Source organism: Salvia miltiorrhiza, chromosome 8 (assembly GCF_028751815.1).
Source record: "Salvia miltiorrhiza cultivar Shanhuang (shh) chromosome 8, IMPLAD_Smil_shh, whole genome shotgun sequence".
Classification (NCBI taxonomy): Eukaryota; Viridiplantae; Streptophyta; class Magnoliopsida; order Lamiales; family Lamiaceae; genus Salvia; species Salvia miltiorrhiza.
This window is the reverse complement of record NC_080394.1, coordinates 17624458-17696546: the sequence shown is the minus strand read 5'-3', so window position 1 is coordinate 17696546 and position 72089 is coordinate 17624458. Positions and strand designations below refer to the sequence as shown.

The following is a 72089-nucleotide window of genomic DNA, read 5'->3' as shown; positions in this document are numbered from 1 at the left end:
TTCACAATCTCATATATTTCTTTAATTACATTAATTCAGGGCTATCAATTTTGGACACGGACCGATAAAAATGGGGTGTTCAGCATCAGAGGAGTTCGTGCAGGCATCTACAATTTATACGGTTGGGTTCCGGGTGTCATCGGCGACTTCAGACGTGACGGCGATGTTGTGATCAAGCCAGGTAGGTATTTATGATGTGTATAGATACAACAACACACAATTTATTAGTTTAATTAGCTTCGTGATGTTGTTGCAGGAAGTGAAGTTGAACTCGGTGACGTTGTGTACCAACCTCTGAGAAATGGGCCGACGCTGTGGGAAATCGGGATCCCTGATCGCACTGCCGCCGAGTTCTTCATACCCGATCCGTCGCCGCGCTATTTGAACAAGCTATTTCTCAACGGGAAAGAAAAGTAAGTTAATTTCTTATACACTTGAACTTGTCACTTGCACCTCTCTCTCTCTCTATAAGCTAGCTCGATCAAAGGTACTACTAATTGATATTTATATTTTGGTTGATCTGGATGAATCCAGGTACAGACAATACGGTTTATGGGATAGGTACACTGAAATATATCCTGGAAATGATCTTTCGTACATAGTTGGACAGAGCGACTACAGACGAGATTGGTTTTTCGCGCATGTTAGCAGGTACTCTTATCTACTTTTAGTTCCGATATATTATTATATTGTTTGTGAAAATTTGTGTTGAGCGGATCTAAATATGTCGTAATTTTTTTATATATATTGTTTGAATTGAATGTCAAAATTGGTCGATGGGACTAAATATGTTGGTATCACAATGTTTGAGGGGTGAAGACTCGTGTTGTATCCTTAAGCGATGATCATATATAGCAACCTATTTGGCATTTGGGCAAAATTCCTATTCCTCCATCCCCTCTATCATTACATACTTTACATTTGACATCAAACTTTTCTCATAATACTTTACAGGAAATCAGAAAAAAATACTTATGTAGCAACAACGTGGAAACTATCATTCAATCTTAAAAATCGCGTGGCCAGAACAGGAAACTACACACTGAGGATTGCCCTTGCATCTGCTACCATCGCCGAATTGCAAGTATGCATGAATCTATTCTATTAACTTAAGTAGTGGTTTCATCACTTCAATTCAAACAAGTATTTTTTGTTTTTTGGGTGGATTGGTAGGTAAGAATCAACAATCCAGACAGTAAGTCCCATTTTACGACAGGGGTGATAGGTAGGGACAATGCAATAGCAAGACATGGGATTCATGGAAGATACTGGCTCTACAGTGTAAATTTATGGGAAAAACTGATTATCGATGGAACCAACACAATCTATCTCCGCCAATCAAAAGCCGACAATCCTTTCACCGGACTTATGTATGATTATATTCGCCTCGAGGGGCCATCTCCTGGATGATGGATGTCTCAATTCTATATACCTAACATTACAAATTTACACTAAAGTATCTTTTCATTTTTTATTTTTTCTTAAGCTGGTACTTTTCATTTATTAATTTAACATTTTTTGTATTTATAGTTATTCCTGCGTTTTTAATTGATGAAGTCCATAGCCAAAATTATAATTAAACAGCCACTTTACTTGGTGGAAGTAAAATGCTAGTACTAATTTAATACTCCTACGTTTCAGATATCACCAACAATGGTACCAGTTATCGCTCAAGAATATGACAAAGAAATTCAAGTAATATTTCATTAGAATCCGAACGATGAATAAAATCGGATTAAACGAATAGTGTATCCACGATAATTAACAAAAAAAATATGACAAAGAAATTCAAGTAATATTTCATTAGAATCCGAACGACGAATAAAATCGGATTAAACGAATAGTGTATCCACGATAATTAACAAAAAAAATTAATATAAATTATATTGTAAAGTGATATCTAGTCAAATTTCGACGGGTAACACACTAGTAAATATATAATCAATATCTGCCTAACTCTTCAGTTAAGTCTGACTTTGAAAAATTGATGTCGTTTTTGCCATGATTTTTGCAATAAGGAGTATTACTTTCGCTAATTTGTGAATTTAATCAAATTATTTATGTTGAGTTTCATCTAACAACGTTCGACTTAATTTTGCTAAACGTCATCTTCATCTTATTAAAATGAACCGGAATTAAAATTGGCGAAAATTTTATGGCACATAGGAGTATATAATTACCAAAATTATGCTAAAATAACAATACTAGAAAGTCTAGAATCGACGAAATAGACCACTCAAACAAAAGTTTTGACTTTTTCGGCTATTGGATTTGGGTATGTATACTACTTCTTTCGCTCCTAAAAAATATGTGTAAATTATCGTTTTGGAACGTATTTTAAAAATATTATTCTGTATTTTTGGACACAATTCTACTTACTAAGATGAGACTCATTTTTCCACCCATGCTAACATTTATTAAAATCACGCCACCAAAAATACCACATGTTTTTCGGAGACAAAAGGCGTATAATATTCTAAAAGAAATACACAAAATATTACATAAAAGATATATATGCCTCCCAAATTCTAAAAGAAATACACAAAATATTACATAAAAGATATATACGCCTCCCAAAATCATTTTTTGAATAATTATTCCCTATATTACAAGTATATGGGAGAAAAAGAAAACAGAAAGCTTGCTAGTACAAATAGAAAAGAAAAATCTTCGGAGAGCAGTGTCAGTCATATTAATGAGGAAAATATAACCTAGATCAAGTTTTCAATAATTGAATTATAATAAATAAATAAATAAAATTAAGAAGGCACGTACAAAATGGAGGAAATTAAAGCTCTAAAAGAAAAATCGAAGGTTAATAAATCGATCGAAGGTTAAAAATATTTGTACTTATTATTGTAGGCAATTAAATTTGTCGTCGAATTAAATCGTGCCACGTGTAAATTCATGAATTAAATATTCAATTATATTTTCTATTTTATTAAATGGGATTTTATTCCTAATTAAATAGATATATATGATTAATATTTAATAAAATGAATTAATGGGCTTATTGGCCACTTAAGGCCCTAAGGCCCATGCATGAAGGCCCAAAGCCCATAAAGCCCACGAAGCCCATCTCTAAAATCTATAAATAGAGGTGTTGGGAGCTCATAAATGACAACGTGAAGGAGTGGAAGATCGAAGAGCACAAAGAATTCTCTCTAGTATCACAAGTAGAAGAGGCGGAGAATTGGAGAGTTCAAGTATTCTTCCAAGCATTCAAGTATCTTGAAGAATTCTATCTAACGTTCAAGTCTCCTTCAAATCTTCAATCGTTTGAGTATTCAAAGCTTCAAGTATCCTTCGAATCTTCAAGTATTTGAGCGTTCAAATCTTCAAGTGTCTTCAAGAATTCTATCAAGTCTTCAAGTATTCTCCAAGTATCTTCAAGTGATCAAACCTTCAAATCTTCAAGTGATCAAGGCGTTCTTACAAATTCCAAGAACGATCTTCTTCAAATCAAATCAACCAAGTCCCAAAGCTTCAAGGCGTTCTTACAAATTCTAAGGACGTTCTTCAAATCAAATCAAATCAAGTTCGAAAGCTTCAAGGCGTTCTTACAAAATTCTAAGGACGTTCTTCAAATCAAATCAAATCAAGTTCGAAAGCTTCAAGGCGTTCTTACAAAATTCTAAGGACGTTCTTCTCAAATCAAATCAAGTTCAACGTTCAATCCAAAATCATGACTTAAGTCCTTTGGATTGGCGTCATCAAAACAAGTATTTCAAGAACCTTCGAGTTTGTTCAAGAATCAAATGGAAGAGAAGAATCAGAGGATTAACTAGAGATTGCAACCCGCATAAATCTATCTATCAAATTCTATCAAATTACCTTTGTAACGCATTTTGTATTTTATCAAATTAAAATACAAAAATTTGTGTTTACAAATTTTGGTTGAAATACAAAAAATTTGTGTTTACAAATTTTGGCACGCCCGGTGGGACATCTCTACCTCTCATCTCTACTCTTCACCAAAAAATCTTGAACTATGTCTACTCAATCAAATGCAGCTGCTCCAGCTTCATCCAAAGCTTCTTCGGCAAACGTTGGTATGATCACGCGAAGCAAATCGAAATCATTGCAAGGAGTGTCCAAGCCGATCTTTCATCTTCCATCTATCCATGAAGAAGATGACAACTTTGAGAGAAGCTTCACATTCCCCACTGAAAATTATCAACTCCATGCAAGTGTCATGATGACAAACACTTCCACCATGGAGGAACAACTCTTGAACTTGACAAAGATGGTTGAATCTCTAACCAAGCACATCCAAGAGCAAGATGCCCAGATTGCAAAGCTCAAAGGAGAAAAAGGAGATTCAAGCCACGCCAACAACGATAGGGAAGGCGAAGAAAGCGAAGAAGATGGAGAGAATAACAATGAAGAAATCTCCAAAGACAAATCAAAGAGTGATGGAAAAAGGCCTTCAGGAAAAGACATTCTCTTCTCGTCTGGTGGCCTCATTCCCATTGACCAACTCAAAGAGTTCATCGAAGCAACCATGAAGAGTAACAATACTGGAAACTCAAAATCATCATTGATCTACTCCAAGCCATATACACGGCAGATCGACAACTTGAGGATGCCTCTTGGTTATCAGCCCCCCAAATTCCAACAATTTGATGGCCAAGGAAATCCGAGACAACACGTGGCTCATTTCATTGAAACATGCAACAACGCTGGTACTTATGGAGATCATTTGGTCAAACAGTTTGTTCGCTCATTGAAAGGTAATGCCTTTGATTGGTACACCGACTTAGAATCAAACTCAATTGATAGTTGGGAACAACTGGAGCATGAGTTCCTCAACCGCTTCTATAGCACTAGAAGAACTGTCAGCATGGTGGAGCTCACAAGTTCGCGTCAATTCAAAGAAGAGCCAGTCATTGACTACATCAACCGATGGAGAAACCTTTGTCTCAACTGCAAGGACCGATTGTCTGAATCATCTGCCATCGAAATGTGTATTCAAGGGATGCATTGGGGCTTGCAATACATCTTGCGAGGAATCCAGCCTAGAACATTCGAAGAACTTGCTACAAGAGCTCATGATATGGAGTTGAGCATGATGACAAGTGGGATCGAAGAACCACCCATCCGAGAACCTCGCAAATTCAAGCCAGAATTCAAGAAAGGAAGCAAACCGTCCGATGAAACACCAAAGAAAGAATCCATGGCGATTAAGGCAACTTCGGTGAAATTCTTAAAGAGAGAAGCTGGACAAGAAGGCAACCAGAACTCTTCCCGAGACTTGGGGCAAAGAAGACCTACCTTGAAAGAAATGCAACAAAAACGATACCCTTTCTTAGACTCTGATGTTTCAGGAATTTTTGATGACCTGCTCAAAGAAAAGCTTATCGAGTTGCCAGAAATAAAGCGACCAAATGAAGCAGGGAGGACAGACGATCCAAATTACTGCAAATACCATCGTCTGGTTGGGCACCCCATACATGATTGCTTCATCTTCAAAGACAGGGTCATGAGGTTAGCTCGAGAAGGGAAAATATCTCTTGAAGAAGATGATACTGCTGTAAATATGGTCTCCACCGACTTGAATGACATAATAGAAGGTATTGGAGCTCTGTATGATACATCCAATCAAGTAGATGAAGAACCTGAGCTAAATTTGGATGAAGATGATGATGCATTGGCAATCACATTCTCCAATGAAGACTTGCAGCTTGGATCTGAACCTCATAACAGGCCATTGTTCGTGAGTTGTTATACACATGAGCAGAAGGTCAATCGAATTCTCATCGATGGAGGCTCGGCGGTCAATATTTTGCCACTAAGGACTTTGAAGCAATTGGGAATCCAAGTAGATGAGCTGTCAAAAAGTCGATTGATGATCCAAGGTTTCAATCATGAAGGGCAAAGAGCTCTTGGAACTATAAGGTTGCGATTGCTGATGCAGGACATGGATTCGACAGCGTTGCTTCATGTTATCGATGCCAAGACGTCCTATAATATGCTTCTGGGTCGACCATGGCTTCATGAAAATGGTGTTGTTCCTTCTACATTGCACCAATGCTTCAAATACTATCAAAATGGCACCATAAGAAAAGTGGTTGGTGATCACAAACCTTTCACAGAAGCAGAGTCACATTTCGCCGATGCTCAATTCTATTTGGGAAGAACTAAAGCAACAATGGTGGAAAGGGATGTACCACAGGAGGAGTCAGGATCCCGACAAGAGAAAGAATCTCGCCCAGAGATGGAAGGTTTCACCATCCCTTTGACTAAGATTGATGCCAAAAAGCCTATTCCCCAGCCACTCAAAGATTTTGTCCGACCAAAGCAAAGTGGCGCCACAGAACATGGAGATCTCTTAGACAAAGAACTCTCAAAACACTTTGGTCCGAAGGCATACAAACTCCTTGTGAATGCTGGATATAATCCCCAAGAAAGCTCCACGTCAAGGTCTCATTTGGAAAAGACTGATAACGCAGGCCAAAACTCCAAAGCAGGTTTGGGATATACAGTGCAAAGCCCCATTCGAATTGCCATCAAGAGAGCCACTGCTAACTATGCTAGCACCAAGCAAATCCTGGAATCTTCAAGCAATCGGAGAACCCAAAGGGTTTCTATTTTCAATAGGATGGGTAGAAGAGAAGCTCAACGAGTATCTGTCTTTAAAAGACTTGGCAAAGGCAAATCATGGAGACGAAGCAAGACAAAAGGGAGTGATGAACTGCACATAACAGAGAAATGGAGAAGTTTGATCCCTCCTCGAATGAAAAGATACACCACTTTGATTATGTCATGTGGGAAAAAAATGAAAGCTCAAATGAAGACCACCATCTTCACACGAGATGCCATAGATCAAGAAGATAGAGAAAGTGTGGCTTCCTCTTACTACACTACTAATAGTGCTAGTAATCTAGTTCCTCTTCCTCATACTACTCAAAGTCAAGTGCGTCGTGAAATTGCAAGTCTCGTTAGAAGTGGCGTTATCACAACAAGCGTTGCAGAGAATATAGCCTTCATACGCCAGAGAAATGAAAGCATAAAGACGTGTTTTGATTGCAAAGATCCTCGCCGAAAAGACGAAGACGTTGTCACAGCAAACCATATCACCTCCTGCGAGAAAATGGTCGTTGGAGAAGAGAATTCGCACTTGAGCCCCAAAGAACTGGAAACTCTGGATGAAGAGAGACTAGAAGTCCAGCAAAATTGGAATACTATCAAACTCTTCCTTCAAGATCCTTCAACAAAGCAGTGCGAGCGCCCTCTTTTCAAATTGGAGACATGGCCCTCGCTGCAAGGAGGCCAATTGTTATCACTCTCAAAGAAAAGTTCTTGAAGTACTACTATCCTTGAAGGGTGGTAGAAGTTGAAGCATGTACATATGTATATAGTTCCAAAAAAAAAAAAAATAGAAAAGCCAAAAAAAAAAATGAAAAGCAGAAAAGCCAAAAAATGAGTCAGATGAAGAAAAACAACAAAATGGAGTGTATGAAGACAGCTCCTTGACGCACGAGCCTAAACTACATGTTACTCCTGGCCCGCATGAGTATAAACTATGCACGGCACCCAATCTCAAACACATGTTGATCCTATGAACTACGTTTTGACTTGATCCCTTTCAAAAGGGTACGTAGGCAGCTTAGATAATTTCTAGATTCAATCATGAATTGTGTTTGACTCTTTTCAATTTATATCATCAAAGTTATGATTTAAGTTGATTATGTGAAGCCGAATATGTCTCAAATTGGGAAGAAAATCAAGCCATCAAAAGAAGCACAAGCATTTGGAGAAGATGTTAAAATATCCATCACAAACCAAATAAGAATCATCAAGAAAGAAATGATAGAAACTGCGGTTTGCACCAATACTAAACAAATGGGTCTTGATCCTCCAGAGTTCTCTGAGCAGAGATCAAAAGTGACTCTGAAGTCTTCAAAATTCCGCAGCATTTCCTCATCAACATGTGCAACTTTATGTTTATCAAAATCTCTTTTGAATTCTGGGATTGCACCTCGGACAATATGAAAGGAGGCACTATCTTGCTTGAAGGACAACGTCATCTCTGTCTTCCACCTCTCTATCATAGCAAGCACTTCCTTGATCAAAGCAATTCGGACGATGGCTTCATTCTCCTTGGCTTAAGCATCAAGAAGAAAATACTCAATCTTCTCGAGCCGTTGTGCAGAATTCTCCCAACTTCGTGAGATGCCAAACATAACAACAACCTCGCTCAAACCAGATTCAAACAATCCCAGGCCTGAGCGCACCCAAGACCTGTCAAAGAATTGAGTCATCTGGCATTGAGGTCGGCTATGCATCGACAAATTCACTTCTCTCCAAGCTAAAGTTGAATGCGCTCGTGGAGTTGAAACACATGTTCGCCAAACATAATAGAACACCATTGAGTCATCTAGCCTGCTCGAATGCGCGCAAAGAGAAAATGTAACCAGCAATCTTCAAAGGTTGGACTCACAATGGCCCAGATCCGAGCGCACCCGAAATCTGATTAAAAGCCAATTGAGCCACCTGAAGTGCAAAGTAAACATCACTCAAATAAAGTCTTAGATGGGCTGCTGCCAGATTTTTGGATGAACTCTCTGAGGATGGTCTTTAGTCGGGCTGATGGAGATGTCAAGACTGAAAGAAAGAAGACAATAGATTTCGAACTTTGCAAATACTCAAAGCATCTCGTTTGGGACAAAATCCGCCATGAAGTTGATTAATGAGACTATGCCAATCTTTAACACAAGCTTCCAAGCTCCCATTGCCATCAACTGCAAGAAAAATAAACAATATTCAAAATTGGGGTTGACTTAAAAAAAAAAAAAAAAAAAAAAAAAAAAGGGAAGAAGAGGAAGAAGGAAGAAATCAGCGTGTGCGCCATCAGAGAAGTATTCAGCTTATTAATAATTTTGGGCCAAGTTTTATTGGTGAAAGATTAACTTAAAAGGCCCAACATAATCATTTTCTCTAAAAATCCGACCAAACTCCTTCTTTTAAGAAAAGCCCACAAGCCTCAATCTCTCTTTCTTTCTCTCTCTCTTAGTTAACACACACACCAACAGTCCGCCCCTCTTCAGCCAAAACCCGCCGTCGCGGCTCCCTTCGACGAGGAAGCCGTCGACCGGCCTCCATCTCCCACACACTTCCGCCACTCAACAACACGAACCAGATCTCACTCTCTCTCAGCCCTCAAAGTTCAAATCGGAAATTCCCCGCTAGGCCCTTCCTCCTCCGGCGAGATTGCCGCTCAAATCGGTCGGCGCGACCTTGTCTGCTCCTCTCTCCCCCTTCACCTCTTAAATGAACCCTCAGAAAACGCACCATCAAGAGCCCTAATTTCTCCTCCACCAGAAATCGTCACTGACGCCGTCACTGAGCGACCGGCAAGCGGGGCCGCTGCTGCCGCTGTTTCCGAGGTCCGCCGCGCCTTTGCTTTGGCACCGCGAACAACCCTGATTCGACCTTCAGCGGGGTCGTCTCTGTCTCTCAAACGCTGTTGGTGCTCTCTGGTCCGATGGAATCAAGGCGGTCGCCCTCCTCCTTGTTTAAAGGAACAGGAGAAGCTATGAAAGAATGGAGGAGATTAAGCTGAACTTACATATCCGAAACTTGGCAGCTGGAAAATACTCCCTTTGATTGTTTGGTGAACAAAGACTGGATAAGGGAGTTTGTTTGTTTAAAGGAGAGAACAGGCGGCTCCGTTGCTGGCCGAAGAGAAGCAGCAGTGGTCACAGCCATCTGGAGATGCCGATTGCCGAGGAGCCTAAAATCACCAAGAAACAGAGATTGATTTCCGACTACTGCTACGCCCGCTGAGAAGAAGCTGGAGACCGCTACAAAGCCGAAGCCAAATACCACCACCGCGCTCCAAGCCCGTTTCAGTAGCTGCCGCAAGGCTCCACCGTCGTCTCTCGCCTTCGGCACCACGCGGTTCGTTGCCGTTCGCTGCTGCCAAAGACCGGCGAGTAAGTTGCCTGGAGTCTCCGATGTCGCAACTTGTCCCGGCACACTCACGACGATGCTCGATGCTTCTCCGCCTAACCAAAACCAATCCAGCAGAAGAAGCCAAAGCCGCGGTCATGATATTATTTGATGAAATACAGCAGCGATAACAAGCATGGGATGAAGTTTTAAGACTTGGCAAAACGCAGCAGCAATAAGCATACAATGAAGGTTTCTTGCCGATACTTGGATAGTAAAATATCAAATTTTGATGAATGAAAAGCTCACAAATATAGTAGAAGCATACTATACACAAAGTTAAAAGGGAGCATGTCATGCATGATCTAAAGTTGAAAGGAGGATCAGAGGTTGCAAGAGAATTTTACTTCGAAGCCTCTACTGCAAAGCTCGATCTCTCCTTTTCGCCGGAACTATGGGACAGCACACCTCGTCGGCACTCGGCGAAATCAGCAAGGATTCAACAACTATGGCTCAATCCCTCGACTGCCAAAGCTCGATCTCTCCCCTTTCGCCGGAACTACGGGACAGCACACATTGTCGCCGGTGCCCAGTTGCAGAAATCGTAAGAACGAAAGCTGGGACAACAGCGTCCCTATAACCCCACTCTTTCTGCCTCGCTACTGCTATTGCTACATGAACTGCTATTGCTACCATGGCTGCCGTTTTTGGATGGCATTTGAGTTCCAAGATGAGGAAATTGAAGTAATGGCAGGTGGTGGTAGCTCAAGAAAGAAGCTAATGTAAGAAAAGAAAGAACAAGGAGAGTGGCTGTTATATTCTAAGAGAAGAAAACCATGATGATTGTGTGAATGAAACTGATCACAGAAGCACTCCTATTTATAGGCAAGGGAAAGTTCTCACATAGCTAGCAGTGGTGCAAATGATAGCTGGCAATAGCTGAGCATGGTACATTTGTGCGCATGAATTAAAAGTTGTTGCAAAGAAAAATGGTGGTACAAAAATGGTGGAGTTCCAGCTGTACACGAAGAAAAAAAAACAAAACTCCAGTTGTATCAAAGAGTAAAGCACCCCAGCTGTTTCTATAGTTTTCTGCAGAGGCTCCATGGCCCTATTTTCGCAGACTTTGATATGCCTAAAGAGGCAAAGTTGTTGCAAAGAAAAATGGTGGTACAAGAAATGGCGTGAAATAGAAAGCAAAGCATTAAATGAAAGGAGTCGAGTAGGCAAATTGCTGAGGAGCTTTTCTGATTCCATTTAATAAACTCCATGGTACATGCATGCAGAAAAAGAGACTCAAAATGTCGGATACTATGGGGCTCAAGTTGCATTTATCAAATTAAGAAGGCATATGGTTAGTAGAATAAGTATGGCTTGATCCTTCTTGTGGTGGCGCCACGTGTAAAGAGGGTTTGATTAGTTTTGTGAATGGTATCAGTAAGCTTGGAAAGAAATAGAAGTGGGCATGCATGGCTTGGTTTAAGATGTGTTGTTGGCTGTTGCCAACATGAACATGCTGTGGCAAGTTCTTATATTGTTATTTAAAAAAAAAAAAAAAAAAAAAAACGGCAAATCCTACAATTTGGTTGGACGGAACTTTTGTCTACTAGTTGAGAGGTTGATTAAGAGAAATTTTATTTCTCTAAACCAATAAAGAAAATGGGCCTGATGTCTAAAAGCCCAATTTGTTGGCCTACTTAAATTCTATGAGTAGGATCGGCCTCGTATCAATGTTGCAAAAAAAAAAAAAAAAAAAAAAATCAAATTCAAATTCAAATTGAAGAACTCCTAAATACGAGTATAAACTATTTAAAATTCCAAAATCCAATTCAAGAACTCCTAAATACGAGTATAAACTATTTAAAATTCAAGTTCAAATTGAAGCACTCCTAAATACGAGTATAAACTATTTAAAATTCCAAAATTCAATTCAAGAACTCCTAAATACGAGTATAAACTATTTGCAAATTCAAATTCAAATTGAAGAACTCCTAAATACGAGTATAAACTATTTACAAAATTCAAAGAAATTGAAGAACTCCTAAATACGAGTATAAACTATTTATAAATCCAAAGAAATTCAAGCACTCCTAAATACGAGTATAAACTATTTACAAAATTCAAAGAAATTCAAGCACTCCTAAATACGAGTATAAACTATTTACAAAGTTCAAGAAATTCAAAGAACTCCTAAATACGAGTATAAACTATTTATAAATCCAAAGAAATTCAAGCACTCCTAAATACGAGTATAAACTATTTACAAAATTCAAAGAAATTGAAGAACTCCTAAATACGAGTATAAACTATTTGAAAATTCAAAAAAAAATTAAATTCAAGTCAAGAACTCCTCGATAAGAGTTTAAACTATCAAGATATATTTCGAGACTCGTCTATTACCAAAGACATTTCGTCCATAAACAAGTCTCGATGGGGCAATTTGTAGGCAATTAAATTTGTCGTCGAATTAAATCGTGCCACGTGTAAATTCATGAATTAAATATTCAATTATATTTTCTATTTTATTAAATGGGATTTTATTCCTAATTAAATAGATATATATGATTAATATTTAATAAAATGAATTAATGGGCTTATTGGCCACTTAAGGCCCTAAGGCCCATGCATGAAGGCCCAAAGCCCATAAAGCCCACGAAGCCCATCACTAAAATCTATAAATAGAGGTGTTGGGAGCTCATAAATGACAACGTGAAGGAGTGGAAGATCGAAGAGCACAAAGAATTCTCTCTAGTATCACAAGTAGAAGAGGCGGAGAATTGGAGAGTTCAAGTATTCTTCCAAGCATTCAAGTATCTTGAAGAATTCTATCTAACGTTCAAGTCTCCTTCAAATCTTCAATCGTTTGAGTATTCAAAGCTTCAAGTATCCTTCGAATCTTCAAGTATTTGAGCGTTCAAATCTTCAAGTGTCTTCAAGAATTCTATCAAGTCTTCAAGTATTCTCCAAGTATCTTCAAGTGATCAAACCTTCAAATCTTCAAGTGATCAAGGCGTTCTTACAAATTCCAAGAACGATCTTCTTCAAATCAAATCAACCAAGTCCCAAAGCTTCAAGGCGTTCTTACAAATTCTAAGGACGTTCTTCAAATCAAATCAAATCAAGTTCGAAAGCTTCAAGGCGTTCTTACAAAATTCTAAGGACGTTCTTCAAATCAAATCAAATCAAGTTCGAAAGCTTCAAGGCGTTCTTACAAAATTCTAAGGACGTTCTTCTCAAATCAAATCAAGTTCAACGTTCAATCCAAAATCATGACTTAAGTCCTTTGGATTGGCGTCATCAAAACAAGTATTTCAAGAACCTTCGAGTTTGTTCAAGAATCAAATGGAAGAGAAGAATCAGAGGATTAACTAGAGATTGCAACCCGCATAAATCTATCTATCAAATTCTATCAAATTACCTTTGTAACGCATTTTGTATTTTATCAAATTGAAATACAAAAATTTGTGTTTACAAATTTTGGTTGAAATACAAAAAATTTGTGTTTACAATTATTTACATAGATTTAAGGCTTTAAATTGTTTAACTCGTCATCGAACAAACCCCAATATGGCTCATGTATAACAATAGAGACTCAAAATATAGCTTTGATCCGAGACCTGAGGTTGAATCCTTCGTCGCGCAATCTTTGAATTTCTTCATTTATTTATATAATTTGTAATATATATATAGCTTTGACCCGTAAATTTTTTAGTAATTATATATAGACTATATATTGGTTTAGTTTGGTCTTATTGCGCTTTCAAATTTTATAAATAAAAACCAAAACAAAAATTTCGATAATTAAAATCGCAGCAACCAGACATTTATCAAAAAAATATTCTCGGCCTTATTTGAAATTATTCCATTTATCATTAACACGCCTAAATATCGTATATATAGAATCAAGTAGTAAATCAATCACGCAGATTGCTAGAAATATATTGACAAACGCATGCAATTGGCTGACCTACCATATGACCAACACCAACCCTTTCCTTCTTTGTATCATAAATTATGGCAAGATTTAAAGTGAAGAAAATACTTCCAAAAAATTATATTGGCGGACAAGAAAAGTTAAAAAGAACTATAAATTAGCATGTTCAGAAAAGGCAAAGAATCAAGCCATTCTTGTGGGGTACAAAGCAAGAAACAGGAATAAGAAATTAAAAAGGAACAGCAAAATTGTTTATAGGCTCTTTTTTTGCGAAGAATTATGATGAAATAGAGCTTCTTCTGTGTCCCGTTCCTAGAGATTCATATACGAGGTAATCGTTGAATGTTCATGCACTACTATATATATATATATTATTGCAGCATTCATGCACTTCTATGACTAAACACTAAGATTATTGAGAATATTGGTGGGACGGACGTATACAAGAAAATTTTGAATTTTTAGGACAATTTTAAATAGACATAGATAGATAGAGACAATTTCAGTCGTTAGATTTAATCCGTCGCAAAAGTGAAACACGACTACATTACAGTATGTGTTGTTAGTTGGGGACTATTGTAAGTGTTCCGTCTTTAATTCGGTTGCTAAAAATGTGTTTTTTTGTAGTGAATTAAATTATATGGACATAGAAATGTAGATGTTTTTCGCATTCTTCAGGCTTCCATTTTAATTTCTTTTTCGAGGAAACATATATATTAATAACTACCACTATAGCTAATTGAGATTAATTTGTGTAGTTCGATTTTCTTTTTTCAATAGGAAACGTGTATAGTTATTGAGTTCTGCAACTACTAAAATGAAATTCTCTTGTCAACATTGATGTTTGAATAAGTGTGTGGTTTCATGTATTGTTGGGCAGCGCAGTTATTGTTCCATTTCCACACGTGATCACAAGTTAACTGAGAGAAACGAATAATTCTACTTAATTTTGTACAGCATCGCAGCTGGTGAATATGGACATCAAGAGTCGAAAGTGCTTATTATTCATGGGATGGTTTGGTGTCATGTTTTCTTTCTTCTTCTTCACCACCACAATTCATTCACACAGGTTAGAACGCTTGCAATGGCCAGATCGATCACTTCAATAAACATATATGTAGTTTTGCATTAGTATATATATATAGTCTGTTTTAAGGGGCCTATTTTTCCCCAGAGATTTTCTAATCCATTTTATTAAATAAGACTAATAATACTATAGAAAATTGAAGTGCACTGAGAAGCATGATTAATAAAATTGGAGCATAAATAAAAAGAGGAAATGACTTTTCTTCAAATATATGTATATATTTGAACTAGAGATAAAATTCATAAAAACTCTTAAGATTTACTATAAAGAAAGATTTTGTAAGTAATCTAAACAATCATGTGACCTGCCACATCCATTTGTCTTCGTTCTCATGTTAGTCACAAATATTTTGGTCAAATTTGCATCTGATTTAACTTTTAGATGAATCAGTGTCACGGATATAACAATGTCACTCTTTTGTTGTTTGAAATGTTGGTGTTTGTATTTGATGTTGATGGTTCACTGATGAGCTTCATTCCATAAACACATTGTCAAGTACTAAAATGATATCAGTGATCAAAAAAGAAATTAGAATTATAAAAGTAGATGGTCATTTTGTATATTGTGTCCCGTGACACACAAGCATTACAGATCCAAAACAACAAATATTGACATAAGTGATTAATCCACTGGCTAAATAAAAGACAACAACTTATGATCAAAACAGAAAGGCAAATTTGGTTTTGGATTCATGATCAAAATAGAAGATAAATAAGATTTTTGAGTAAAAATAAGTAGAGATGTAAAGGTTATATATACTACCATATCTCGTGAATGCAGGCTGATTCAAAGCAATGAAACCTCATCTTCTCCACTCCAGCTGCATGTTTCGCCTAACAATGTAAGCTTCTGGAATAAATATATACTCCATTTTCTAGGTCTACATTTTCGAATCAAAACCAAGAATTAATCAAATCAAGTCAACTTCAATTCAGGTGGAGATAGAGAACGGCATTGTCAAACTGAGGCTGATAAATCCGACGGGCCAGATCTCTGGCGTGTCGTACAATGGCGTCGACAACATCCTCGAACCTGAGTTTAAGGAATCACAAAGAGGGTCTGTCTGAATTTCTGCTTCCTTAATTTCTTTGCTGCTTTCAACTCACCATTTTGCTATTTGTTTTCGTTGTCGATTTTGTGCCAATGTAGGTATTGGGATATAGTGTGGAACAGGCCGGAGATGGGCAAAAGTGTCACGGACCCGTAATCTCATACAATCCAAACACATAAATCTTCAACATCAAAACCAGATTTAAAAATTGTTGACACATTTTGTTTTTGCAGGCTGAGATGTTCGGAATTCAAGATCATAGCACAAACAGACGAACAAATCGAAGTTTCCTTCAGCATGACATGGAACTCCTGAAGGAACCATATTTTGATATATGATTCACGTGCCCGTGACCCATTTCGGATATCAAACGAATACATACAAAAACCATGTGCCTAAAGCAAGAGGATGAAATCTTACTTGCAAATCCGGCAATGATCGACTCCAGTGTTGATCTTCCAACTTGTTCCCACGGCAAGACTTGACGTTGGGTGGCAACGATCTTCAAGTCCTCTCTTTTTCCTAGGGAAACGCGCCGCCTCAGTTTTTGTGTTCTCACAGATTTCTCTCTATTTTACCTCACGTAACGTCACAAGTAAATTAGAATTAGGGCTGTACCTATTATTTATACTGGGTATTAAAACCCTAAATAATAAGCCCATCATCTAATTAAACTAAAACAAAGCCCAAAGGCTTAAGTGAGAAATAGATGGACGGACGCCCCATATGGAGTTAAGCCTTTATTGGGCCAAGCGGGGATCTACTAGCTTGAATAAAGTTTGGCCTCCCAGTGCTCGATTTTCCTATTCAGCCCAGAATAAAATCGAGACACAAATATTAATTTATTCCACTAGAAAATTAATATTGAATTACCTCTTTATTCTTTAGGTGAGTCGGGGCTAGTATTAGACTTAATTAATCCCCGTGTTTAAGATATCCAATATCCATTAATTAATTAATTCCTCTGACGATCAATTAATTAATTAATTAGTCGTTTAATTATAAACGACATCTCGAGTGCTACCACTTAAACTTATTATCGTATTGGAACTAATTCCACCTGCAGGGTTTAATACGATAAACTTATTAAGTTCCTCGAGAGGATATTATCATCCTGTTATTAGCAGGACACGGATCCTTATTGCAATATAATCGCATGTCAAATAATAATTGCTATCACCCAAAGTATCGAGTATATTGAGCTTCAAGAGAACTCTCACCCATGATAAATCAAAGCAATAGTCAATATATTATTCACACCGACTAATCCAACTAAGGTTAAGACTATTTAAGTCACCGAGATCTTGATTCTTAATTAGTCAGAATATAAGAATTCATCTCACTGTGATCCTGTTCAATACACGAAGGTACTAGCATAAATAAATAGCCAAGACAAACTATTTATCCATTTATGCTACAATCTAAACCAGCAACTCGTCCATAGTTGCCTCGATTGTGAACTCAATTTATATCTCAACGTTTTCCAATTATATGATCTTCTGTGATCTACAACACACCATATAATCTATAGTATGAGATAAATTGGACTATAATAGGATTATGCAATAACAATATTTCAGATAGAAGAATCACAGTGAACTAAGGAATCAATGTATACAAGCATAAAGTCTTGCTTTCAGTATACAACCCTTCAATTCTCCCACTTATACTAAAGCAAACTTTTAGTATACAATGTGACTGAAAAACTGATAATATCCTCTAGCTATTACAAAATCTCCCACTTATACTAAAGTTTAATTTAGTATAGGGAGGCCACGAACTCCAAGGCCTTCAACATGCTTGTTGAACACCGCACCAGGAAGACTCTTCGTGAAGGGATCAGCCAGATTATCAACTCCCGCAATATGCATCAAAGCTACATCACCATGCTTGACCACAGACCGAATGTAATGATACTTGCCATCAATGTGTTTCATGGATTGATGACATCTTGAATCCTTGCTATTCGCAATAGCAGCCTCGTTATCACAATAAATTGTGATGCACTTCGGCAAACTAGGAATCACATCAATCTCAGTTAGGAAGTTCCTGAGCCATACAGCCTCTTTAGCAGCTTCACAAGCAGCTACATACTCAGCTTCCATGGTAGATAGTGAATTGCATTTCTGCTTTACACTTCTCCACACAATGGCTCCACCCCCAAACTTAAACACATAGCCAGTAGTAGACCGCCTCTTGTCCTTATCACCTTGATAATCGGCGTCCACATACCCTACCGGTGTCAGATCATCGGACTGGTAAACTAGCGCATACTCCTTAGTCCGTTTAAGGTACTTGAGTATGTGCTTTACAGCAGTCCAATGAGCTTGACCTGGATTCGCCTGATATCTTGCTGCAATGCCAACGGCAAAACAGATATCAGGCCTGGTACACTGCATCGCATACATGAGACTTCCCACAGCCGAGGCATAGGGAATTATCTTCATGCTCGCTATCTCCTCAGGCGTTGTGGGACACATTGCCTTAGATAGCGGAACACCATGTCTAAAAGGTAGAAAACCTTTCTTGGCATTCTGCATGCTGAACCGCGCCAAAACAGTGTCAATGTAGGATGTTTGAGATAAACTCAACATTCTCTTAGATCGGTCACGACCAATCTTTATTCCGAGAATATATGCTGCCTCTCCCAAATCCTTCATTTGAAACTGTTGGGATAACCACTCCTTAATGCCAGACAATACATTCACATTATCGCTAATGAGAAGTATGTCGTCCACATAGAGTATAAGGAATACCAGACTCCCATCGATACAGACCCTATAAACGCAACTATCGTTGACACACTGCTCAAAACCATAAGTTTTGACCACGTCATCGAAACGTTTGTTCCAGGATCGTGAAGCTTGCTTAAGTCCATAAATGGACTTCTTGAGCTTCCACACTAGATGCTCCTCACCTTCCTTGATGAACCCCTCTGGTTGTAGCATATAGATGTCTCTATCTTCCTCAAGATACCCATTCAAGAATGCGGTCTTGACATCCATTTGCCACACCTCTAGGTTCATATGGGCAGCCATGGCCAAGAGAGCTCGAATAGACTTAAGCATGGCTACTGGCGAAAAAGTTTCCTCATAATCGATACCAGGTCGTTGAGTATAACCCTTCGCCACTAGTCTCGCTTTGAAGGCCGTAACCTTCCCGTCTGGTCCTCTCTTGCGTTTGTATACCCATTTGCAGCCAATGGCCTCACGACCAACAGGTAGCAAACATTTCTCGTATACATCCATGGCAGTTATGGATTCATATTCAGAAACCATACATGCTTCCCATTCAAGAGCATCTGGATCTGCTAGTGCTTCTGAGTAAGTCCAGGGATCTTCTTCGACAAGCCCATCATCAACTGAATCCGTAGATTCATTGACAAACGCATATCGATTGGGCAGTTTGCCCTTTGATGCCCTCTCACTGCAACGTGGCACTATTGCAGATTCAGTATCGACAGCTTGTGCATTTTCTGATGAGACTTGAGGTACTACATCTTGCACAATTGGCTGAGTTGGTTGACTTGTCGTGCCAATGTCTTTGACCTCACCGAGGATGATTTCGCTCCTACTTTTGTGGTTATTTACATAGTCCTCTTCCAAGAATCTTGCGTTAGTGCTAATAACGACTTTCTGATCCTTAGGACAATAAAAATAACCACCTTTCGTTCCTCTAGGATATCCTATGAACAGCTTTACTTCAGTTCTAGGGCTCAACTTATCGGCATCCTTGTTCAGCACGTGTGCTGGACTGCCCCAAACCCGGATGTGGTTAAGAGAAGGCTTGCGCCCTGACCACAGCTCGGACGGGGTCTTTGCAACCGACTTAGAAGGCACTAAGTTTAGAATGTAACCAGCTGTTTCTAAGGCATATCCCCAGAACGAAACAGGTAAAGTAGCGAAACTCATCATCGAACGAACCATTTCTAGAAGAGTCCTATTTCTTCTCTCTGCTACACCATTCTGTTGGGGTGTACCCGGTGTAGTCAACTGAGATGTAATCCCAGATTCTAACAAGTATGCTCTAAACTCGTTACTGAGGTATTCGCCACCGCGGTCAGATCGCAATGACTTGATACTTTTACCATGTCGCTTCTCTACTTCCGCCTTGAATGTTTGAAACTTGTCAAAACATTCAGACTTGTAGCGCAACAAGTAAATGTATCCGTACCTTGAGTAATCGTCAATGAAAGTGACAAAATACTCGTACCCTCCACGAGCTTGAGTGGACATAGGTCCGCACAAGTCAGAATGAACCAGTTCCAACACTTCTTTGGCCCTATACCCCTTTGCCTTGAAAGGCCGAGTCGTCATCTTTCCCTCTATGCAGGATTCGCAGACTGGGATTGGTTCTACTTGGAGAGACTCCAAGATACCATCGGAAACCAGTCTTTGGATCCTCCTTAGATTGATGTGACCCAATCTTAGGTGCCAAAGAAGAGTTTGGTTCTCCAGAGAAGAAGCCTTTCTCTTCTTTTGGTTTGTAGTCAAAGTATAAGCAGATGAAGAATAATCGAATGGACACGAAAAAGTATAAAGAGAATCAGCCGCACTTCTAAATAAAACTTGACCATCTTTGATGAATACTGCACTGTCTTCTAAAAGAACAGAATATCCATACTTTCGTAATTGAATGGTAGAAATCAAGTTTTTCCGAAAACCCGGAACATAGAGTACATCTCTCAAAACTAAAACATGTCCATCAATAAATAAATTCACATCTCCAATTGAAACAACAGGTAAGCTTGCTTCATTTCCCATGGAGAGTGCCAGCTCGCCTCCACTAAGCTCCCTTGTCCGCAGGAACCCCTGCAAGGTGTAACAAACATGGTCAGTTGCACCCGAGTCAACAACCCATTGATGGGAAGATCTCGAAACTGAATATGTTTCTGTTACAAGAGCAGTAGAAATACCTTGAGCTTTCTTCATCATGGGACAGTCAGACTTCCAATGTCCTACTTGTTGACACTTGAAGCATTTCCCTTTCCCCTTTGGCTTGCCAACGCCTCCGGTCGGGCCTAGCTTCTTCTTGCTCCCACCTTTTGCTTGGCCTTTCTTGCCATTGGGCCCTTTCTTCTTCCTACCTTTCGGTGGAAAACTGGGTCCTGTGGCAGTGGCCAAAGCCTGTGGACTCTTTCCCATGACCCCCTCGGCTGCAACCAACTCATTAAGCAGTTCATTTAGAGTGAACTTTTTCTTGCCCATTACGGCATTGAGTCGGAAGTTTTCGTAGGATTTGGGCAGAGTGTGGAGAACCATGTCTACCTTAGTAGCATCCTCGATTCCTCCACCGAGCACGTCCAGCTCATTGAAATGATTAATCATTCCAAGCACGTGCTCGCGCACAGACGAACCTTCCGTCATCTTTGAAGACATGAGTTTCCTCATGAGTTCAAAACGGACTGACCGGTCCGATTCCCCAAAGAGCTCCTCGAGGTTCCTCATAATTGCAGCCGCAGTCTCCAACGACTGATGTTGCAGCTGCAACGCAGAAGACATAGTGGTCATAATATAAGCTTTCGCCATATTATTCGCCCTATGCCACCGCTTATGGGCCTCCCTTTGCTCTTCGGAAGACCGAGTATTAAGGTTTGCGGGAGCAGGAGTAGTAAGCACAAACTTATACTCCTCCGCGTCTAGGACAAATCCCAGATTGCGCTTCCATTCCGAAAAATTCGGACCAGTAAGCGGCTTAGCAGATAAAACATTCAAAAGCGGGGTAACAGTCATATCTGAAATATAAACAAACAAGCGCACATTAGAAAACACGTTATTGCATAAAGATTCGTAGCAATAATATTGTAACCTTTTGATAAAACAATATTATTGAAACCTCCGTTAGCCCAATCGAATTACACGCAAGCCACGTTCGTGTGGACGTTTACGCGCTCTTCGGTTGACCAGACACCCAGTCTTTGGTCCCATTCCATTGCCAACTTATCCTTATGACAAAATGGGACCAATAAACGGACCTTGACTAGACCACGCAATTTCAAGAAGGGACTCCGTTGGGGAGTTGTACTTGAAATAAACGCCTAAGCTATGACCACAGTTTAGTCAACTTTATGACTATCTTTTATTTTAACCCCTCCTAGAATAATCCATGAAAGACTAACCCGTGCAAGCCACGTTCGTGTGGACGTTTACACGAGAAGCTCCCACTATTCTCAAGGTTAAAATAATTAATTTTAATCCTTTCCAGAATAACACGCAGAAATTAATACATGCAATTCACGATAGTGTGAACGTTTACATGCAAAACTCCCACTTATTCACAAGATTAAAATATTTTTAATTTAGAAGTTTAACCGACAAAAACTGCAAATTAATAACGAGTGCAAGCCACGTTCGTGTGGACGTTTACACCAATTATTAATTTACTTTGTCTTAAACCAACTGTGGAGGTCTATATCAATTTTATTTAAAAAATTGAATTTTCCGCTTAGTCTTTTACTTCAAAAGGTTTACAGGTTAAATCACGTTGACACGGAAAACCTAAGCATGCATTTCTAGAACACATGTAATAAAACATGCTCGCTTGAAAATAAAACGTGCTTAGTGAAAACGTGATAGAACCTAGCATGATATTCTATGCGCATTTATATTCACATAAAGCAAATAAAATCATGCTCAAAACACCTTAACGGTGATAAAATCCCACGACATGCTAAGAACAATAAAGAAAAATCTTCGCGGCCCATTCGTGGAATCCCATTCTAATCTATTACACTGAATAATAGAAAAGAAAAAATACATAAAGAGCCCAAGACTGAGCAAAGGACGCCCAAGCTGAATAGAGGCGTGGATTAGGAACCAAAACAGGCTGAAAAAAACGCCCAGGCCTAGATCTGGCACGGCCCAAAACAAAAAATGAAGCGCGGCCCAGTATCTGCCGCAGGCCCAAATCCGCAGGCCCAAACGGTCAACAGCACTTCACCAGCGGTCAAAGCCCAGCCGCGGCCCAGGCGCTCAGGCCCGCACATCAGCCCAGATCCGCAAGCACTGTTCATCTGCTAGGGTTTCGCGCCGCAGAGCGGCGCTGCACAGCTTCCACCGCCCGCGCGCAGTCGGCTCCTGACCACCAGCAACCTCCAGCTCTCAGCCGCCTGCGATTTCCGGCCGTCAAACGCCGCCAGAGCCCTGCTGCGCTAGACACGGCTGTCGAGCAGGCAGAGGTTGCCGGAGCAACTCCAGCCCTCGACGCCATCGAGCGCAGGCTGGCGTCCATCTCTCCGTCTGACCAGATCCGCCACAATCCACGCCAACCACCTCCACACGTCGCACAGACGTTGAGCAGACGGTAGTCGCCGGAGCGACCGCCGCCCTCGACGCTGATGTGTGGAGTTGCAGCGGTCGGCTGTGCTCACCAGATGCGATGTCCCTCTGTGTGTTCCAGGCCTCTGTACTCCAGTTGCAGCAGAGCCCGCCGAAGGCGCGGCGGCGCCCGACGGTTGCCGGTGCCGGGCTCCCGCTGGTCGCCCGGAGGACAGTCAACATATGCAAACAGCCCCATTCTTCATCGTCGATCCGTTTTGCATTTTTCCAGATTACAGATTACATCCGAACAACAACAATTACAATTGAAATTCTAATCTAACCACGGATTTTCTTGTGGTGGAAAAACAATTACAACGTCAAACCGACGTATCCCACGAATCAACAAGCCACGAAGAACAACAGCAGGAAAAACAAAAAAAAACTTAATGGTTTTACTATTCATTTATCCGATAGAGCCGAAATTCTGGAACCACGGCTCTGATACCAATTGAAGGAACCATATTTTGATATATGATTCACGTGCCCGTGACCCATTTCGGATATCAAACGAATACATACAAAAACCATGTGCCTAAAGCAAGAGGATGAAATCTTACTTGCAAATCCGGCAATGATCGACTCCAGTGTTGATCTTCCAACTTGTTCCCACGGCAAGACTTGACGTTGGGTGGCAACGATCTTCAAGTCCTCTCTTTTTCCTAGGGAAACGCGCCGCCTCAGTTTTTGTGTTCTCACAGATTTCTCTCTATTTTACCTCACGTAACGTCACAAGTAAATTAGAATTAGGGCTGTACCTATTATTTATACTGGGTATTAAAACCCTAAATAATAAGCCCATCATCTAATTAAACTAAAACAAAGCCCAAAGGCTTAAGTGAGAAATAGATGGACGGACGCCCCATATGGAGTTAAGCCTTTATTGGGCCAAGCGGGGATCTACTAGCTTGAATAAAGTTTGGCCTCCCAGTGCTCGATTTTCCTATTCAGCCCAGAATAAAATCGAGACACAAATATTAATTTATTCCACTAGAAAATTAATATTGAATTACCTCTTTATTCTTTAGGTGAGTCGGGGCTAGTATTAGACTTAATTAATCCCCGTGTTTAAGATATCCAATATCCATTAATTAATTAATTCCTCTGACGATCAATTAATTAATTAATTAGTCGTTTAATTATAAACGACATCTCGAGTGCTACCACTTAAACTTATTATCGTATTGGAACTAATTCCACCTGCAGGGTTTAATACGATAAACTTATTAAGTTCCTCGAGAGGATATTATCATCCTGTTATTAGCAGGACACGGATCCTTATTGCAATATAATCGCATGTCAAATAATAATTGCTATCACCCAAAGTATCGAGTATATTGAGCTTCAAGAGAACTCTCACCCATGATAAATCAAAGCAATAGTCAATATATTATTCACACCGACTAATCCAACTAAGGTTAAGACTATTTAAGTCACCGAGATCTTGATTCTTAATTAGTCAGAATATAAGAATTCATCTCACTGTGATCCTGTTCAATACACGAAGGTACTAGCATAAATAAATAGCCAAGACAAACTATTTATCCATTTATGCTACAATCTAAACCAGCAACTCGTCCATAGTTGCCTCGATTGTGAACTCAATTTATATCTCAACGTTTTCCAATTATATGATCTTCTGTGATCTACAACACACCATATAATCTATAGTATGAGATAAATTGGACTATAATAGGATTATGCAATAACAATATTTCAGATAGAAGAATCACAGTGAACTAAGGAATCAATGTATACAAGCATAAAGTCTTGCTTTCAGTATACAACCCTTCAACTCCTCCGCAGGCGAAGATGTTGTCCCTCTCAATGTAGACAAGAGGTTTGGTCTGAATTCAGCTAGACATATTCATCCATGTAAATGTATGTAACTAAATCTGTTAGTGCAGGTATATAATGCTGCGTGGAATCTCCGGTTTCTACGCGTATGCAATATTTGAGCACTTGGAAGGATGGCCTGCTCTGAACATCGACAGAGCAAGAATCGCGTTCAAGCTGGACAGGAACAGGTAAGAAGTGGAATATGATAAATAATGGGCGAGTCATCGTTATTGATCAACTTGTGGAATGTGTCAGGTTTGATTACATGGCGATCTCGGATGAGAGGCAGAGGATCATGCCTAGGGCTGATGACAGGGAATCTGGGCAGGTTCTTGCTTATAAAGAAGCAGTTTTGTTGACAAATCCCCGCGATTCCAGACTCAAAGGAGAGGTATGGATATAACTTAGTTGACCAATCAGACAGTGTGACACAAAACTCAATCCTCCTCCGCTTTGCAGGTGGACGACAAGTATCAGTACTCGTGTGAGAATAAGGACAGCCACGTGCACGGCTGGATTAGCTCTGATCCTCGCTTGGGCTTCTGGGTGATAACGCCAAATGACGAGTTTCGTGCTGGCGGTCCTGTCAAACCGGATCTTGCTTCTCATACCGGCCCGGTTTCCTTATCCGTAAGAACACCTGTTTCAACTTACATTCTGCCACAAATGGCACCTACTCAAGATGTTTTAGATGAAATGATTACGCGTGCAGATTTTCTTCAGCAACCACTATGTTGGCCCGGATTTTGGAGTCATCTTACGTGATGGAGAGCCGTGGAAAAAGGTGTACGGCCCTATTCTTGTATATCTCAATTCAGATGCAGGCAGTGAGCCAAGCAGTCTGTGGCAAAATGCAAAGAAACAGGTCTTTTCTGTTCTTTTCAGAAAGTCCTATTTAACTCTGTTCAAATTAACTCATGAATCAAAATGCACTCACAAAAATGATCAGATGTCAGCTGAGACAGAAAAATGGCCATATGATTTCCCATTATCAGCAGACTTTCCTCATCCGGATCAACGAGGTTCGATCCGTGGGCAGCTGCTGGTGCACGACAGATACATGGACAGTGCCCCGAAGCCAGCGAGATCAGCATATGTTGTTTTGGCCCCTCCCGGAGATGCGGGGTCGTGGCAAGATAATTTTAAGGTTATTTTTCAAATCAGTCTTCACCATCATCATGGAATATTGCTTTCTTTTTTCACTTGAACCTGAATTGAATGGATTTCCTTCTCAGGGCTATCAATTCTGGACACAAACTGATCAAGAAGGGAGCTTCACCATAAGAGGTATTCGAGCAGGCAGTTATAATTTGTACGCTTGGGTTCCAGGGATCATCGGGGACTTCAAACATGGCGATGATGTTATCATCAAATCAGGTATGCTTCATGTCTGGTTTGAAACCTATGCTATGATCTAACAACTAAACCAACTTGTTTATACAAAATCTTTCCAGGTAGTGAGATTCAAATAGGTGATCTTGTATACAATCCTCCAAGAAATGGACCGACTCTATGGGAAATCGGGATCCCTGATCGAACGGCTTCAGAGTTCTACGTCCCTGATCCGGACCCGGGCCTTATAAACAAGTTATACCTCAACACCACACAAAAGTAAGCTCTATGTTTTACACAATCACGTAATAATTGCACACAGTGATTAACACCTTATTTTCTTCTCAAAAAAACATACAATCCAGATTCAGACAGTATGGTTTATGGGACAGATACACAGATTTGTACCCAGAAGAAGATCTGATCTACACCGTTGGTGTCAGCAATTACACAAAAGATTGGTTTTTCGCCCATGTTACTAGGTACCAACATATATTATCTTCAATTAATTTTAACAATAATATTTTCACCATTTTTCCCTGTGATCATTTTCAGACAAGCAGACAAGAAAACCTATGTACCTACAACGTGGCAAATATCATTCGATCTGAAAAACGTGAGCAAGGGAGATTACATACTGAGGATTGCCCTTGCAGCCGCGCATAATGCTGATCTACAAGTATGAATGCATTACATTCTTGAACCTTATTTTTGGACTAAAATCTCATATATACACGTTAATGATTAAGGTGTGGATCAACAAGGAGAATACGGGTAGGCCTGATTTTACGACGGGGAGAATCGGGAAGGAGAATGCAATAGCAAGGCATGGGATTCACGGGAGATATTGGCTCTTTAATGTGAATGTGTCGGGATCACAGCTTGTGATCAACGGAAACAACACCATTTCTATCAAGCAAGCCACGGCGGGGAGTCCTTTTCCCGGAGTTATGTACGATTATATTCGCCTTGAAGCGCCATCTCCTTCATGACATATATATATACTACAAGCTCTTAAATTTGGTGTAATTCTTTTTACGTTTACAGAATGTTATGTGTATATATCTTGTTGGATTTATTCTAACTCTCATGGAATCAATCAAGATTCTGTCTTCGGAGAGTGTTTTTATTTGTGTCTTTTTGGATTTTATTGAATCATTCTTTCTCTCATATACATGAAATTGGGAATTTTATTGGGTAATATAGTAAGTATCTCAGCTTGTGGAAGGGAAAAACACCATCTATTTGAGGCAATACTTATGAGAGTGGAACCTCCCTCTCAAACTCAACGAGACTATTACAGTGTTGCTAGATTTTTGGCATATTTTTGTACAAATTTACATATACTAGGTAGTGGTAGATGGCTAGATTTTTTTTAGTTTTACATTTTAACCTTACATTTTACGGTATATAGTTTATTTTGACCTCAATGTTTTTAAAAATTTTCTTTTGGGTTTTACTTTATGAAGTGAAATATATAGTAGTTCAATGCATAATACATTTATCCAACAACAGAAATAGAAACTTTTACGAAAATTTACTGAGCTCATTAATGATCAGACTATGGTTTAAACTTTTTAGAAATAACTTATACTAACCTCGCTTACCTGATTTAAACGGTGAAGGCGAAGGCGAAGAAGATCCTTTATGTTAACAAAGAGGTCTAGTTTAATTCAAAACCCGGAGTCTTTGATTGATTGACCTAACGAGGCTCCATTCTGAAGGAAATCCAAACATGGGGTTTCCTCAATTTTCCATGTGGAGGACTTTCTATATCAACAATGCCTAGCCTAGCCTACTCATTTGTGAATTACAAAACACACTCATTATTGTATTTTAATTCCATTTTTATTTAGCGTGTGCTAAGAAATACTAATATTAGTATAAGCTTTTAACTAAAAAATAATTTTAAGCTAGTATGTGCCCGCTCGTGCGATGCACGACCATCATCGAAATTGAACGATAATTTAAATAAATAAATAAAAATATTAAACATAATATATATATATATATATATAAGTAAATATAAACATAAATGATCTCAATAAAAAATAAATTATTCACAATATAATCTCAATAAAAATATCAATCTGAAAACATTCGAATTTTCAATTATTGAAATAGCAATTAATTGATAATGTGTATAAATTTATAAATTATGAAATATCAAAAGCAAGTATAGATGATAATGAGTATCATTATGGATCATATAATATTCTAAGATGTACAAAACTATTTATTTACATATAGTATAACTATAGTTTAATATAGTTTTCGAATACATATTTAAATCATATTTATGAGGTCATTTTGTTTATGCTCAAATTTTAAAATAAAGTTACTATCAACGTATACATTTTTTTTCAATTGGAAAGTGAAAAAATAAAGGGTTTAACATGAGATATGTGTCGTTCATTTTTCAAAATAAAATGTATACAATTTCAGTAAATTTAAATAAATGTGCTACTAAAAAAATCAAACTCTTCAATTTACTTTTATTTTTTATTTTTAAAGAAAATCGATATTGGTTCTCTAATTACTGATTTTCCAATGAGTAATTTTGAAGCTTAAAAATTCGATTTTTAAGATATACTATATATTAGTTATTTATCTACAAATTTATATTAATATAAAGTTGACCTTTAAAAAAATATTTTTAAGCTAATTAGTATAAGATTTTAACTAAAAAAATAATTTTAAATAGGTAGAACACAATAAAAATAGTGACCGACAATGTATTAAAATTTCAGATGGTTGAATATAATATGCACTTGAATTGGCGGTAGTTAGTAGATGGTAGTAGTACATTACTCTGCGTTTGGTAGGAAATTTAGGACGATGAATTTATTGTCATCTAATTTTGCGGTTGCATAACGTATTTTCAAAATTTGAAGGGGTGTAAACGTAATTTTTATAAAAATTGAGAAAATAAATACATATAGTACTATAAGCAAATATCACATGAGATTTGCTCCAGTAGATTTGTCTTGATGAATGCGATGCAATTAAATAATTAAGGATGAAACAACTTCGCTTCATGTGTGCGTGTAAGGGGTTAATGCCTAAGGTCAAAGGTTTTGGGTTCGAGTTCCCTGTGGCGCGGTCATTTGATTTCTTTATGTAATATTGTAAATTTATCAAAAAAAAAAAACGACTTCGCTTCATTCAATTATAAAATACGACATCAATTTTAGTATTTTTTTTTTTACATGGTCATATGACTCATATAGTCATATTTATACCAATTGAGTATATCTATGTTATGTCATCACAATGAAAACGGACGAGTATACAAAATAAGAAAAAATAATAATAATTGAATAATTATAATAAAAAATCTAAAATTCACGTGCAAAAGGAAAATTTATTAAAATTTAACACTATATACAATTAACCCTTTATGTTATCACGTTTTAACCCATGAACCATAATTAAAGATGAATGTGTAGACTTTTGTTTCATCTAGTGATGTACGTACATTTGACTCAAAATTATTGCACATCTCCATAATTCCATAAAAAGCAAAGCTCCTATACACGTAGATCATCGCCAATCCATTTTAGAGGCTCAGCAATCTCAACTTGTCTATTCTCTATAGCTCGTTCATCGACAATGTGCTAATGTTTGACATTTCAGAGCATACCACAAATAATACCTCCACCGCTAGGCTGTAGAGTTCGTAACCATTTTTATAATGCCAAAGATGAGTGTAGATTTTGTGTGAAAAAAAGGTGTTTTAAATCCATTAATCAAGTAGTTGCGTAATTGCGTCTACTCTCCCCCTACGGATAACGCCACTAAAGAAGCTTCAACTCCCGCCATAAATGCCCACCTTCCACGCTTCCTCATTATATCTCAACTTCTGCTTCATATTTTCTTGCCCCTTTTACTTCTAATTAACAATCGCAGTAAAAAGAGTAATGGCGAAAACCCCAGAAACAGAGCACCCAGTGAAGGTCTTCGGATGGGCAGCCAGTGACAATTCTGGAAGCTTGTCTCCATTCAAGTTTTCTAGGAGGTTGCGATCGTTTGATGCTAACAATTCTCTTTAACTTTCAAGATTTTTTATCTGGGATGCTCAAAGTCTACTACTTTTTGTTGATTTTCGGTTTCTGTTTGTTGTTTGGATGTGTGCAGGGCTACTGGTGAGAGTGATGTGCAATTCAAGGTTTTGTACTGTGGCGTTTGTCACTCAGATCTGCACATGGTCAAGAATGAGTGGGGCGTTACTCACTACCCGATTGTTCCCGGGTAAGTCTTCTAAGAGAGAGAGTATTGTGTAGGGAGAAGTTGTCGTTTTTATCTATTTTTAGTTGTACTTTAAAACTTGATTTCCTTTCATCTCTCTGTAGCTATCATATTAATGTTTATATCAACAGATTACTTTACCCTGTTTTTTTAAGCGGATTACTTTACCCTGTTGTTAGTTAAACATTTAATATTGCTTTTGCAAGCTTTATGCTGATCTACCATGGAGTTCGGGTGTTTGGGCCAGCTGCTTTTGTAGTCATCTCTAAAAATGTTAAGCTATCCTATGTTTGATCAAATTGTTTGCAAATCACTGCTCACAACAACTTTCAAGTGAAAAGTTTTATATTGTTCTGAGCTTGGAGCTCAGATATATTGTTGAATAGTTGTAGTTTTTGATGCCATTGTTTGCAAATCAGTAACAATGACATCTTTCAATTGAACATCTTATCTGTGCTCAGATGTCATCTTGAAAGATTGTGGAACATTTATAGAATTGTGTTTTCATCTGTGAGCTTCTATGAATTGCTGTTTGCCATAAGCAGTTATGAATAAAGATTGAAACCAAACAATGAATGGAGTTTTGATGATGGATATAACCAAAAGAGTTAACCTTATGCAGGCATGAAATAGTGGGAATTGTAACTGAAGTTGGTAACAAGGTGGAGAAGGTGAAGGTTGGCGACAAAGTTGGTGTGGGGGTCTTGGTTGGCTCATGTCGCCATTGTGATCAGTGCAGCAATGATCTTGAAAACTACTGCTCCAAGCAAATACTCACCTACGGTGCCCCTTATCTGGATGGGACCATCACTCGTGGAGGCTACTCCAACATCATGGTTGCAGACGAGCATTTCATCATCCGTTGGCCTGAGAACTTTCCCCTTGATGCCGGGGCTCCTCTCCTGTGTGCCGGCATCACAACTTACAGTCCGCTAAGGTACTTTGGACTAGACAAGCCCGGGCTAAGAGTTGGTGTCAATGGTCTTGGTGGCCTAGGTCACGTTGCTGTGAAATTCGCCAAAGCTTTTGGGACGAAGGTGACAGTTATCAGCACGTCTCTTAGCAAGAAGAAGGAAGCTATTGAACACCTCGGAGTGGATGAGTTTTTGGTTAGTCGCGACCCGGAGCAGATGCAGGTAGAGATACTGCATCACTATTAGTCCAAATTCTTCAACTTGTTAAAACTTTGCAATGATATATTGTTTTATTCTATATCTGTTTGCTACTTGCTAGGCTGCAATAGGCACACTAGATGGCATCATTGACACAGTCTCCGCGTCTCATCCAATTGTGCCGTTGCTGAGCCTGTTGAAGCCACACGGGAAGCTCATCGTCGTTGGTGCACCAGATGCACCCCTGCAGCTTCCTGTTTTCCCCTTGATCCAAGGTTAGCGACATTGTGCATACTCACTTCTTTCTGTTTCAATCCGTGCAACGCCTTTTACAGAATCCAAGCATAACAACAGGTAGGAAGACCATAGCTGGGAGTGCAATCGGAGGGTTGAAGGAGACGCAGGAAATGATTGATTTTGCAGCCAAGAACAACATACTACCGGATGTGGAGATCATACCGATAGACTACATAAACACAGCTATGGATCGACTGCTGAAGTCTGATGTGAAGTACAGGTTCGTGATCGATGTTGAGAAGTCGTTGAAACCTGAGTAAGAAGTGGCTCAGAAATGCGTTGATCTTGTTCCATCTTTTAGTATGAATAATGGTGTAGGCTGGCATTTTAGGCCAAAAAGACTGATGCTGAATTCTAAGGTTGTGATCAATCTGTTTTATGTTACATTTAAGGCTTTGATGGCACATTTTGAAACTCCTATGTTATGTGATTAGTTATGTTTGGTATGCAGCTTTGGTTTCGTCTCCCAGATTTTGAACTTTTGTCTGTGTTGGAGTTTAGCTTCAGATTGTTAAACTGTTTGTTTCGATGTCCCAGATTATAGTATTTATTCTAAGCGAAAATACACTCATCCCATAAATTATTATTTTTTCAAATTTTAGTTAATACTTATAAATTGACTTAATCATTATTTTAACTTGTCGGAGTAATGTAATTGAAGTTCGAGCTAATGTAATTGAAGTAACTTTGGTATCCAAATCTGAAGTGATCGGCCAAATGCAGCGAGTTAAAAACAAAAAAATCATATACATAATTGGCAGTATAGAAATGTGATTACTCCATTCCACAAAATCAAAATGAATTGAAATGGCTACAGGCGGCTACGATTTTTTATTTTTTATGTTAGGGTTAATTTTTTGTATTTTTACACAAAAATTGGTTAATTTTTAATTTTTTTAATAAACTAATTTTTAAATTTACTATTGGAAAGTGACAAATTCCATATATTACCTCTATAATTTATTGTAGCAATTTAAAAAAACATATTGTGTATTATAATTCATAAAATGCAACCACTGCTTGATAAAATCACAATTGCCACCATAATTTCATTTCACTCAAATTTTCTTTATTATTATTATTATTATTATTATTATTATTATTATTATTATTATTATTATTATTATTATTATTATTATTATTATTATTATTGATCCAAAATTTACAACCAAACAATGTAATATCGACAATCAATATAACAATTGTGTGTGCAATCAAAACACCAACATCATTATCAATTACAAATGTGCTTTTGATGAACGTGATGTAAAATTCTAAAATTCCTTAAATATTGGGGTTATTCTCGGAAAAATACCCGAAGTTAATCAATTTTTTAGTTTATATCATGGCCTTTTTTATCAGAAAATACATGAATTTAAAATTGATTCTGAATCGTCCCACGATCGACAATTTTGCCCAAATTCAATTTGAATAATCCACTGATTAGGGGGTTTAAGGAAACAATAAATCTATGCAGCCACATTGTGGCCACCCACACACTAGTATAATAAGGATAATTTTGTTTTATTTTATTTATTTCTTAAAATAAAAATAAGATTTAGTTATTTTACTATATTCTCTACATTGTACTTATTTTTTTTTTTTTGCATTTTTTTTAATTTATTTTTTAATAAAAATAAAAAAGTTACCAAAAAATTACAAAAAAATAATTACAATGTAGAGAATATAGTAAAATAACTAAATCTTATTTTTATTTTAAGAAATAAATAAAATAAAACAAAATTTTCCTTATTATACTAGTGTGTGGGTGGCCACAATGTGGCTGCATAGATTTATTGTTTCCTTAAACCCCCTAATCAGTGAATATGATAAAATAACTAAATCATATTTTTATTTTAAAAAATAAGTTAAAGAAATTAAATTATTTTTTATTTAGATAAATTGTGGGTGGCCACAATGTGGCTATTTAGCATTACTCTTAAGGAAATATGCAGACTAATAATAGGGAAGAATAGTGCAATTTCTCCCAAGTCTAATCTGGCTAGTCCAACGGCGGCTTGCAATTTCTCACTATGACATCAGATTAGATTTGCGAGAAGTTGCCTGTCGTGGGATGATTCATAGTCAATCTTAAATTTGTATTTTTTGGCAGGAAAAAAAAATCATGATATAAATCAGAAAAATTGACAAATTTTGAGTATCTTTCGGCAGTAACTCCTTAAAATATTCGTTGATTATTTGATATTTTCAAAAAGCATGGAAATTTCATGTGTACACGTTGAGATAAATACGTGGATGAAATAGGTAGAAACAACATTATACTATCATAATGAGAAATCAAATATCATAATTATTTAAATGTATCGGGCCAACATGTAAAAATATGAGATTCAAGTAGTTACTATAAAATCATCAAATTTTGGTTGAACACGGACTTTATAGAAATGAACCTTTCAATTCGTAAATTGTACAATATAAATTTTTTGATATTCATATATTTAATAAATAATTAAATTTTAAATATAAAAACTACAATAAAATAATATTTAATTTTTAAAATATACTTCATCCGTTTCATTTTAATAGGTTCATTTTTTTTAAACGTCCCACTAGAATAAGCTCGTTTTTTATTTTGAATAAAAAAATATACTCCCTTCGTCCATCAAAAGTATAACACTTTTGGTGGGCACAAGTTTTAATAAAATTGATTGTGATTTTTATGTAGTGAAGAAAAGGGTCCCACTATTTTTTGAAATGAGTGGTTGAGATTGAATTAAGATTTATTTTTTTTGTAAATAAATGGTATTTGTAAGGATAAAAGATAAAGAAAAGATGTGGATTCATGTTTAAAAAAAAGAAAAATTTCATAATTTTGATAGATATTTAAAATGACAAAAATGTCATATTTTTTGTGGATGGTGAGAGTACTTAATTGATGTGGATCATATTATGTTTCTTTTAAAAAATAATTTTTTTAATATTGGTGTCCAAAAAAATACTCTTTCGTGCATAACACAACACGAAACTAGTTTTATAGCAAAGGCAATACACGCGGCACAAAAATAATCATGATATATCCATGTCAATCCCATTATCAGATTTAATTTAATTTTTTTTAAAGGCATTATCAGCTTTCAAATGGTTGCATAATTATTCAAAAGGGGTCATTTTCAGTGTTGATATTAGATAAAAGAATATTTTTCGAAAAGTAAAAATAACAGTAAAATTTTGTGTCTAAAAAAAAAACCAATAAAATTTTGTGGACCATAAACTTTAATATTCCATATAAATATGTCTATGCGCATGGGCCATTATATTTATACCATCAATATTGATCGCCATGAACGGGTTGGGGGCCCACAGGCCCACAAAGATCTTTCCTTTTACATGGTAGAAGATGGACAAAAATGACTTTTCTACTTTCTATCAAGTAGCAAAGGAGGTATTTTCATTCGAACAATTCGCTTTTCAAGAAAATTACTTACCTATTTAAAAATAACATAAATTTAAAAAATTAATTAAGTATGTGAGTGAAATAAAAAATCCATTTTATTATAAGTAAATTACGTGGAGCACGCTTACCAAAAAAGAAAATGAATACTCATTTAATAGATGAACCAAAAAGTAAATATGAATACTCGTTTCATAGACGAAGAAAATAATATTTATTTCAATGAATAATTTTACATGTATAATTTATTCCTTCACATACCACCACGTAAGGTTCTTTCAAATAAATAATATTCCATGTTACTTTAGACTATGTAAGAATATATGAACACATTTGATTTTCTATTGGATTTTAGATAATGTACGTGTTGAATTTTTTCTCCCTAAAAATTGTGAAGCTGTTGAACAACCCTTGGTTTTTCGGTGCTTTTCGGCGAAGCATCGAGAATTTATGAACATATTTGGTTTTCTTTCGGATTTTTGATAATGCATTTGTTGATTTTTTCCATAATTTTTTTCACTTTGTTACGAATTTAAATGTATTGTTCATAGAAATGAACACATGTTAATTAAGTAGATGTTATTCATGTGTCTAAGGCGTTATTCATGTGCTTTGTGCATGTCCTCTGCTATCTTATGCATAAGTTATGAAAGCATGTGTGGATGGTGTCTTATTCCACTGAATAATGTTATTCGTGTATGTGCTGATCTCTTCATGCGTCTGTATAAGTGTGTATTTTTAAATTTTTTGATTTATAATTGCAAAACGTCCACATTTATTCATGAAGAAAGACAATATGATTACATGGTCATACGATGAAGAAAGTTTATATTGTTCGTGATAGGTTAGAGGAAAAAATATATTGTTAGTTATAGTATGAATTGAGTTGTTAATTTGTTTTTTTTTCTTTTTGGTGCCCCTGTCTGCGCCACCTTGTGCTGGGACAAGTGTTATACGTTCTATTGCACATAACAACATTCCACATATACTTAATAATTATCTGAGGATATTACAGAATGGATGATGTGATGGAGTTATTCTACAAATTAAGCATATATTCACGTGTTATCCAGTTTGTTCACCAATTTAAATGACTTGTTCATATAGATTAATGCATGTTAAGGAGATGCTATTCATGTGTGTGAGACGTTATTCATGTTCTTTGTTCACGAATTTTGCTATCTTGTTCATAAGTTATGAATCTATGCGTAGATGATGTATTAGTCATCTAAGTAATGCTTGTATTCATGTGTGTGCTAATTTATTCATGCGTTTGTATTAAGTGTGCATTTTTAAATATGTTTATTTATAATTGCAAAACGTCCATAAAAAGTTTATATTGTTTTTGTAATTTAATTTTTTTAGGTGCTCCCGTCTGCGACACGTTCTGCTGGGATGAGTGTTATACCTGCCATTGCACAAAATAACATTCAGCAGGTATTTTGTTCACGACTTTTGCCATATTGTTCAAGGGTTATGAATGTATATTGGGTCGGTGTGTTATTCATCAGAGTAATGCGTTTGTTCGTGTTTGTGCGGATTTGTACATGCGTCTGTATAAGTGTGTATTTTTTAATATGTTGGTTTCTAAATGAAAAATGTTCATATTTATTCATTTAGGTGGGGGCCGTGGGGCCAATTGCACCACTCTCTGCCGGGACGAGTTACACATCTACCATTGTTGAAAAGAACCAAACACATGTGCATTGTAAACCAATTGTACTTTCTTGTACGTAGGTTTGTTAAAGTATTCATGTGACTTCAAATCTATGTAAAAGGCGACAGCCATATCCTATGTATTATATATGGTACCATCGAGAGCTTGTTTCACTGTACTCAAACGTGTCTCAAACCCGTATGCATCCGCGTATTGGTCGTAAAAGGCGACAACCATATCCAATGTCGGGAATATCTATCCAACATACGGAATAAGTTTATTATCACACTTTGGTGTAACCAAATCAACTATATATATCTTCATCATCCCACTGATTGTGAATATCTGAAATGAAAAGATAATTACATGTCAATATGAAATGAAAAAGAAAAGGGAAATTGATTGCATAATCTCATGAAATACAAGGTTCTGTCGTTGACAACATCAAAGACATGAACATATGCATATGGTTTACGAATGTTAAATGATAGACCTCCATGAGTCAGTATCTATGAGATACAAAATTACTTACTTTATCAATATCAAGTTCTTTTGTAACATATCATCGAATTCTATGTGGTTCACGACTCAAATAAATAGAATATGAATATGGATTCAATTAAGAACCTACAAAAATACACGAACATATACATATGATATATGAATATTAATTCACTATGAAAATCTATAATTTGTGCAAATTTCACTACATACGAGATATATAGCTTGAAATCTATAAATCACTATGAATATTATAGCATTCTACGAAAATAGATTTGTTTTGTGACTCAGCATCTGATTCTATGCATCAATGAAAAAAACTTAAATAAAATATGAAAATTAATTAGAATATTAATATTGAACAGACATTGTTCAACTCAACTCAAAAAGTGGAACAACGTTCACCGAATAATAGTCGATAACAAAAATATAATGATTGTTGAATATTGGATATGGACTTCAAGAAACTATTAACTCGAACAAACTTGATTGAATAATTAACCAAAGCAAAGAAGACATAAAAAAACAAAGATTCAAACGTGAGAAAGTGGGGAGAGCATGATATGGTAAAAATCCAAGATACCATAAATATAAAATATGTATTGCATGAAATTAGAAACACATCGGTTACAATAAATTATTAAATGACTAAAAAAGCCTTCAGTCACAAAACTAACGCACGATTAGAGGGTTAATTAATTAAAGGGTTAATTGTCTATAATACATGAACAGTACACAATTTTGATTTTTAACTCAATCTTTTTATATATTAAAAAAAAACTTTTATGATTTTGAAATTTGACTTAACCCAAAGTTTCCTAACTAATAACTTGATTGTCAACAGTTCGATGGAAAATCTGAAGATATCATTAGAAAGCTCATAATGTTATCTTTCTAACGATATTTATATTGTTGGGTTTTGATCACTGAAAGTGGTTGAAAAATTGCATGAAAGTTGATGTAACTCTACATTTTATTTTATTTTCGACCACTGTTCGCTAATATTTTCGCTACGCCGCAAGTGCACGGTGTAGTTGCAATAAGTGGAAGCAAAGTCGTATCCCACAAGGATTGGTGAATTCAAACTTCTAAATACTAGTAATAAGTTGTTCTCAATCTATTTAGACAACCAAAGATCAAGAGGTGTTGAAAACTAAAACAAAGCTAAATAAAGCAAGTAAAGTAAATAACAATATCATAAACTTAATTAATAAATTGGGGAATGACTTGAAGGAAAGTTATCCTAGGGACTAGATTTCGATGGATTGTAATGAATTTTAATCTAAATCAATATTAATCTTGATATGACCTACTTATCTAGGGCGATCTCCCCACTAGTTTTAGCCCCCTCCCGGACGACTAAAACAGTAGATTACGGGTCATAATTGCCATCCCCGGTCAATTTCTAACCTATAACTCCCAAGAGCACAAAAGATCAACAAGCCCTCACCCAACTCTCAACCTCCCGGTTTATTGAGATTATATGTATCAAACTCCTAATCTATTGTAATTATCCTCTCCCGATTCAAATCACAAATTAGAAATGCACAAAAGGTGGCCAACCAATCATACAAGAGATAAATCTAGGACTTGAAAAGATAACAATAAACACAATCAAGATATATATAGAACAAAGAAATCAATCCATTACAAATCCATCTAATCTAATCCCTAAGATAAGGGATTTTAGCCAAGCATATTCATAATAAAAACAAATTCCAAGTCATAAGAAAACATAAATAAAGATATAGAGAGATAGAGATTCATAGACAAATCCTATAATCTTGATCTTCAATCATGTAGTCTTGATGAGCTCTTTTCCAAGTCTTCCCCTTCTTTCTTTGATTTTAGTGTAGTTCTTGTGTGTGGAAGAGAGAAAAATGGTAGAGAATGAAGGCTAGGGTTTGGAATTGGAGTGTTGGGGAAGATGGAGTGGGTGTGTGTGATGTTTGATATGAGAAAAGAGGGAAAAAATGGAGTTTTGGGCTAAAAATCACGTCTGGGCCCATCAAAAGGCGGATCCCCGCCTCTTCCCCGCGGTCACGGCATGAACCGCGGTTGAAAACGCGGCTGGAAGCAGGGGAGGCCGCGGTCATGGGCCGCGGCCGCGGCTCGGACCGCGGGTGACTGTAAAAAACGTTCTGGTCTGCTCTGGAGCAGAGGCCCGCAGTCGGGCCCGTGGCCGCGGCCCGGACCGCGGGTTACTGGGCAATTTTGGAGCAGAGGCCCGCGGTCGGGCCCGTGGCCGCGGCCCGGACCGTGGGTGCCTGGGCTTTATGCGCAGTCCGCTTGTTCGGCTCCGTTCTCCCTTGTCCGGACTCGGATTTGGTCACCGTTTGCGCTCACGAATTCCTATCGAGACGTACTTCGATCTCATGTCTTCAAAATCCTCCAATTAATCCTTGATTTTCCCTGAAATCACTCCAAAACTACACCAAGGAATCAAAACTCAACAAAACTCAAAATTGGGATACAAACACATATTAGCAATCAATTCATGAGGGAAAATGACAACAATTCATGCGATATTGAAGTACGAAAACCATGTTTGTCAACCCCCCAAACTTAAAGCGTTGTTTGTCCCCAAACAACAAAGAGAAGAGAAATAAAAGATAACAAACATGTGAGAATGAATTGGTGTCATTTCAAGGGCTTCAAATTTTTTTCAAATGACTATCACAAGTAGAAATGCATTTCAAGAAGTCGCAAGTGATAATGAGTTCAACATTATAGCCTTCCAAGCTTGAATCCTCACGAAGGTGGATGTTTCAATGATGCACTCAACTCTCAAGTGTTTAGATTGGACGTGTTTGCACTCAAATTGAAACAATGCAAGAAATCTACCATAGACTTGCCATTTGTCCTAACTCTCTATACTTCAATGTGTTACAAATAATGATCAACAAGGGCTTTTCTTAAGGTTGTAATGAGGGCTCTTTGGTGAGGTGAGGTGTTTTTAGGCAAATGACTCATATCCCACAATCTAACAATCACAATGAACAAGTCAAATTCACCATTTCTCTTTTTTAATCAATCAAAAACCAAAATCCCCACATTTCTTCTTTTCACCCTCAGTGATACTTATCATGATATGATTCAAAAGGCAAATCACTCCCCTTTATGCTATTTTATTCACATTCATTTTCATTTCTTTTTCTTTCTTTTTCTTTTTAAGCTTATAGGGGACTAGTGATTTTCACTCAATCAAAGCTTGATAGGCAATTTTAATCATTTCCCAAACCTTTTCATCAAAGCAACCACTAACAATCTAAGTTATACCCATCATTGGTTAATTCAAAGAAAGGCTAAAAGACACAAAGAGTGTAAACTAGGATCGCATGAGGATTTGGACACAATTTAAGTCTAGTGGCTAACAAGGATGGCCTTAAATCACTTCAATATTAACAACACATCTACTTTTATTTTCAAGAGAGGACTCATGGCAAGTTCTAGAGACCAACATACATGCTCAATTGATTTACACTCAAGAATAAAATGAGATTGTAATTGGATGACAATCAAGGGCTCAATTCTCACAAGCTCATTTTATTTGCAAGTTCTTGGAGGTAAAATATTTAGCTCATTTGTCACAAGTTCACACTCTACATGCAAAATCAACAAGTGAAACACAACAATTTATTTTCAAAAGCAACATTCATATCATAAGCTCAACACACATTTCATCCAACTCATGTTTTTCAACAATCAAGCTCAAAAACAAAAGACAAGGAAAAGCTCAAAAACAGAGACAAAAACTCATTATTCGAAAACTAAACTAACTAAATAAATAAACAACGGATAAACGAGATAAGTAACCCATCTTCACCCTCCCCTAAACTTATTAAGTTTGGATGAAGGAGAAAATGGTTACTTGTCTCATACTCACAAGCGAGGTGGAGGCTTAGGCGATGGCCATTTCTCATCAAATTTGCATGCTCCATCCGTTGCCACCCAAAAATATGGTGGCTTAGCAATTTTTGAGACATCCCGGGAGTCATGGTAATCTCGTTCACCATCTAGAGTACCACAACACTCAAACAATTCCTTATTAGATAAATCAAAGTGAAAATCAAAAGATGAAGATAAATAAAAGTGAAAGAAGCAAGCCTTCATAGAATCGCCCGTGTCGAGGTAAGGATCGACAAAATTTTTGACTTTGCATTCTTTAAAGCTTGTGAAATCTTCATCTTTTTGGAATTGTAGAGGTTGCGTTGGAAAAGTTGGGCTCTCGACTTCAAAGGGTTTGGAGAATTGATCCTCATCTTCTTTATACTCTTCTTCAACTTCTTGAGGCTCTTCACTTAGCATCGACATTGGTTCCTCATACAAGGTTCCATTCCGTAGGCTAATGGCCATGCACAAATCATCAATTCGCTTTTGATTTTTCATAGTGGTAGCCAAAGACCTCCTTTGCTCATCTAGCATAACCTCCGATTTTGCTAGACTTTTTTCTATCCAAGCTTGTGTAGTTAAGAAGCATTGTAGGAGATCGTCTTTAACATTCGGTTCCTCCTCTTGATAGTACCGATTTCCCCCTTGAAAGCCTTCTTGAGTGAAATAAGAATTTTCATAATTCCAACTATTGAAATGGTCCTCATACTCCAATGGTGATTGCCACTCCATGGCATTGCACCCCATGTCATAAAAGTCACCATATGAAGGAGTTGGTTGGAACACTCCTTGGAGAGACGGTTGCCCATAATTTCTTTTGGCTTCTAAAACACGCAACTTAAGTTGCATCATCGCCAATTGTAGTTGGAGTTCCTCAACCAACTCATTCCTTCCACCATCCATTTAACTTTTTTGGTGCCGCTTCTTCGGTTGTGCGGTAATTTTTTCTAACAAAAGTAAATAAACATATAAATAAACTAACATAAAAACAATATCTAAATTAGATAAAAACAACTTTTCACAATATCAAAAGTAAAAACTCAACCAATCCCCGGCAACGGCGCCAAAAACTTGTTCGCTAATATTTTCGCTACGCCGCAAGTGCACGGTGTAGTTGCAATAAGTGGAAGCAAGGTCGTATCCCACAAGGATTGGTGAATTCAAACTTCTAAATACTAGTAATAAGTTGTTCTCAATCTATTTAGACAACCAAAGATCAAGAGGTGTTGAAAACTAAAACAAAGCTAAATAAAGCAAGTAAAGTAAATAACATGTCATAAACTTAATTAATAAATTGGGGAATGACTTGAAGGAAAGTTATCCTAGGGACTAGATTTCGATGGATTGTAATGAATTTTAATCTAAATCAATATTAATCTTGATATGACCTACTTATCTAGGGCGATCTCCCCACTAGTTTTAGCCCCCTCCCGGACGACTAAAATAGTAGATTACGGGTCATAATTGCCGTCCCCGGTCAATTTCTAACCTATAACTCCCAAGAGCACAAAAGATCAACAAGCCCTCACCCAACTCTCAACCTCCCGGTTTATTGAGATGATATGTATCAAACTCCTAATCTATTGTAATTATCCTCTCCCGATTCAAATCACAAATTAGAAATGCACAAAAGGTGGCCAACCAATCATACAAGAGATAAATCTAGGACTTGAAAAGATAACAATAAGCACAATCAAGATATATATAGAACAAAGAAATCAATCCATTACAAATCCATCTAATCTAATCCCTAAGATAAAGGATTTTAGCCAAGCATATTCATAATAAAAACAAATCCCAAGTCATAAGAAAACATAAATAAAGATATAGAGAGATAGAGATTCATAGACAAATCCTATAATCTTGATCTTCAATCATGTAGTCTTGATGAGCTCCTTTCCAAGTCTTCCCCTTCTTTCTTTGATTTTGGTGTTGTTCTTGTGTGTGGAAGAGAGAAAAATGGTAGAGAATGGAGGCTAGGGTTTGGAATTGGAGTGTTGGGGAAGATGGAGTGGGTGTGTGTGATGTTTGATATGAGAAAAGAGGGAAAAAATGGAGTTTTGGGCTAAAAAACACGTCTGGGCCCACCAAAAGGCGGATCCCCGCCTCTTCCCCGCGATCACGGCATGAACCGCGGTTGAAAACGCGGCTGGAAGCAGGGGAGGCCGCGGCCGCGGCTCGGACCGCGGGTGACTGTAAAAAACGTTCTGGTCTGCTCTGGAGCAGAGGTCCGCGGTCGGGCCCGTGGCCGCGGCCCGGACCGCGGGTTACTGGGCAATTTTGGAGCAGAGGCCCGCGGTCGGGCCCGTGGCCGCGGGCCGGACCGTGGGTGCCTGGGCTTTATGCGCAGTCCGCTTGTTCGGCTCCGTTCTCCCTTGTCCGGACTCGGATTTGGTCGTCGTTTGCGCTCACGAATTTCTATCGAGACGCACTTCGCTATCATGTCTTCAAAATCCTCCAATTAATCCTTGATTTTCCCTGAAATCACTCCAAAACTACACCAAGGAATCAAAACTCAACAAAACTCAAAATTGGGATACAAACACATATTAGCAATCAATTCATGAGGGAAAATGACAACAATTCATGCTATATTGAGGTACGAAAACCATGTTTGTCAACCACTTAATTTTCATGACCAAAACCCAACAATATTGGTATCATTACAGAGATATCATCAAGAGGTTTCCAACGGGTACATTTGAATTATTCATTGATCTCCAATCAATTAAGTTATTGACTAATAAACTTTTAGATTCAAGTCAAATTTTAAAAATTAAAATTTATGTATTTTTTATAAGAAAAAAATCTAATTAAAAACTAAAATATGGATATAGTACATATATTTATAGGTAATTAACCCTTAATTTAACGATATACATGAATACGTGTATAGAAAGATACTAATGGTCTCTTCTCTAGAATAGGAACATGTTAATTAAGAATCAATTTAATTCATAGATCTTGATTAATGTTGCGTTTATTTTGATGGATAAATTTATCATGAGAAAATGAGGGATAACAAAAAATTATACCTTTAAATATCTCTTTTCTTTTTCAACATTTTACACAAAAGAAAAGCTCATGAAAATAAGGAATGAAAAATGATGAGCTTCTCTTTTGTGTAAAATGTTGGAAAAGAAAAGAGATATTTAAAGTTATAATTTTTTGTTATCCCTCATTTGCTCATGATGAATTTATCCATCAAATTAAACGCAACTTAAATAAATGGTCAAAATTGATTTTCACGTAGAACAATACATACTATACAATATTAATGCATCCTTATGAAATATATCTAGTTAAGAAGATTCGTAGATGATACAATTAAAAATCAACGGTTTAAAATGATTTATAGTTCTCAAATAAGTACTGCTTTTACCCTCGGCGGGCGTGTTAATGGACCATACTAGTATGATCGGTGGAGTAACTCCCGTACAGTTTGCTACAGTTGCAATTACGATTTAAGAGAGAAGCAAATTTGATTTGTGTTTTAGACCTTCAGGCATTACACAGTGATACTACTAAGTACCTCAATAATTACATTTGATAACTACTACTTCCTCGAATATCGTTCTACATTCCAATTCTATGTCAAATATTGCCCCTCCACAAAAATTGTGTTTTTATTACTATTTTCGTTCGTTCGTAAAAAGTGTAATTATTTTTAAAAATTTCATTTATACTTTAAACCTCATTCACACTCAATATTTACAAAATACTCATTCTTTATTTTTATAATTTAGTGGACCCAATATTACATTTCAACACTAAAATTACATCTTCTAATTATTTTATTAAAACTCGTGCCCTCCACTCCTCCACACACTCTTTGTGGATGGAAGGGGTACTAATTTGATCACCAACATCAACAATTCATATACTCCATTCTCTTCCGTCCCACTAAATATGATATGTATTTCATTTTGGATTGTCTCACTACGAGTAAACTATTTTTATAAATGACAAAATTTAAGTTTTAAAAAAATATAGACTACCAATTCACATAATTTTACAAGAAAATATTTATTTTTTTTCTTATTTAATTATAAATTTGTATTTTGGAAAAAGTTAAAAGAGGGAGAGTAAATAAGGAAGAGAAAGAGTGTGTGGGAATGGAGATATGGAAAGGGAAGTTACATAAGAAGGAAGGGACAAAAGTGGGGTGTGTGAAGAGGGTTTGTCTCCCCCAACCAACCTATTTGCTTCTGCTTCTGCAGCTTCTGCAATTTCTTTGAAATCTACCTTACCACTTATTATTTGACTTGGATTCTCTCTCTCTCTAACATCTCACATCACATCATGACTGCACACTGACAGACTTCCTCATCCCATCCATGCAGTTCTAACCAACTTCAATTCTAAGCATAACTGTGAATAACAGTACTATTACAAAGCTCTGCACCAATTTAATTCCCTTTGCAATTTCATTCAATTAGATCAATTACATGATGATGATGAGGAAATTATGGGTATCATCAAGATTCCCTTTTTCTTTTTTCGGTGGGAGGCGTGATATATATAGACTATAAATATTTCTATCCAATGTTTACGTGTACATAAATTACGACCACATTTCGACATTAGTATGTTATAGAAATCAATTATTTTTCTTAAAAAATTATGTAACTTGGTAACAAGTATCGTAATTACTATCATTATAACGAAACAAACTCGTAGATTTACTATGTTGATGTGGAATTTGAATAAACTTTTGTCAAGTTTTTCCCTTTTGGGTCAAACTCATATGAGTAAATATTTATTTGAAAAATAATAAAAATAAAAATAAATGGAGACAGGGAGATTTCTTATCAAGATTCTCATATGTACTATCTTACATTATGCCTCTTGTTTCTTCTTCTTTTTTTTTTACTTCATTAATTCATTTTACTACTTATCTTTCAAGTACATGATTTCCTCCATTCTGTCTCTTGTATTCAAACTCCAAATCAACTCTGCACACCAAACTCTACATTTTCTTTTACGTAAATAAATTCCATTACTTTAAAATAATCCAAAATTAAAGGATCAAGTTCGTATGAAAAGGACCAAACTCTATATTTTTTTTTATAAATTAACAGTATTAAATAAAGAAATTTAAAAGTCGTGCCATAGGGGACTCGAGCCTAAAACCTTTGACCATAGACATTAACCCCTTACCGCTTGACCAACACATGCACACACCAAACTCTACATTTATTTCTATGTATATAGTACTCCATTATTTTTTTCCCCAATCAAGTTTATCTCTATTCCATTACTGATATTACTTGTGTTTTTATCTTATATAGTAGTATTATTTTATACACGCAACCTATATAACATATGAGATTTTATATTACTCTTAAGTACTGTTATACACAATTAGAGCATCTTTCAGCGAGGGGTCGATCCCCACCTTAGAGAGCCCCGCCCACTGCTTCATCCCAGGTTCGATAGGGGGCTCGTGAGATTGAGCCACACTCGAACGTTATTATGTATGATGCATACATTGCAAACGTCAGCTTTTAGGAAAATAAAAAAATCAAATTTGCAATAAAATAATTTTTGATTTTTTAAATTTTTTTAACTCAATTTGTTCTATAAATATACCTCACTTTCACTCATTTTTTACACCATATCTACATCTTTTTTTATATTTTTCTTCTTCTTTCTCCAATTTTAAATTAGGTTCTTATTTTGCTATTAAAAAAATGGATCGTGATCTCGACAATTTGTATGCTAAGCAAATAGGGTAATCAATTCATCATCGACCCCAAATTTTTCGTCTCTCGATCATTCTCCGTTTTCTTTGTAAATAAATGCGTTCAATTCTTAAGGAACTGAGGGTACGTATCAATTTGAAGGAAGTACAATAAGGCGGTGATGAAAAAGTTTTTAAAATTCCCAAACCCCCTCAAACGACGGGGCTCGAAAATCGAACTCATTTGCATCCTATATATGGGCCGAGATGACCCTCAATTCTCTCAAGGGTGCCAATCAAAAGGTGATCGTTTATTGGGATGATGTCACGAAGCGATAGAACGTGATTCGTTTGACTGCCACGGCGGCGCGCGACAACCAACAAATCAAACCACACTTTTAATGTGTCCATAAAGTGGTGAAGGCTTGGGAGGTGATCTACAACAAGTGCTAAAGCAATTGGGGAAGCGACATGAGCGACGATCAAATCATCCAACAAACCCACGAGATATTTCAAACAAATACAAACAACATTTACTTCAAATACTTATCGGCTTGGCTCATCATTCGTGAATTTCAGTGATTCGCCTTAGTCAGCGAGACGTTCATTTTTCGAAAAGGATGAAGAATATCTTTGTGAGGGGCCGTCGTCCTTTGAACCGAGCGTTACGGCTAGGCCTACAGGTTAAAATGCGGCAAAGAAGAACAATGTAGGGAAATAGAAGAAATGTGAATCGTTGTCGTCCCTACCCAAGTGGAAAGACAATTTGCAGACAATCGTTGACCACCTCGACGATTTAAAACAAGTGAACCGCAACTCTGTCGACCACTAGATTTTTAAATACAGACACCTAGCGAATGGGGGCACGAAAATTAGCAATACATAACCAAATGGTGGACAGGATCGTGAAACGTCGATGATGGGATTTTCAAATTTAAATTTAATAAAAAAATTTATTTTAAATTTTATTGAAAATTCAATTTTTATAGAGCCCCCCTGCTGTTGGGGGAGGGTAGCTTCACACAGAGGTGGCTTGAGGGGCTCTCTTTCGAAGATGCCCTTAGGAATGCCAATTATACTAATTCATTGGATTACAGGCTATTCCGATTGAATTTTTTTTGGGGCTATAAATTCCCCCTTCAAAATTCGAACTCAAGTGAAATATTCACCCCTCCTAGTAAATATCAGTCATAGTATTTGAAAATTTCTTTTTTCTAATTCATTTTCATTTCGGAGCACCTTTGACTATTATGACTAAGATGCTTTCTCTTTCTCACTCTCTCTCTATATATATACTCTCTCCGTCCTATAAGAGTGTACATGATTATTGGAGACACGAGATTTAATAAATGTAGGTGGATGTGTTATTAGTGGAAGAAGAGACCCATTATTATAAGGGAAAGAAGAAGTCGAAAAAGAAACATGCATATTCTTGTGAGACGTATCAAAATAGCAAAAAATGCACACTAGTCTTATAGGACGAAAAGAATATATATTACGATGGATGATGGCATCAACAAATTATGCGCATATCATGCATAGTAAAATGAAATATGAATTAATGCAACTGCAATAAAGAAAATGAGTGGAAGAGAATATAAATTAAGTATAAAATGAAAGAGATATGCGACAAAAGATAGGTTTAATTTGTGGTGTTATGTTCAATATTTATAGTAAACTCCTGTATTTTAATAATGTGTAATCTCTTATCAATAATATATAGGTATACCTAGTCAGCGAGCGTTGTGTATGTGTGGTGAGATCTAAGTGTAAACACCCAAAGAAACATCTTGATGAAGATCACAAGAGGCCCTCAACATCCTCTCATTTTCCATCAACCCCATGCATGAATCCAATGAATTCACATCACCACCTTTCCCTCTGCAAAACCAAACTTTTCTCAACCACAACCACTACTTCACTTTATCTCTCTCTCCCCTAGCCACCTAGTCATGTCACCCCTCCCCGGCGGCAAAGACGAAAGCCAGAGCTCCTCCACCCGCAAAGCCTCCTCGTCGTCGCGGGCGCAGGACCCTCCGGTCAAGTGCCCCCGCTGCGACTCCCCAAACACCAAGTTCTGCTACTACAACAACTACAGCCTCACGCAGCCGCGCCACTTCTGCAAGACCTGCCGCCGATACTGGACCAAAGGCGGCGCCCTCCGCAACGTCCCCATCGGCGGCGGCTGCCGCAAAAACAAGAAGATCAAGCGCCTCCCCGCCGACTCCAAGGACTCCGACGCCCCCCTCAAATTCGCCATGGATTTCCAGCTCCCCAACCCATCTTTGTCCAACTCCTCACCTCACTCTCACACGCCGTGCTTCAACCTCGACCCTTCTTCCCTAATGGGCTTTGCTTTTCCGCTCAAGCAAGGCCAAAACCTAGGGTTTCAAGAAATGGTTCATCACACCAATCTGGCCACCTCCATTGAATCGCTGAGCTCCATCAACCAGGATTTGCACTGGAAACTGCAGCAGCAGAGACTAGCCACGCTCTTCGTTGAAAACGCTACTCACAAAGAAGCTTCTGGAAACATCCAGTTTCAGAGCCTGCCGGAAAATCCCAAGACCGATTCTTGTCTCATCGGAACATCCAGAAAAGATGGAAGCTTCTCCAACAACACTGACACCTTTCTCAATAACTCTCCTCCCACGCCACACCCTGCCGGAAACAACTTCAACGGCGCCGCCGGTAACTGGAGCGGTGGAATTCAAGCATGGACTGAATTGAGTCACTACACTTCGCTGCCATGATAATTAAGGTGTAGGCTGGGTTTATACAAATTAATTGCTCTTAATTAGTTAATCAATATATATGTGTAGCCTTTCGTTGTCATTGCCGTTGTTCTTTTTTTCTTTTATGTGTTAATTAAAGTTAGATCAAGAACACAGAATTAACTCAAAGAAAGTATCTGTACTTAATCACAGACACTTTAGAGAAGGTTGTAATATATAGTATATAATCATGCATCGTATATCTTTTTCTTTAATTTACCTTCTTCTCTTTCATTGTTATACAAACGAAATAATTTTTGGCTTGAATTAATATTTTTGGGATTGGAGATGGGAGCTAATGTTTTGATTGGTTTGATGAAGACAGTCTGATTGTCGCTCTGTAAGAGGAAACTAGGTCTAGAAAGTTGGATGCATACTAGCATTGTGTATGTAGCTGCACATCAGTTGCAGCAGTACTATATATATACATATTAATTTATAAGCTAGCTTAAGCCATTTCTTGCTCTCTCTCTCTCTCTCTCTCTCTCTCTCTCTCTCTCACACACACACACACACATACACACGCACAGGATGATGATGATGATGATGCATATATTATTGAATATAATTATTAATTGCAGTCTTGCAGAGTGGTGTGGTTTTGGTGGTAGTGACTGTAAAAAAAGTGTTGATTGAAAGAGCTATACGATCATATCAGCTTTTTTCTATTGAAGAAGAGAGAGTTCTGGGAAACCATGCATTGGGTTTGTGCTGTTGGGCAATGCCAACTTAATTCTTGTGTTTTTAGTTTTCTTTCAGGTCTTGTGCTGTGCTCAGAGTCTCAGGACTTATATTGTAGATGTGTTTAATATAATTTAATAGATAAACGTGTCTACAATTTTATGCATGAATTCAATAGTATTGAAAATTTTAATTAAAAAAGTAATAGAAAGAAAAAGAAAATGAAATCATTTCGACCTTTTTTTATTACTTGGAGAAAAGGGGAGAAATGAAGTTTGAATCTAGAGCTCGATCGCAGCCATTGAATGTTCCCTCGAAGACAAAATCATATCATTCGGACTTTGTGTATATTGTTGTCATTATCATATGATCTAAGATCGACCTCTTTTATCCCATAATTTAACGCTAGTATTGAGATCAATATTGTTGTAATTAATTTGATATTAAGAGGGTGTTTGATTGAGTTTTTAAATTCTTCAAAATAGCTTATAAGTTGTTTATAATTTATAATATATATATATATATATATATATATATATATATATATATATATATAGGGTTGAGTTCAACAGAGAATTATCTTTTTATTCATCATGAACAAATCTATATATTTTACGAACAGATCAACATAACTAATGAACAGACGTATTTAATAAAAATATAGAAAAACTCGCCACCAGCAGGATTCGAACCCGGGGCAAATTGTTGTTCATGCGGTACATTGATCTGTTCATTAAAATTATAGATCTGTTCCTTTTTATTTTACGAATTCTCTTTTCTCCACAATATTTAGCTTCTCTGTTGAACCCTTCTAGGGTTGAGTTCAACAGAGAATTATCTTTTTATTCATAATAAACAAATCTATATATTTTATATTATGTACGTAGAACAAGAGCTCTCAAACATTCAAATTGAAGAAAAAAGACAAAAAGAGTTCTAAGTGAGTTAAAAATATATAGATGACATACTAATTAAGTTTAACATTATAACAATATATACATTGTTTTCCTGCGCCTATAGGTGAATATTAATGTGTCAAATAATAAAGCAGACTTAGGTTCAATCTCAAATTCTCAACGTGAGGTTCCCAACTGAAAAAGAAAAAGATAAAAACAACTATATATTATTTAATTTTCTGAGTAGAAGTTTTACATTTAAATTTATTATTTCTGTTCGTATATATATATAAGTAATCACATTGCAGAGATATATAGCAATATCAGGTGAGGTCACATTCCCGACCCCACCCCATCCCCCAACTCTAAAAAGGTCTACTTAGATAGGAAGCTCAAAACTGAATTTGTTAAGACAATCTAGAATGGCCATCAATTAATTAGTTTTAATTAGTGCATAATTATATACTAACAACATAGCGCAACTATTTTTTAATGTATAATTAAACTGCATTAGCACTACGTAATTATGTTATTACAATTCATTATTGCTCATAATCAAGTTTATTAATGTACAGTTTTCACAATTATATATATGTACTTGCCACGATTAACTTTAAATAAGTGATTAATTATTGAACAGTTATTCCATTATTTCTTTAATTATTATTATGGCCATCCGTATGAATCATGATATTCCCTATTTTTTTTTTGGTAAATAAAACTTTCATTCACGCACGAGGGGTGCAACCCAGAAAGAAGTACAAAGTTCAAGGATTAACCAAACAAAACTCACAATTTAAGGCAACAAGACGGATTACAAATTCAATCACTCAAACTAAAACAAGCGACGTGAGACAAAATAAAAGGATACCAAGACTTTGTGTTTTATATATATATAGGATTCCAAGACAAAATAAAAGGATACCAAGACAAAATAATTTTTTTGCTCCCTTCAGGATTCGAACCCAGCACCTGCATCCATCCACCAAGATGATGCATCCACCGTAGATCTTGATGATCGAATGGCTTAAAATGGTTCTCCGTTCTTATTTTATTAGTGGTTCTTATTTGAACCTCTCCATATATATATATATATATATATATATATATATATATATATATATATAGTATTGAATAACAATATTAAAAAAATTAGTAGATTTTTTGCTTCCTCTAGGATTTGAATTCAGATAATAATTTTTCTTCTCCAGAAAAATATCAGCCTGGAATACATTAAAACAATACCTACAAATCAATTTAAGATCTCACGGGAATATGAGCGATCTCATTGGAACCAATCCACATATATATATATATATATATATATATATATATATATATATAGGAGAGCGTTCCAATGAGATCACCTATATGTGGTCTTAGATTGATTTGTGGGTGTTAATTTCATGTATATGGCTGATATTTACCTGGAGGGCGAAATTTTTTATTAGGGTTCGAATCTTGGAAGAAGCGAAAATTTTACCAACTTTTAAATACTATAGTACTCCTTTCGTCCCACTATAAGTGGCCCGTATTCCATTTTGGGCCGTCCCACTATAAGTGGCCTATTACATTTTCGTCCATACTTAGGGCTTAATTAAGCTTTACTAATTACGCATATATATATACTCTAATATAACCCTAAATATTCCTCTTTCTCCTATTCTCTCATTTCCACGCCGCCCCCTCTCTCCTTTATCTCTCATTTTCTCTCTCTGTGTCTGAATCGACAATGAATTGTTGTCCTTCCTCCGATTCTGACCCAAATGACCTTCCTAGTCTGGTCTTCTATGGTGGTGTCGTCGCCGCCCGTGTCGACGCATCTGAAGATGATCACCTACCTGTGATGAAATCGGAGGAGGATTCCGAGTATGTCCCATTTCTGAGATCTGCTTTGGTCATCGACAGTGGTTTCATCGCCGCCCGTGTTGACGCGTTTCCAGATGGCCGCCATAGGTCTTCTACCCACGGTTCTTTTTCCTGCTGAAATTGGAGGAGGCTTCGCCGCCCCTGTCGATGCGTCTCCAGGCTGAAACCCTTATCTTCCTGTGTCGACGGCAGTAATGAAATCAGAAATCTTTTTCGATTATATCCCCTTTTTGAGATCTGCTCCGATCCCACATGGTGGTGGCTTCGCTGCCCTTGTCAACGTGTCTCCAGGCCGAAACCCTTTGCTTCCCTATCTGACGGCAGAGATGAAATCGGAAATCTTTTCCGATTCTGAGCCGATGAGTCTTCAAATATGTGAAGTTTTGGAAGAAATCTTTTTCAGATGTAAACTAAATTCATTTTGTTCGATTTTGTTCATTTTGTAAATTTAATTCAGATGTAAAGTCATTTTTTCATTTTGTTCGATTGTAAAATGGAGTGACAAAAGTTAATTCAGATGTAAAGTGTATGAGAGAGAGAATCGATTGTGATTAAGATAAATAAAATAGTGGGCCATAGTATTTTAAATACTAAACACTCATTCCTTAATTCTCGTGTTAGAAAAGTTTCGGCCACTTATTTCAATTAATAAATAGAGTATATATGAAACAAAACAACAAAAGGAAATTGGTGGGTGAGGAGACGAGGAAGAAGACAGATGGATGTAGTATAGCATGATTAACGTGATAGACTAACTGGAATACACATTTCTGTGCCTTCAACTGTCAATTTACAAACTGCGAGAATTTCATGAGCCATCACAACTATATATATTTAATTTTTCGGAAAAACTCTTCAGTGTACCTACTCTATACTCCAAATTTGATCTTCGGACAAATTCTTCAATTTTCACAAATCTTGTACTAGTGTTTTATTTCATCAACATTTAGTTATATAAGTATTAATTGTGCCGTATTTTATGAGTGTGAGATATTAATCTTTCTCAAAAAGAGGGAAATGGTGGGATAATTGGCCCCTAGTGAATTAGACTCGCACCATCCAACCTTTTCTAACTCATCATTTTATTGTAGCATTTACTGCATCATCTTGTCCAAATCACTATTTCTCGTAAATATATTAATTAGCATGATATTTTATCTTATCTTTATTTAGAAGGGTTGTAGAATTTGAACCACATACTTTTACTTACAAACTGAAATTTATATCGCTTGAATGTAACTTTCTTTTTCATATCTACATTGATTTGTGGCTTACACAGCCAATTCGAGTAGTTCCAACTTTCAAATTCCACTCCCCTATAATATAAAATCAGTATTGTATTCGAGTGATGTATGATATGAATATTTTTTTGAGTTTTTAATTTAAAAATAATAATTCATAAGAGAATTATATATTAATACATAGAGTAATATATATCATGGTAGACAAGCTACAATAAACATTACTAATCAATCACCCCTAACAAAAATTGTGTGTGAATTCTCACACACAATTTAAATTTTTATAATAGAAAAAGTTAAAGAGTGAAGTCAAAGAGTTTAATTCCCACCATCTTCTTTTTCCATACTCAATAAATAAATGCTGATATTTTCAAAAAAAAAATGCTGAGGGGTCAGGGGGTCTTGTCTTCTTGCTCACTTTCCTGCTCTTTCCTGCAAATGTGGTAAAATTAGTATCAGGGTGATAGTTGATAGTTAGTTCGAAGCTCTAGTTCGAATTTTATTGTTATTGTAGTTTTCGATTTGCCGAAAATCATGGCGATTTTTGGGTGATGATTAGTTCGAAACTCGAAAATTCACTATTAATTTTGTTTCTCTTGTGCGGTTCTTTTTTGTTTTCTTACAAAAAGTTTTAATGAGGCTTGACCCACAGTCTGTTCGATGTGCTTTCAAGGATTCTTTCGTTCATTTTTATCAATATAACAAAGTTTATCAATATGAAATTCACATACAATTAAATTTATATATACAAATGATAATTAAATTTTTTTAAAAAAATTATAACCATGGCAATAAATAAAAATCTAAAATTTGAGATCGTTATTGGTGAAACAAGGAACCAACACCTAAACTAGACAGTAGTAAACGGCGTGGATTATACCTAGTTTGATCGATCAGAGAAGAACAAAGACGCAATTGGAAAGCTAGAACACAAGAGAAAACTGTTGCTGTCTTGAGAATTAGAGATAACGTAGGTTACAAAGCACGAGCTCAGGGCTTATTTATAGATTACATAGGAGGGCAAAATAGTAAAATCAGCGCCCGAGCATGCGCCTTGCGTGGTCGAGGGTATGATGGTAAATTCGTCTTTACGCGGGAGATTTCCCCGCGCTTCTGGTGATTCCTCTGGCAAAGGCGGCTTCTCTGGCGAAAGTGGCTTCTCTGGCGAGAATGGCTTTTCTGACGAAAGTGGCTCCTCTGGCGAAGGTAGTTCCTCTGGCGAAGGTGGCTCCTCTGGCGAGTGTGATTCCTCTGGCGAGGACGGTTCCTCTGGTGGGTATGCTTCCTCTGGCGAGGATGATTCCTCTGAAGGGTACGATTCCTCTGGTCGAGGATGATTCTTCTGGCGAAAGCTACCTCGCTGCTTCCCGTGATTCCATTGGTGAAAGCATTCCTCTGCTCTACATATATTACTCCTCATCAGTTATCTAGTAAAAATTAAAAGGTGGCCATCAATTTAATTTCAATAAATTGTAACCAATTTTAAGAAATTCAAATAAAATTATCTATAGTAAAGAGTGAAAATTTATAATGCTATATACTCTTATACTCTTTAAGTTATATATGAAAAATGTCATCTTTCATAAACAAAAGCATTCTATGTCCAAGATTTAAATACCTTTGATGTCGATGGTTTGCTTGATTTTTTGTGTGAAAGTTTACACATTTGACCGATTTGACAACTATCAGTCATAAATGTGTCAAAAAAATATGAAAAAGAGAATGATATGATAGCTATCAGTCAAGAGTTCATTTAGCCCCAAATCATTTCACCTAGCCACCAGATCATTTGATCGGGTGGATGGATCATCTAGCCACCCAGTAAAATAATCTTGTCGTCTAGTGAAATTATCTGGCCACCCGAGCGTTAAGTTATCGGCTAAATATGAACTATTGACTGATAATTGTCAAATCGTTCTCTTTTTCAGATTTTCATAACATATTTCTGATTGATAGTTATCAAATTAGTCAAATGTGTAAAACTTTTTCACAAAAAAACCAAGCAAAATCATCAAATATCAAACGGTGAAATAGATTTTTTACTCAAATTTGGGCATAAAATGCTTAAATTTTTAAGCTAGGATCTTTTTCTCATACAACTTAAGAAATATGGCATTTCTGCCTATTAACACTATAATATAGTAAATGCGGACAAAGTTGTAGTCATACTGGTACGAATGAGAAGATTTGCATCCATCGTTCCAACTAGTAGCACTAGTCAGTGGTACCTAGTACACTTGGTACGGATAGGGACTATTCGTAATAATCCTGACGTGTAGCTACTTGGTACGACTAGTACGAATAGTCCCAATTCGTATCGGGTGTTCTAAGGATGTTGTGCGGCACAATTGGTGCAAATTCATACCAAGTGTGCTATATATTTATATTTGATAGACATATGTACAAAGTTAAAGTAAGAACATTTAAGTCTTTTTGTGTCAAAATTGGCTAGAAGTTATTGAAATTAAGTTTGTGGCTAACATTTGATTTTCATTATTACAGTTTGTACCATTAACACATAAATAAGACAATTAATGGTAATAAATAAGACAATTAATGGGTATTAACCATCCAATGAGTATTATCTAATAGATTCTTGATACAATAAAATGCTTATGTTTTTAAAGTAGAATATTTTTCACATACAACTTAAGGAATAAGATATTTTAGTCTATTAACACTATTTATAGTAAATGCGGACAAAATTGTAGCCATACGGGTATGAATGTGCAGATTTGCATCCATCGTTCCAACTAGCAGCACTAATCAGTAATCAGCGTTACCTGGTACACTTGGGGCATGTTTGTTTGCCAGGAAAGTAATGTGAATTGAGATTGTTATTCACAGGAAAATGATTCCGTGGAAAATGAATCCTAATAGATTCATTTTCCAGTGTTTGGAAATACCAAAAATATTTATTAGTATTCTGGATTTGTATCATTAAATAAATATAATTAATCAATATATATAAGAATTAAATTGTAATTTAATCTTTATAATAAATTTCTCTATAATTTTTTTAGTAACAACAAAGTACATTATTAAGGTTAATTATATGATTTATAATTCTAAAATTAAATTCAAATTTTCTTACATAATAATAATAATAATAATAATAATAATAATAATAAATTATAATTTGCTTAAAATATTATTATTATTATTATTAATTTGATTCATAGTTATGAGAATTAAATTATTATTTGCTTAAAATAAATTATGAACTAATTAATCAATTAAATGATGATGATGATGATGATGATGATAATAATAATAATAATAATAATAATAATAATAATAATAATAATAATAATAATAATAATAATAATAATAATATAAAGTTGATACATAGTTACGAGAATTACATTATAATTTGCTTAAAATAAATTATGAACTAATTAAATAATAATAATAATAATAATAATAATAATAATAATAATAATAATAATAATAATAATATAAAGTTGATACATAGTTACGAGAATTACATTATAATTTGCTTAAAATAAATTATGAACTAATTAAATAATAATAATAATAATAATAATAATAATAATAATAATAATAATAATAATAATAATAATAATAATAATAATAATAATAATAATAATAATAATAATAATAGAAACATTAAATTCCAACTAAATAAAAATTATAATTTACATTTTATTATAAAATAATACAAATAAATAAGAATCATGAGAATGAGGAAAAATAATACCTAAGAAAAGCTAGAGAATAAGAATCCTGGAAAGTTGCACTACTTTCCTTGTTTTCAGGATTCTTATTATTTTCCTTGACTCATAAAAATTTAACCAAACACAGGAATTTAATATTTTGGAATCAGATTACTTTCCCAAGCCAGAATCCGTGCCAAACAAACATGCCCTTGGTACAAATGGGGACAATTCGTACTAGTTGTGACGCGTAGCAACCTGATATGACTAGTACGAATAGTCCTAACTTGTATCGGGTGTTCTAGAATATTGCACGACACGACTAGTACGAATTCATGCAAAGTGTGCTATATATTTATATTCGATAGACATATATACAAAGTTAAAATAAGAGCATTTAAGTTTTTTGACTAAAAATTATTGAATTTAAGTTTGTGGCTAATATTTAATTTTCATTATTGAGATTGTACATTCCGCACCATTAACACATAAATAAGATAATTAATAATAATAATAATAATAATAATAATAAATAAGACAAATAATAAGTACTATTAACCAACAAAATGGGTATTATCCAATAGATTCTTGGATGCAGCTTTTGACGGGAAATTATTACACCCAAACTTTGCTTTATTACATATAAGATCAAATCAAAATTTGCCTATACAGCGTATGAAAAAGAGTGGTTTCTTTAGAATGTAATGTGGACTTTCTTCTAGGCATGTGTTGAAAAAATAATGTGGACTTGACAGGTGACTTACACATAGAAGGAAAAATTGATGTAAAATTTATATAGTTTGGAGGAATGCTGATACGGTTCTACGTGGCAAAATACGTTCAACCAACTCAAATTACACCAATCATTATAAGGAAACGATATCATTTTGAGCTGAACAATATAATCAATAGAGAAAGCGCGATTAATGAAGAAATCTTGGAGCGCTATTTTCCTAGGATTATTGGGAGCGGTATTTAGGTCACTTTTTGAATATGATAAATTGGAATTGGAGGAAAGCTTTGATTTGATTAGAAATTGGGATTTTAAGGTTCGATTTAAATCTTAAAAATCGTGATTTTGCTTCTCTCAGTGATAATCTCATCGAATTTGAGAAATAATCCTAGATTACATGTCCATCTCTCATCCTCGTCCTCCAATTCCATCATCAGCCCATTTTTTTCATCTACTAAAATTTTCCAGTGAAATCGCCTCAACACTATTTGGGCCGCCTTTCTCCCTTTCATCAGAAAAGAGCAAATGGGGTCTAGGATTGAATTTACTTTATGCATATTTGTGTTCAACAATACATATATTTATATTTAACATAAAAATATGCTTACCCTTCTTACCATTAAATATCCTTTAAAGCTTAAAAAACAAGATCAAAAGCTTGGATACTAAATGATCACAACCCTGTACATATTATATAGTTCATGAAGAGGTTATATTTGGGGCCTCAATGGACAAGCCAACTATGCTGAACACACACACACACACACACGTACTACAGAGGTAGGCAGGAAGTTAATTAGAGCAGCAATGAGGCATTAGTTAGTCACTATCTGGTCCATATTCTTTTCTTGCTGTCCCTCTCCTTGATCCCCTGGACTGCATCTCTGGTTGTCTTGACACGAGCAACGGGCCTCTGCACCGTGACGGATGGTTTTGTCGCTCTTGAAGCTCCAGCAGCAGCAGCAGGTCTTGGTGGATCGGAACGCCTGCTTTTGTAGGCATGGTCGCTCACTGGAGGTGGAACTCCATTATTCTCAACTTCACTGTTTCTTGATAATCTCTTCTTTTTGACCTCATGGAAATGACCATTCTCCTTTACCGGAGCAGAGCCATTACTGCCTCTGCGGTTTGCTAGATTTAAACTTCTTAGAATGCGATGCTCAGCTTCGTTCGTCATCTCCTCTCTCACTGGTAGCTTGTTATCCACAGGAGTCGAATTTAATTGATTGGCGGATTCAGAGATCATTCTGGATGCTAGCTGCTGTTCTTGCTCTCTCAGTTTGTCTTCGAGTTCTTTAATCTGCAATAATCACATATAAATCATGTTAGCATAGCTGCTGTTCATGCATCACGGACTCGTTACAAGCTACGAATGTAATGAGTACCTACCTTTTGACGGAGGGAGAGACACTCCTCGTTTTCTTCCTGCTCTGTCAACTTTCTTTGGAGCTCTTTGACCTAAGATGATGATACAACATTTGTTATACACGTGATTTATCTTAAAAAAATATACCGCTTTGACGGATCACGCTTTTTTATTAATGCAATAACAAGTGCAGGAACCTTATGTTCAAGAGTTTGACAAGTGGACTCAGATTGTTGCATTTGCTCTGTCAGCTTCTTCTCAAGATCATTAACCTGCATAAAAATGACGATAAAAGTTACTGGAGTCCTCACATTTAGTAACAAAACGATAGTTTTATGGTGCAACGAAGTGAATAATCCTGAAGTAGATGAAAGACTGGTCAATAAATAACACTAAAAGTTGTCCGACAGTTGTAAATTACCTTCTTTTGGTATGTCGTAGAATGACTTTCATCTTGCTGTTTCAGCTTGTTCTCTAACTCCACGACCTTCAACAAACATGACAAAATCGATAGACAGATTAATTTTTCAAGATTTCCAAGCTTACTAGAGCTGGTTGGTATGCACATAAAAGTCAAATTCTTACCTTCTGTTGAAGTTTGGAACAAGATTCTTCTCTCCCTTTTAACTTCTCAGAAAGATGTGAAACCTGTTTCTCAGATTGGCAATGCAGTGATGCCTTCAACTCTACTTGGCCCTCTAACTCTTTTAGTTTTTCCAATTGGTTTTTGTAAAACTGATCCTTTCCTTTGGTTTTGCTCTCTAGGTTATGTAAATTTTCTTCAAGCCTTTTCAAAGTTTCGTCTTTGGACTTGCATTCCTGTCGTGCTTTATCAAGCTACATAAAGAAATAGAAGGATACAAAAAGGATGAGACCGATTCCAGATAATGTTCTCAATGCAAATATTCATTCCATAATAAATTTGATCTTGAATATGGCATACCATTGTTTTCATCCTCTGGAGCTCATTTGTATCAACTTGTTTTCTAGCAGGACCCAACTCGACCCCTCTAACTCGGGTGGCAAAATTAAGCGAACTCAAGGTCTCGCTTGAGTCTTGATCTGAGGGACTAATTTGTACAAACATCAATGTTTTTGAGTCACCACCTGCCAACATGAAAAATACATTATGTCAGGCTTAGGAGCCAATCAAGTTTACCTAATGAATCGTGCAATAAAATCGATCCTCGTAGCTCCGTGGAATTTATAAAATCTTAGGAGCCAATCAAGTTTACCTAATGAATCCTGCAATAAATGAGTCAGCTTTGAGTTCCTGAAAGTTGCAACAATTAGACACCAAAGTCAGGCTTCATATAAAGAGGTGTAATAACTCTGAGCAAAATGGAAAGGCTGTCTATTGCTTCATCAACCTGTATGGTACATGGCCGCTTTTATTTGCTAAGGCAAATATTACGTCTCCGAGAGCAGAAAGCGACCGATTAATGTTCTGAGCTTCTTTAAGCCGGTCACCTTGCACATCAGTTTTTGCAAGCCTCTCACTTCCTGCCAAGTCCACAAGCCAAAGTTTGCTTTTCATGCACTCTCCGGTGATTAGATTTTTGCTCCTTACCGTAATACAGAGCATGCTGAGAGAAAGAGAGAGAGAGAGAGTAGATGAGGCCATATGGATAACAGACAAGAAAGAAACTAAAAGGCTGCGAAAGGCGCTACCAGTGAGAGCGACTGCTGTGCTCGTTCACGTTATTCGATCCAACAGCCCGAGCACTACTTCCGGCTTGTAGAACATTCCATACTTGTTGGATATTTTCCACTTTGGCTTCAACAATTCCAGGGATATGATGAGATCCTTCAGAAGCTTGCTTTATCTCCAATCTAGAATTATTCCACAGTAGATAAGTTACTTGTATAACCACATTTCTTCAAAATTACTCTTTTTTTGAATGGAGACAAAGAAAAAACAAATTACTTCTTGGATGTTTCAATAGCAAGCAAATCCCTTATCTGCTCATTGTAAACTTCAAGCACACTAACTGAAATGCTGTAAGTATTTGTTTCAGTCCTCTCATTGGCAGTCTTAAACAATTCTTCCAGGGTCCGATAATTGACTCCCCGATTAGCCTCAGTACCCTCCATTGTGAATGTCTTGCCTGTTCCTGTTTGTCCATAGGCAAATATACAAACATTGTATCCATCTAAAACCGAAACCACCATGGGGGCAGCATCAGCAAAAACATCAACTGTTCAAAGAGAAAACAGGACTTGGTAAGAATTTTCATGTTTTCCTCCAAAACATTTTTCAGTATCAACCAAAAATTCTTATAGGAAGCACCCACCTTGATCATCTTTGGGAGTATAAACGCGATCAAACTTGAAAATCTTCTTGGTGGAGCCATTTACTACAATTCCAAGATCTCCATCCTTGGCAGCGTCGAAGTCCATTACTGATGCACACCCAGCTATGACCTCTGACTTGCTTAGGGGACGGCAACGACAAAATACCCTGATATTTCCTGATACACAGCTAATTCTTGAGAATATATTCAAATGTAAGATACAGGATAAAAGTTTGTCGCAAACTAACCTTTGGTCTCCTGCAATTGATTGTGGAGCTTCCGCCTCTTCATTTGCTCGTCATTGTACTTTACTTTGAGATCTTCACACTGTTCAACTGCATAACCACCCAGATTATGTTATATGCATATCTCCTGTGATAGATTATTTGTTTAGTTCTAAAACGTACCAAGTGCCTGAACTGCAAAAACCATTTTATTCAGGTCAGGAATGGAGTCTACACATTCATGCGCTTCACGAGAAAGCTCAGAATGCTCTTGTTTCATGATCTGTACAAAAGAAATATCAGCTTGCTTCATACAATGCAAACGAATTGTGTATGCAGGGACCATATGTATTTCTTCATTGTACTTATATGGAAATGACGGCACACCTTTACTTTCTGCTCGAAGTTGGCGATTGCCTCGGTCCAAGATTTCTGGTCATGCTCATATTTGCTTGCAAGGTCCCTAAGCTTCTCGGCTTGCTTTTCTAGAGTTTGATCTGCAGAAGATTTGACAAAATTGAATCATGGAATTTAGGGCCACGGATTACTGGAAGTTCACAAACGCAACAACTATTCTAACCAACTCTTACCTAGGGAATATGTTTGGAATGTCTTATTGTCAAGGTCCATCCTAACCTTTTGTAGTTGCTCGTTGGCAGCACTCCAAGACATCCAAGATTGATAACATTCGTCAGTCTTTTTCTTCAACGTATCTTTCAAATCTTGTATATCTTTCTCATATTTAGCTACTGATTTTGTTCGTAGAGCTTTTTTCTGCAATCTCCAAACAGTAATAACTATAAGTAGCAAGATATAAGTAAATGATGGCACTATATGTGAGCTAAAATCCACACGCGTGTTTATTCACAACATACCTGAGGTGAGGGATATTCTATCTGAGTAGAACAGTTCGTACAAATAAAGTAATCACGAGTCGGCTGAGGGACTGCAACCAATGACAAATGCTTGAACATTCATAGTTATTTTCTAAAGATTCGTGCCATATAGAATCATTGAGCTGTGGAGACGAAATACCTGAGCTCTTAGGTGCTCTCCTAACACAGATTCCACTAAGTATTGGGCTTCCAAATACCCCTTCAAACCTTAAATGAAGAATCCCATCATCCTTAACAGCAGCTCGAGCACCAACGACTTGCAAAGGTTTGTTGAAGCCAACAATTGAGAAGATATCAAACTCAGACAGAATCTGCATTGAGAATACCTCTGACTGTAAACTACAAGCACAAATAACCAACATGTTCTCGTGTAAAACAGTGAAAATCATAAGTTCACTTACCTTTTCATCTTGAATAAAAACATTAAACACCCTCATTCCTTTGGGACCACTGACGTTAATAATTTCAGAAAAATGGAGATCAATGAAATAATCTCCAGCCATAAGATTCTCAAAGCGGTAGCAGAAATTTCCCAATCGTGCAGATTGATAAATGAACGAACAGTCTCCACCCTCCAAGATGAAATCCTCTGTTAGAATTATATCTCCGCCTTCAAAAAAATTGTCTGCTGCAAATTCAACACCGGAGTCTGATTCCCTTGATGTCATGGAACCAGCATTGACAAAGAGCACAATTTCCTCTGATCAACAAAGAAATGAGGTTAAGTCAGAAACAACAAACAAAGTAGACTTACTAACAAAATAGCTACAACACATTTGCCTAACGCTTGGAACTAACAAGAGATTTTTGTAACTGATAAACCAACTTTTCATGAATTTTATATGAACCTTTTTTGAAAGAATGAAGAAAAATGAAAAATGAAGATAGCAAAAAACAGATTTACATCAACCTTCCAACACAAAACGAACAACAGTCATTTCTAGGTTATGCGCAATTGTTCTTTAAGAAAATCAATTCACGTGCCAAAGCCACAACCCCCATAGATCTACTTCAAAATCCACGCATCTTTTTAACTAACACATAACCTAGCATTGCTCCAGAAAGGGGGAAGAAGAAGAAGAAGATAGAAATAGAAAGAGAGAAATCTCTACAAAAGTTAAAGCGAAATAATCCCAACAATCTGTTGAAATCTCGAATTTATTACCACTGCAACGTAATAAATCATGAATGAATGTCTTCTTAGAACTTGTGATTATTTAAAGAAAATCACCCTCATCTTGATATCTTTGACTCTTCACAAACATCTAGAAAGCGTACCTGTAGGGCAAGGATCTGTGAAGCCACTCGGGATTAGTCTTGCACCAGAATCCCAAACCATTAAATCAGCCACAGACTCTTCCTTTTCGTCTTCTTCCATAGCCGAAGCTCCTGTTTCTTGATTCGAATTCTTCACCTGTTCCCAACCGAAACCGCTAGAAGAAATACGAATTTCTGGATTGTCATTGAATGGTTTGAAGTCGTAATTTTGTTCCATTCTTGAACTCGGGAATTGGGTTTTGCAATTTTCGGACAATCTTTTAGCTTGTGCAATGGGTTAGAAGAATGGAGAAAGAAAAACAGTAGCAACTTTTTTCTTTTTTGAGAAGGAAAAAATGGTTGCCTCCTTTCTGCAATTTGAGTGCTCGTTGTGTGTGTTTTCGGAGCGTTTGGCGTTTGAAATTTGGATTTCACTCTGTTTCAAAATCAAATTATATGACCGTTACTCTGAGCTTCCCTCTCTGGAAAAATTGGTAATTGGTGCGATTAACTGAAATGCAGGGACCGAATAGCAATTAACTAGTACGTACATAAAAAAGTTTGGCAAATAAAATCACAAACTATTTCGAATTTGCAATTTTAACGCGATTTTTGAAGTGTGACGAATTAAATCATCACCTTTTCAATTTTTGCAATTCCGTTCCCCCAATTTTTTTCCGATCGCCAAAATATTGAATTGGAACTTACGGAGATTAGTAAAGACGAAGTCATTTTTGTGAGGTCTAAACGACGCCATTTTATATAATTTCAATTAAAAAATTTCTCCAATTTATAAAGGGATCATATCCTATATTTACACCATAATTTTCAATATTTAGTAATATTATTGTAAACGACGTCGTAACATGAATATTACGTGGAGAACTAATTCACATAAACTCAAACTCAACCATACGACGATCGAAAAAATTTGGGGAGAAGAAATTGCAAAAATTGAAAAGGTGGTGATTTTATTTGCCAAAACCCTTTAAAAATGGGTAATTGTCGATAGTTTTTTGTGTGTCACCATTAATTTCATTATTCCATCCGTCCCATTATTCATAGCACGTGTCTTTTTGGCACCGACATTAAGGAGAGATCAATTAAAATAAATGTGCTTGTTTAGTTGTTTGTTCGAAAATTTCTTTTTTGTACTTAATTTAACTAAAGTAAGTCTTTTCTTTTTCCCTTTAACTTAACATTTTTTATTTTTTATTCAAATTTTTTATTTATTGTATTTTCAAAAATAAAACAATAAAAATTTAAAAAATGAAATAAATTAAGTGTCTGATTTTTTGTTCAGATTTGTTTATTTTCTATACATAATTCTTTATTATATTTTCCTTTAACTAAGGCAATATCCATTTAACAAGCAAAGCTGTACCAGATTCTAAATTTTTTACACATATCGAAAACACTGAAAAAACTGAGGGAAAAAATTAGGCGGCAAAATGAAACAAGAACTGAAACTCTGAAATTTCATTTCAATAGTGTGAAATTTTCAAACTTTCCCACGCTTACAACAGCTGAAATCCTTTAAATACATGAGGCTACCTCATTCTATTCATTCATTTCAAAATATGCACTAAGTCTCTACACTACATCAGTTTTTACAACTACAAAAAAAAAAAGAGATATTTCTTAATACCCAAAATGAGAAGAAATTATCTTTCTTCTTTTGAAAGAGCTTCAATTATCTAGCTTCAATGCATCATATGTTCAGTTTCAACTTAGTTCATCATCACACCATCATATTCAGACACCAAAGATTACCAACAAACCCTAAACTTGTGAGCAATAAAGATCGGACTCAAACAAGCATTAAATCACATAATTTCACAAAATTGGACAAGCATAGCGAGCAATTTTCATCATTTCGAACCAAAAATTTGACAATTCCCACTGTCCTTTCGCATACATCAACAATTCAAAACTAGAGATGCACGGATCTCACATATTCAAAGTCACACACAGAGATTCATAAATCTCACAAATTCAAAGCCATACAAAGAGATTCACAGGTCTCACATATTCACAGCCACTAAAAGATATTCACAAATCTCAGTCATAAAAATCGAAGAAAAGTCAAGATTCACAGTTAACAAAAGAGATAAAAAGATCTCATTAAGTATAAAACGAGGGTAGAAAGTGCTTCTTCATCATGGCCACCGAATCCCTAACAAACATGTCCTCACTACATAAAAAAAAGGCCTATTACCGGCGGCATTTTCCGTCGGTAATAGGGACACAGCGGCCGAAAAATTCATTACCGGCGGTGTTATCGACAGGGAGTTGCCACCGGCGACTTCCTCGTCAGTAAGTCAATTACCGGCAGCGACCGGACACTGCCGGTAATTAACAGCGCCTACGCCGGCCGCCAGTATCTCTGCCGTTGAACGGCGGAGAATTACCGACGGCAAGACGCCGTTGCTAATTAGCAGCGGCGCCACCCCCGCCAGTAATGTTCACCGGACGGCGGTGGCCCTCTCGCCGGACTTGCCGTAATATTACCAGTGGCTCAAAGCCGCCGCTAATTAACGGCGACGTCTTGCCATCGATAATATTTTTTAATTAATTTATTTATTTTATTTATTTCATTGTATATCCACAATTTATTTCCGTATTTATACAATATTGCATAAGTTAGACGAACTTCACAGTCGGTCACCCATCTTAGTTGTGCTCTAAGTCAAGCACGCTTAACCTTGAAGTTTTTTTTCGAGTGGTCACCAGTACAGAACACTCGTATTATTGATATATCTAGTACATATTAATTCATTTAAAGGCTATATACAATATCATATATTCATAACTTTAGAATATGTCAAGATTATATCTAAGAGATGTTAATTACAGATCGGTCTCGTTTCCGTCCTTATTTTTATGTCGGAAAAATATTTATTTATTAAATTATTATTAATATTTTTTTAAATCAATCTAGTTTATACACCATAAGTGTTTTAATTTTGTAACTATAATGTATTTTGAATTTATTTGTTTACGTCCTTATTTTTATATCGAAAAAATATTTATTTATTATTTTTTAATAATTTTTTTATCAATCTAGTTTATACACCACAAGTATTTTAATTTGGTAATTGGAATGTATTTTGAATTCATTTGCATACACTAAATGTAATGTTGTTTCAAAACATGAAATAAATAGTTCAATAAAACATAAATGTAAAAATAAAGTGCCAAGTGTAATGTTGTTCCAAAACATAAAATAAGTAGTTCAACAAAATATAAATATATAAAAGTCAAGACGATGGACCGGGGATCAGAGACCTAATCATCGTCATGATGAGTAGGGGATGGAGGTAGCTGACCCGTCTGCCTCATATACTGCTCCATCATAGCCATCCGCTCTAGGAATTCCGCTCGTTCTGCAGCCATGTTCTCTTCCGCCTTCTGCAGCCGCTCCTCCAGCGTAGAGATCTGTGTCTCATACAGCTGCTGAGACATCCCAAAAGCGTCAGTGCTGCGAGTAGACCCCCTCTACTAATCTGGCTCCGACCGGCACTTCCAGTGCCGTAGAGCCGTGACCTATCTGGCTGTACGACCTCCAAGTAGATCTCATCTAGTCTCAACAGCAATGCGACGAATCTCCGCCTAATTCATACATAACAATGCATAATTGTTAGAAAATAAATACATTCCCTCGGTGATAGAAAAGTTCCATCTGAGCACATGTGGAGGCGGATGGATGTGCTATAGTTATGTGCATCCTGGGAGAGATCAGTCTCCAAGCTTTGTTCATGCATGTATATAAGATAAATAAGTTATATTATATATATATTATTTATGAACTTATTTGATAATTACTAACTAGACTATGCTGCAGGATATGAGTGGACTGAGACCCTCCCACGTGCCTGCTGATCCATGTACCGACCCCATCAGGCTCGGTTCGCACGTGCTCGCGCGGAAACGGCCTCAACATCCTCCCGCCTCCAATATGTCTGGAGCCCTGTCCAGAATTCTCCAGACATCCAGAAGGGTCTATCCATTTCCCACCCTGTGTCCCTACTCACCTTGAGCTGTCTCTTATAGTCGCTCATCATGTCGGAGTACCTCTTGCTGGCTTTTTGCTCCCACATCGCTCTTACCTCAGGCTTTTCCTCAGGCGACCAAGCAAACTCTTTCTGTTGAAAGAAATAGTTAATTTAATATATACTCCCTCCGTCCACGAAATAAAGGCCTACTTGCCTTTTTGGGATGTCCACAAAAACAAGGCCTACTTTCTACTTTCTATTTTTGGAAAGTTTTTATTCATATTTAATTGGTGGGTCCCTTTCTCCACTATACTTTTTCTCCACTCAACTAATAAACAATACATTAATTGGTGGGTCCCTTTCTCCACTCAACTAATAAACAATACATTTTGTGGGACCCTTTCTCCACTCAACTAATAAAAATACACTTTTTCTTAAAACCCGTGTTTTGGCATGTAGGCCTTTATTTCGTGGACGGAGGGAGTAACATTTTAACAATATATAATGATAAATTTATATGTACTAACAATTCAATTCATAATTAATTATACTATTAATTAAAATTAATCTAACATTAATTTATAAACAAATAAATTCATAATTAATCTAACATTAATTTATAAACTAACAAATTCATAATTAATCATACTATTAATTAAAATTAATCTAACATAATAATAAATAAACAAATAAATAAAACGAGGCAAACGAAAGCGTACGGGGGTAGTAGGCGGCGGAGGAGTGTCGTCAAGGTAGTGCCGAAGAAGCGTCGTCGAAATAAGACGAGAAAGAGAGAACGAGTGAGATATGTGAAAGAGAGAGAGAGAGAGAGGACTTGGGTGGCTGGGCGGTGGCCGGACGGCCGGGGGGAGGAGGGAGATGGGGTGCACTAGGGGGATTGCGGCGGAGAATGGAGTAGAAGGGGGGAGCGCGACCTAATTTTACTCAGCAATTACCGGCGGCATTTTACCGTCGGTAATTGTAGACACGTGTCTCCATTGCCGGCGGCATTAGTAGACGCCGTCGCTATTTATTTATATTAATAAATTAATTAATAAAAAATATAAATAATTAATATCAACATGTCGCCATCGCTAATTAGCGGCGGTGCCTCAGCCGCCAGTAATTGATCAGTATAATGTAAAAAATGGATCGCCGTTTTTGCCGCCGGCAATTGCGCGTTTTTTTGTAGTGTCTCCTAGTGTTCCTCACAAAGAAGAGAAGGTACATCATTAGAAATCGATGGTTCAACCTTAGGGTGAAGTGGAGACGACGGTAGATCGTCAATTTGCCTCAAAGGGCGAAGAGGGCGGCGAAATAGAGGCTTTTTACTTACAATCGGAAAATATTGAAGCCTCTGGTCTCTGCAAGACCGGAGCCAGGCCTTCCATCTCTGAGATCCATCTCTCGTCGGACTCCTCGGTCTAAAACTCCACCTCTAGCTCCATAAAATCGATATCCGGCACTTAATCTTCAAAAGAAAATGGATCTTCGGTGTCGAGCACTATGATGCCGCTCAAATCGTGGGAATCTTCCCATGGAAATTTCATCATTGCGGTGGGAGAGAGAGACTGGCACGATGGGAGGAATTCAGAGAGAGGCTGCTCCGGCTAGAGAGAGAGACCGGTGGCAGACCTTCAATTTCTAGGGTTTTCTAGAGAGAGAGATATGGTGTGGCGCTCTAGTAAGAAGAGAATGGAAAGTAAAGATTTTTTATTTTTAGCGGATGTGGTAGTTTAGGCTTAAAAACTATAGAGTTAAATTAAGAACTTAATGATGCCCTAATTTTAGCCCAATATGGAAACAAGTTATGTTACGTGGGACGACCTAAAAAGGAATACGTGTCATGAATAATGGGATGGAGGGAGTATTTAATAACAATTAATTATAAAAAATAATAAAAAATATTAGCATACATCAAATCTAATTAATCTTTATCATGAAAAATTGAAGTTTTAAAATTTGGATACCTTAATTATTGTGGTCGATTTTGACCACAACAAATTAAACTAATAAATTGAAAGAAAAATAATGAGAACCGGTGAGAAACAAGAATTTAACTGAGGAATGAACAAGATTTGAAAAGAATCTTTGAAGCCCGAGTTTCTCGATCGAAAACTGTGGTTGAATTCCAATAACATGAACGGAGCCGACGACTATAATTGGTAACACAAAGGTATATTGGAGAACAAATGTGAAACAAGAAGAATAAGACAAGTAAAGAGTAGTGCATGAAATCTAGATTTACATTTCTGGAGAGTGTTTATAATGTGAGTTATAAAACTAGAATAATATATGTGTACAAAGAGAAGGAAACTACAATTTACAATTTATAGATAATTATAAACTAAGTGTGTTGTCATCTTTTCTCCACTCCATTCGCTTGCGCACTAATCGTAAACTCGCCCTTACGCAGGTTCACGTGTAGCGTGCTTAGTGATGATGTCAGCCTAATTCGTTACGCCAAGATCCTTTAGATAACAGTAGAGTTTGCCTCATTCTGGTAGGGTTGTCACAGGTCAGGGTTGAAATATGGCCTAAGTCAATCTCTCTGGCTTATCGCTCATTTTGATCAGTGCTATTTGAAAATAGGTCAACACTCATTCATTTACCTCAATGTTGACTCATTAGTGGTTGTCTTATCCCATTATCGTGAGATTGTTATTGACTTCCCTTATCAGAGCTGATTTGCACGGAATATCTCAAGCTCTTCAAGGAACTATAAAGTACTATATATTACTCCATCTATCCCACCAAAAGTGAGTCGTATTCCTTTTTGGGTTGTCCCAACGAAAGTGAGTCGTAAGGATATGATAGGCTAGGTGAGAGTGTGTTCGTAACGAATTGACAATTGGGGGCACATCTCATTAATCAACGGCCTGTAACCAATCACACACAAGCACAATAAATAACTTTACCTCAATGAAAAAAA

General features: G+C 36.6%; 5 protein-coding genes across 6 annotated transcripts in view; 4 read left to right on the top strand and 1 right to left on the bottom strand.

Moving 5' to 3' along the window:
• The window catches only part of LOC131001607 (uncharacterized), a 3332-nt gene extending 1800 nt beyond the window's left edge, over window positions 1-1532 (top strand). Inside the window, exons 7-11 of one of the 2 annotated variants that reach the window (XM_057928128.1) lie at window positions 40-181; window positions 257-413; window positions 535-651; window positions 955-1084; window positions 1174-1532. In XM_057928128.1, the coding sequence (XP_057784111.1) occupies window positions 40-181; window positions 257-413; window positions 535-651; window positions 955-1084; window positions 1174-1410 (783 nt within the window). In that variant the 3' untranslated portion in view covers window positions 1411-1532. The remainder of the gene's footprint in view (window positions 1-39; window positions 182-256; window positions 414-534; window positions 652-954; window positions 1085-1173) is intronic. The other variant, XM_057928129.1, reaches the window with a different exon arrangement.
• Window positions 1533-25081: 23549 nt separating this feature from the next.
• LOC131001708 (probable rhamnogalacturonate lyase B) lies at window positions 25082-27552 on the top strand. Its single transcript, XM_057928289.1, has 11 exons — window positions 25082-25122; window positions 25190-25309; window positions 25377-25512; window positions 25581-25751; window positions 25834-25986; window positions 26071-26268; window positions 26357-26498; window positions 26576-26732; window positions 26819-26935; window positions 27009-27132; window positions 27203-27552. The coding sequence occupies exons 2-11, from the start codon at window positions 25197-25199 to the stop codon at window positions 27443-27445; spliced, it is 1554 nt and encodes a 517-aa protein (XP_057784272.1). The 5' UTR covers window positions 25082-25122; window positions 25190-25196; the 3' UTR covers window positions 27446-27552.
• A 2444-nt stretch (window positions 27553-29996) lies between these two features.
• On the top strand, window positions 29997-32579 carry LOC131001627 (geraniol dehydrogenase 1). The gene is made up of 5 exons (XM_057928166.1): window positions 29997-30471; window positions 30591-30704; window positions 31324-31837; window positions 31935-32088; window positions 32168-32579. Exons 1-5 carry the CDS (start codon window positions 30374-30376, stop codon window positions 32368-32370), a joined length of 1083 nt encoding a protein of 360 aa, XP_057784149.1. The 5' UTR covers window positions 29997-30373; the 3' UTR covers window positions 32371-32579.
• Window positions 32580-48958: 16379 nt separating this feature from the next.
• LOC131001526 (dof zinc finger protein DOF5.7-like) lies at window positions 48959-50243 on the top strand. Its single transcript, XM_057927928.1, has one exon. It carries the CDS (start codon window positions 49207-49209, stop codon window positions 50005-50007), a length of 801 nt encoding a protein of 266 aa, XP_057783911.1. The 5' UTR covers window positions 48959-49206; the 3' UTR covers window positions 50008-50243.
• Window positions 50244-59705: 9462 nt separating this feature from the next.
• On the bottom strand, window positions 59706-65598 carry LOC131001525 (kinesin-like protein KIN-14R). Its single transcript, XM_057927927.1, has 19 exons — window positions 65184-65598; window positions 64307-64605; window positions 64045-64216; window positions 63885-63955; window positions 63600-63783; window positions 63397-63506; window positions 63193-63292; window positions 63034-63120; window positions 62786-62962; window positions 62419-62689; window positions 62163-62324; window positions 61862-62077; window positions 61727-61764; window positions 61435-61598; window positions 61077-61328; window positions 60913-60978; window positions 60689-60763; window positions 60515-60583; window positions 59706-60425 (listed from the first exon to the last, which is right to left on the bottom strand). Exons 1-19 carry the CDS (start codon window positions 65398-65400, stop codon window positions 59952-59954), a joined length of 3204 nt encoding a protein of 1067 aa, XP_057783910.1. The 5' UTR covers window positions 65401-65598; the 3' UTR covers window positions 59706-59951.
• Between the last annotated feature and the right edge of the window lie 6491 nt (window positions 65599-72089).

Bases quoted from the DNA above. Each gene is read 5' to 3' on its own strand.
- LOC131001708 (XM_057928289.1), top strand. From the start codon at position 25,197: ATGCTGCGTGGAATCTCCGGTTTCTACGCGTATGCAATATTTGAGCAC. The intron at 26,499-26,575 runs GTATGCTTCATG...AAATCTTTCCAG, and splicing joins TGATGTTATCATCAAATCAG to GTAGTGAGATTCAAATAGGT. The intron at 26,733-26,818 runs GTAAGCTCTATG...CATACAATCCAG, and splicing joins TACCTCAACACCACACAAAA to ATTCAGACAGTATGGTTTAT.
- LOC131001627 (XM_057928166.1), top strand. From the start codon at position 30,374: ATGGCGAAAACCCCAGAAACAGAGCACCCAGTGAAGGTCTTCGGATGG. The intron at 30,705-31,323 runs GTAAGTCTTCTA...AACCTTATGCAG, and splicing joins CACTACCCGATTGTTCCCGG to GCATGAAATAGTGGGAATTG. The intron at 32,089-32,167 runs GTTAGCGACATT...GCATAACAACAG, and splicing joins TGTTTTCCCCTTGATCCAAG to GTAGGAAGACCATAGCTGGG.
- LOC131001526 (XM_057927928.1), top strand. From the start codon at position 49,207: ATGTCACCCCTCCCCGGCGGCAAAGACGAAAGCCAGAGCTCCTCCACC.
- LOC131001525 (XM_057927927.1), bottom strand. From the start codon at position 65,400: ATGGAACAAAATTACGACTTCAAACCATTCAATGACAATCCAGAAATT. The intron at 64,217-64,306 runs GTAAGTGAACTT...TTCTCAATGCAG, and splicing joins TTTTTATTCAAGATGAAAAG to ATTCTGTCTGAGTTTGATAT. The intron at 62,078-62,162 runs GTAGCGCCTTTC...TCTTTCTCTCAG, and splicing joins CACAGCAGTCGCTCTCACTG to CATGCTCTGTATTACGGTAA.